The sequence below is a fragment of the Meleagris gallopavo genome, chromosome 15, assembly GCF_905368555.1.
Source record: "Meleagris gallopavo chromosome 15, MGAL_WU_HG_1.1, whole genome shotgun sequence".
In the NCBI taxonomy this organism is placed as follows: Eukaryota; Metazoa; Chordata; class Aves; order Galliformes; family Phasianidae; genus Meleagris; species Meleagris gallopavo.
The window spans coordinates 6,860,298-6,930,505 of NC_139418.1; the positions used below are offsets into that span (position 1 = coordinate 6,860,298).

General features: G+C 36.5%; 1 protein-coding gene across 1 annotated transcript; it reads right to left on the minus strand.

Moving 5' to 3' along the window:
• Positions 1–17,408: 17,408 nt before the first annotated feature.
• Positions 17,409–40,564, minus strand: GABRA6 (gamma-aminobutyric acid type A receptor subunit alpha6). Its single transcript, XM_085236372.1, has 10 exons — positions 40,527–40,564; positions 40,245–40,363; positions 39,934–40,001; positions 38,449–38,669; positions 38,259–38,341; positions 37,577–37,720; positions 37,035–37,187; positions 33,323–33,582; positions 20,915–21,175; positions 17,409–17,459 (listed from the first exon to the last, which is right to left on the minus strand). The coding sequence occupies exons 1-10, from the start codon at positions 40,562–40,564 to the stop codon at positions 17,409–17,411; spliced, it is 1,398 nt and encodes a 465-aa protein (XP_085092498.1).
• Positions 40,565–70,208: the final 29,644 nt, after the last annotated feature.

Consider the following 70,208-nt stretch of genomic DNA (forward strand, 5'->3'; position numbering starts at 1 on the left):
TGCAGGTAGTTCAGACTCCTTCCTCCACCCTAGCATCCTCCCTTTATAAGTCAGTGGTGCATTCCGAGGATCTTACCCTGGACATCCTGTGGCTTCATTCCTAAAGCTGCTTCTTCTCCCTTGCTTCCATGAATAGTATATCTGTGCTTTCTGCTCAAAGTAGGAAGCAGGAGCTCAGCTCTGAAAGCCTCATTAGTGTGCTTCAATCTGAGTGATCCTACATGAAAGAGGACTGTATCATTAGTAAGAGAAACAAATTTTCTTCATGATCATTCACAGTTAAATGGAGGTCTGAAAATAATAACAGATGAAAACCAAAATGAAATTGTGTTTATTCTAGTTCTATTCATTCTAATTTTAGTCAGCCTTGTGAGAACACTTATTCAAACATGAGTTTTGGAAGAGATTCTCTTCTTTAAGAAAGCCAACAAAACAAACATAGAACAACAACAAAACAGTCCTGAATATTTGTAACTATTTTTGTGACACTGCTTGTTTTTCCTGGAAGAAAAGTTTAGTATTTTGGTCTTAATGATAGTGCTTAGTTGTCAGCTCTTCTCCTTTGGAAATACTGCTCCAAACACCAACACTGGAATTCTGAAAAACTGGTTATGAGAGCTATTGGCAAGCTCAATTTCAAAGATATCTTTGCCTGCAGACACCCCCAGCTCATTCAGAAACATTCCACTCTTATCAAAGGACTTACACCCCACTTTTTAAACACAAATCCTTCCACTCTATACACGAGTGCATTGTTCAGGCTTTGGCCTATTAACCATTGGCAGGACACTGGTAGAATAAGCTGTATGCTTTCCTTTTGTATTTTATTTGTTCAAGTTTCTAGTTTTCCTTTTCTTAAAGTATCTTCTATTTAAATACTATTTTGATTTTCTTCTATTTTTAAATAATAATAGGATAAAGTAGGTAATATATTACTGCACAGCTTTTTCAAAGTGGTATTTTGCTTCTTATGAAGGCTTTTTAGGCATTACCAGCTAGGAGTTCTAGTTACTATTCAGACAGTAATACTGAATGCAGTGCTACAAGCAAGAGGTCTGGCTAAAGTTAGACTTGATTTCACATCTTGACATTTTATAATTGCACTAGAAAATTATTTTGGGGTCTGTAACTACAATAAAGGCATTTTTAGTACCCTGCATTTTGGTGGAGAATGCCTATTCTGCAGAGATCAAACTCAATTATTACATGTTCCATTGATAGCTCTTTGTGTACCTCACTGACATTGGCGCAGAGCTTGAGCTACGAAGCATCAAAGTGCAGAACTGTGCAGAGCCCTATGAAGGTTCTGCCCAGATTTCTTGTTGCCCATGAAGCAAATACACAGGCATACATGGAGCCACTCTGGCGTAGCACAAGGAAACAAAGCTGCCGTAAGTTCCTCAATTCATGAACGATGTCTTACGTACAGTACCTCGGAGACAAAATTGTGTGACTTCTGACTGCTGCACTTCATAAAAAGGGAAAACCTGAATGTATTATTGAATCTAGCCTTTAAAAGTTTCTTCACTTCGTTTCTTATGTGCTACAGTTTAAGTTCCTTTTCATCATTGCTGTACATCGTAACTCTTGTCATCACAATGAATAGTTTTTGATTCCTGGTTTGTTTCTGTAATACTTGTTCTAGTTGTGCCAATTTGCTCAGCTTTCCCAAATGGAAAATAGGCAGGAGAGTGCAATTGCATAATTAGAAAATATACATTTGTATCTTCCCCCACTGCTCTGACAGCAGCTTGCCACCATGACTTCTGCAGGTGGAAGAGCAGCTGTTCTGCAGCTGACATCCGCTGCCCTCGGCCAGCTGGCAGGGGAGCCTCTGTGCAGGCTCACAGATGTCCTTCCTGAGATGTCTTTGCACAGAGTGAGATCAAACAGTGCCAGACTTGGCACTGATGTTTGGGACAAAAGGGGGAGATGCATGTCAATGAGCTGATGTAGATGCACTGATTTAAAAACAAATAAACAAAAACCAGAACATCTGCATCTGGGGTGTCATAAGAAATGACAGTTATATGGATTGTGAGTTATGGTCTAACTCCCACCCTGCATGTCCCCATGTCCCACAGGGCTCAGCTGCCCCCAACTCATTTGATTGAATGCTCTCTTCATCTTTGGAAATGAAGTGGGAAGAAAGAATAAAAAGTTTATGAAGAAAAAGAGACAACTTGTAATTATTTGAGATTCAAGGAAACCTTGTATCCTTGCTCTTATATTTTAACAGGAGGATGAGGATGCAGAAGATAGCTGTTCTTGGTCACCTATTGCATCACTGTGTGTGAGCTGCATATCAGCAATGTTATAAGTAATAGCTTCATTTTTCCAAGCAGGAACACTGGTAATGCTACTTTTCCTGGACGCCTCTGTTTCCTACCATTACCCAATCTTCTGCTTTTACAAAAATCATGCTGAACTGAGATTGTAAATTGGTCATACATCAGCCTTCTGTGAAATGTGAAATAGTTGTAAGCTGAGGATACCTTCTGTGAAAAATGTTCTATATCCTTACATTGCCTGTGGACATGCAGAACAGAAAATGCGAGATAACATTTCTCCTTCGCAGTCTTTGACTGCAAAGCAGTGTGAAATCAGGCTAATTTATCAAGTAATTATCATAGTGTGATGTCATTGCCAGAAATATTGGAAGTATTTTAAGAACAGAACTTAAGAAGACCTTATTTTAAGAATAGAAATTTTATATATAATCCTGTACTATCTGCTCCAACTGAACAAGCAAACAAAGCGATGCAAGGTTGATCTTCAAAAAAAAAAAAAAGGGAAAATATTGTTTTTGTTTAGTTACAGAAGGTTTAGTTACAGAAGGGAAGGATTCATAATAATGGCAGACATGTTGAGTGTAGAAAAAGAAATACTGTTGTGATCTCTTCCCAGTTGCTTTCTATAAAATGGTTTAAAACCAATTTTTTATAGTTGGGACAATATAATGGAGACATTCATTTCAAAACCTTTTGATGTCAGGTTAATAATCTGTTCTTTGTTAGCACTGAGATGCTTCAGGGTGTGTGTTAGAGGGATATTGATTTATTTTTCAGGCCTTCAAAATCATTTACCTTCTGACCTCTGCTCACAACTTAGGCGTGCTCCAAGTATGCTAGAGCAGCCAGCCACTTAGAGGTTGAGAGCAGACTGGCTTGGTGGGGCTTTGCTCCATCAAACTTTAATATAATCCTTCCTCAAGCACTGTCAGAGGAAATGTGAGTTGGTCAAAGGTCATAGAGTGGAATCGAGTATCTGACATTAGGAAAATGATAACTTTACAATAGAAATATGGATGAGAGGAAGGAGGGCAGATATGGAAAGATTTCTTCCTGTTCAGTGCATAAAATTTAAACCAATGGTCAGTTAGTCAGTTCTGTATGAATTGGCAGACAGGTCATGTACATGCAAACTTGCTTGTGATTACTAACTCCTACTTTCAGCAGTAACCCAACAAGGAGATATGACCACTACTGGCTGAGGCAGAGAGGTGTATGAGAGTAAGAGTAAGCTTTGCTTTGACAGAGGAGCTATTCTGTCTCCTGCAAATACACCAAATATCTCACTGTTTCACAACAGCACCATTCCCTAGTTTCTCAAGCTTTTTCTAAACTGACATCTAAATTTGTGATCCATCATGGCTAGGAACAGAAAGGTTTCTAAAAAAAAAAATCCCTTCAACTACTACAGGGTGGAGGAATCCCAGAGCAACTCCTTCTCCTTTCTTTTATCCACTCCTGAGCTACTAAGCACTGCAGTGATGTTTATCTAATAACTCCATTCCCCTTGAGGCAAATTTTCTATTAATAGTAATTATCTATGACTTATAATTTATCTTGAATTCTCCTTACTAGTGCAGCACTTGAACTGATTATGTACTCCCACTATTAGAATAAAAAATGATGTGACTGCATTCTTAATAACAGCTGCATATAAGGATGTGCATAAAAATATCCTATCTTCTGAAAGTGAGAGGTGTTTCTACCCACAGTGAGGTGGATGAATGTTCGCCAATTGCAGAGTAAGTGGGATGAAAAGACTCCTGACAATGTCTTTAACTAGATAGAATGTCTGCTGACACTGACTTGCATGATTTGGGAGACTCAAATTATTCTTAGTGTGCTTATGTATTTTAGAAACTCCAAGAAAGATGATAATTTTTGTACTATATTGGGGATTTTCATAGCAATGTGCATGTAATAAGGCAGGCCATGATTTCACTAGTTGATAATGTGTGTAAAAAGGAGAAAAACCATTACAGTGGGCAATCCCAGAAAGTCCAGATGGATCATGAACTTTCCAAGGTCATATGTGAGATAACACCAGGAAACAGATAGAAACATTCTGAATTGTGATTTAGTGCATTATTGGTAATGTCCCGCATCTTAATGGTGGAAAATAGTGTCCAGATGACTGTACTTCTATCTGGATTGTAGTTGGAAACTGTACATAAGTTCTTTTCAGTACTTGGAGTACTTGAGCAGATCCGTCTAGACAGTTGAATGCTATCTTTGCCTGTTTGAAATAGAAAATCAGGTTTTGCTGAATGTGCAAATATAGGTTGGAAAATTCCAGCTAGGAGAAGAGCAGGTGGATTTTATACCTTTGCAAAATAATTCATTTTGCAACTGAACAACTCTCTCTATAGACATTATGATTATATTGGTAACTATGAGACATGTCGCAGAGGAGGAAACTTAAAAGTTCTGATTTTTGTTTTATCTTGGTTGATCTGAACTTGGAAAGTTGAGCTGAGATTTTTAAAAGCAGTCTGTAATTTTGAATGTCTTATGTCAGCTCTGTGGTTCATATGCAACATAAAATGAACAACTGAAAATTTTCCAGTATATTTGGTGCTGAATGTCACACTGAGCTGGTAACACTGCCACTTTAAATCAAGAAAATCAAAATAAAAAAAGAACACACCTGCAATCACTTCACAGGAATGTTGTAAAATGTAGTGGCTTATCATTGCAAAGTCTTCTGAATTATTTTTTTTTCCCTAAAAACAATCACTTCTTCACTTCTTCAGCGAGTGACCAAAAAAGAAAAAAAAAAAAAGGAAATTTAATCATTAAATCTTTTTTTAAAGCATTTTTTAAATTAACGTTAGGAAAAGGTGTCAGGTACTTTGGACCTAAATCTTCCCAATTTTCTATGTACTAAAAAGCTCTTATTTCTAAGGTGGATAGCAATTTGCATTCCTGCATAGGTCATTTCTGCAAGGGGCCTCTTTGGTTTTCATTCACACTAGCAACGGGTGTGCCAGTGGTTGGGGAAAATGTACCTTTTGGATAGGCTGAACCAGGAGGGAGAGTGTGAACAGCACAAGTCTGTTTGAATATCAACTGGGATGGAGTATTCCTAAGGGAGACAAATCAGTGATATTGAGATCACCCAGCAAATTAAACAAGAAACATTAATTTGCTTGTGACTCTCTTTCTGTTTTCTTTTTAGTCTTGTGCAAACATTGGTGGTTCTGGGGGTTTTCCAGGGAACATTTCACTTTTTTCTGAATACATTAATTACAATTGAAAATGAACTAGTAATACTACATGTAACTGCATAGTCTGGTGACACCTGTCATTGCAATACACTCAAATTTCTGTGTTTAATCTTTCATGGAACATCATATTCTGTTTTGTTTACCTCATTTTAAGAAAGAAAAGGCAAAGCTACATCAGGTGGAGGAAAAGACTGAAGATTAGAGGTGATTGCAGGAGCATCTATTGTCACTTACAAGTAAATAAATGCCACGGAGAATTTGCATTTGAACATTTTCATTTATCGCTTGTTCTATTGAAGACACCATGATAAAATATATGCCTAACTTGCTCTGATTCAATATTGAGCTCTCATCCTTTGTGGAGATGAATGAATGGGACTAGATAATGCTGAAGCAATTAGTCCTCTGTTCTATGGATACAGTGAAATTTATCTATGTTACTTATGAATTTACTGATGAATATACAAAATAAATGTGCTGCTTCTGATCCTTGAAATATCTAGCAGTTAAATGTCTGAACAGATGAATGGAATTAACACTTGCTCACCCATCCCTCAGTCTTTGCACATCTTCACTAGCAAGTGCAGTACCTAAAAGCATTTTATAATAAGCCCACAAAGTGAGAATTTGTCTGAAAGGTATGCTTATGTATGAGTTTTTGTAATCACCTGCCTATGTTAACAATCACCTCTGACAATCTTTTGTATTTAACAAACAGAGTGAAGCCCCCTGAGCTCTGTGATCGCTGTTTTCTCTTAGTTAAAGCAGAACTTCAGAGCTGGCTTTTAGCTTCTAGCAGTCAACTGCAAATTTTGCTAATCTTGCAAGGGAGTAATGAGAAGCCTAGAGCAGGAACGCTTTTCACAAAATTCAGTGTAAAATGTTATAACTCAAACTGCTTAGAATGCTTAAAAAGTGCTTGAGAGTTAGTTTGCGTAGAAGTCTTTCTTCGGCTTGTAAATTTTGGATCCGAGCTGGTTTGCTTAGAAATCCTGTGTTTTGTACCTGTCTTTCTTTGTCTTGTTCCAAATGACAGAGCAGTTTCTGAGCAGTGCTGCCAAAGGAGTCTCTAATGTTAGTTTACCATGTGAGATGGTTGAATAATCAACTCTGCAGTGCTAGTGATCCTCAGGACTTTGACAAATTATTATTTTTTTTAACTTGGCCTGCTTTTTATTTTGCATTTTGCATTGCGTGGGGTGATATCTGCTTCACACCTGCATTGCTTATACAGTACTAGGAGTGCAGGAATTAACATGAAAATACTGGATTTTATTCTCCTTACATCCCCAAACCTGGAAAAAAATGTACCACCTTTATTCTTTCTGCTTGGAAATACAGCAGCAGAGGTAAATGGCAGCAGAAGTTAGTTTCCTATTAGATTGTAAGTGATATGGAGATGTTTTAGATGTTCCCAAACAGAAGCAGGAAAAATATGTCCAATAAGTTTTCCAATCCAAGAGAATTGACTGTAAATATGCTTACATTTTAAAAGTATCCAATAATCAGAAAGATTATAGTTCATTTAATTTAGCATAGAAAGGAAAAGAAACATATTTTTATTACTTATTAGAACTGGCTTTTGTTAGTTATGAACTGCAAAGTTAAGACGTCACAGTGCTAATAATAAAACTATGATAACAACTTCAACTCCAAAAGCACTGATAAAAGTGTAGATAAAGTGTAGCCAGAGAGTTGTGGTCAATAGCTCCATGTTCAGGTGAAGGTCAGTAATGATGGTGTCCCCCAGGGATCCATCTTGGGTCCAGTACTATTTATCAGTGACACAGATGATGCGATTGAGGGCTGGATCCAGGGGCTGGAGCACCTTTGCTGCAAAGATAGGCTGAAGGAACTGGGCTTCTTCAGCCTGGAAAATAGAAGGCTGAATTGAGCTTATAAACATGAGGGAAATCAACTTTTTATGTGAGTAGATGGTGATAGGACAAGGGAGAAGGGAAGTTTAGATTGGATGTCAGGAGGTTTTTTACTGAAAGAATGTTGAGGTGCTGGTACAGGCTGCCCAGAGAAGCTGTGGATGCCCCATCTCTCAAGGTGTTTAAGGCCAGGTTGGATGGGACCCAGGGCAATCTGATTTAATACTTGATCTAGTGTCTGGCAGCCCCACCTGTGGCAGGAGGGTTGGAACTTGATGGTACTCGAGGTCCCTTCCAACCCAAGCCATTCTATGATACTATGCTATGAAAGTTCTTTCTATGGAATGACAAGTATTTCTGGAGTATCAAGCAGCCAGTTAAAAAACTTTCAAAATGCATGCCAAATGAAGATACAGAAGATATTTAAAGTAAAGTTCACTTGAACTTTCCACAAGGTAAGTAAGTCATGCAAGTCTTTTTCTGAAGAAAACAATTTTGTTTTTAGCAAGAGAAAATGCTCATTCTATCCTGAAATTCCTCCAAGCATTTCCAATGAGAAAATGTTGGTCATAAAATCCATCAGATTTACTTGGTCTATTTATTTAAAACCAATTTCTCTCTGATCTGATGGCTGAATGGTAGTCCCCTAAGACTGATGGTTGGATGTCAGGCCTGGAGCTAAGCTTTGGACCCATCAGTACTTCATGGTGTCCTCAAACACGTTTCTGTCTCCTGCATGCTGTAACCTGCAATCATGGCAATAATACTAGTTAATCTTGGTGTACTGAAAATTTACAAACGTTTCTGAGTCTTACAATGAGTCAGGTTTTTTTTTACAATAAGCTGCATTTTGCATTCAGATCTTCTCTCTTTCTAGATACTCTTTTGTCTTTCAGGTCTCTTTTCCTGAATGGATTCAGCTCAGATAAGTCCACATTTTTAAAATAAATATTTCTATGAACACTATATAGAAATTTTAATTACAGTTGTTATTCCAACTGTAGCATGATGAGGTGTTTTAGAGGTTTCTCAACATACTTGCTTGTGCAACTGTTTTGACTGGAAACATCTCCTTTTCGCACTACATCTTCTGCTTAATTACTTTGTCATGAGGTTAATTAATCCGTGTGCTCAGCTGGCACATGCAGTACAAAATACAACTCTAGCATCATTTTATTACTTAAGTGCACCAGCCGTTATTGACCGGAAAAATTGGGTCCCAGCAAGCAACTGGCATTGTAATCAATAAGCCGTGCATTATAGGCACTTAATTGACATATACTGAAAGAACAGATTAATGAAAGTGCGCCAGTAAGGTAAGTAAAAGGTTTATATATTACAGGAGAATCATAAGTATTTTAATAAGAACATTTAGAAATCAAAAGGTAGAAATGAGCTCTTAAAGGCAACTCTTGTGGAAAAATCCCTCTTAGTATGGATACAGTATCACAAGACAAGTGTGATTTGCACATCATTCAGGATGTGTGTGTGTGGTTACACAACAGAGTCAATACTGACTTGCTGCAAATGCCTGTGTTTGGAACAGATCACTATGTGCCTTTCACAGATTCTTCTCTTTTTGTATGAACAAGTTAGACTGACACTTTTTCAGTGTCTTGGGGTTTTAAGTGATGTCCTCATATTTAATGGAAAATGGAAAATCTCCTGTTTAGAGCTTGCTGTGAGGTGATGAAGCTAGTAGGAAGGAGGACTGATACAGGTTAAAACAGGATGCTTGGTGCTGGTGGAAAAAAGCTCTTTGGTGGTATATAGGTATGATAGGATATAGTTTTTAGTAGCAGATGTGTGCTGTAGCAAGAGTGAAAGATAATGACAGAGCTCAAATAAATCAGTGTTTTTTTTCTGCATCATACATGCATACATATACTCTCCATACACGCCATAAAAAGCTAAGGACTCCTCTTGCCTTCTCCATGGAAAATATTCTTAAATAGTGCTAAAGTGGTAAATAGTTCTTTCTGCAGCTGTCCATTCTAAACTGGACGTAAACCTCTCATCATATGATAAATATATACTATTAAAACCATGTTAATAGTTTTGATTGCAAGTGGATATTAAATAATATCTAAGATAATAAGAGCTGTTTAAGATCTAAGAGTAATTAACTTACTCTGATATTGTGTATTGTCATGTTTTTGTAAAGACACATCAGTAAATTTTATAGTAAAATAGAGTTTTGACTGTGAATAGTGCAACCAAAAAGCACTGTGAGGTTTAGGCATGGGGCAATCATTTGCTATATGGATGGCACAGAACTCTGGTACAATCTTCTACTTTTAGAATAGCCACCAGGAGATGTACGCTGTTCTTCAAGGCTCCTTGTGGCAATGCAGTTATGAAAGCATGTTGTAACAGGAATACTCTGGCCCTAAAATGAACACAGTATATTGGATTAAAAAAATAATGCACTCCCAAGTCATTTCATTTTATAAAAGTAAAAGGCATGGTGAAACTACTCAGTGCACATTATTTTGCTATTTCTCATGCTGGTTCAGCAGTAACAAAAATCTGTTCACGAATAATGTATTTGACAGTTGGCAAAATGTTATAAAGTAGCGATTTGTATAGTTCAGACATATGTAGAAATATTTCTATTATTATTATTTTAATGTGAAAAAAGAAAAGGATGAAGTAGTTGTGTAGAGCAAGTTCAGGTTTTGGAGGGATGAAAGAGAACAGCCTTCATGTTTTGGAATAAAATACCATGAGCGCTGTTTGAAAACGTGAGAATGAGTTTTTGAAAACCATATTGTACCGAAGTGAGAAATGCTGAGAGATTGCCTGTCATGGCCTTGAGCGGGTGATAGCAGGTAATGGCCACAGGCTTGTTATAAAAGCCACAGCAATATGCATCTGCCATAACCCAACATGTTTAAAGCAGAGTCTGCTTTTTGTTTTTAATTTAATGATCAAGGAAAGAAATCAGTTATGACATTCAGCAACTGAAGGACACAAGAACCAATTGGTTTTGCAGGACTGGACACCTCGGTGACCTTCCAAGCAAGAGGAAGCTTTCAGGCACACTCGGGGCAAGGTGACAGCAGCAGTCAGGGCTGTCTCCTGCCCAGCAGTGTCAGAGCTGTGGCTGTGTGCCTCTCATGCCCCCACCAGCAGCCACTTGTCATCCCTAGCAGAGCACTCACCCTGCTGCAGGGAGCGTGAGTCAGGAGGTCTTCGGTCAGGCTGTAAACATTCTCTGAGATCCTGTCATAATTCTTACTATTTTATGTGAATGTCTGCACCTCCCCTTTTTATCCTTAGAACAACCAGATCAAATTGCTGCCAGGTTCACCCTACTTCCTTTAGTCAATCTGAGCTCTTTCCATAAGCCTCTCGATAGTCCTTACTGCTTTCTACCCATATCTTGGGCAGTACTAGGAGAGGTGCCATGATCCTCTACGTGTGTGCTCTTCTCCTGAAGGACGTGTGTGTTTTTGGACTGCAGACAGTGCACAGCTCTGGTACATGGGGACTCATGCAGTGCTTCACCAAGCGATAGGCAGCTCAGCTCTATGATATAAATGATGTAATATGAATAAATGCCCAGGGATATTCCAGACATAGTCAAGTTTTGTATTTTAACTAATTGGGCTCTGTGCAATCTTTAGGGAAGAAACAACTTTGTTGAATGTCATGCCTTTTATTTCTCACCTCTCTTCCTTTGGGTCTACATTGAAGATAATGGAATTTTGGTTAATTTCTGTTGAAACAGTTTATCAGCAGAAAATTGTTCTCTCCACCAAATGAAACTTAGTCCACAGTAAACTTTGTTTATTTATTTCATAGAAAATATTGTTTTCTTTAGGGAAGGTGTTGTGGGAGCAAGGATGTAGTTTAGACCCAAGCCTAAAACACTCTAGTCAAAAGTATTAAAATGAAGAAAAATAATTTGCAAGACTTGTTTTGGCTTTAATAAAATCACAGAGTAACTTGTATGAATGTTCTGTGTTAATTTATGTTTACCAGCATCTCTCAGGAAGGGAAGGCAGGATCTTTTATAGGTGTGAACTGAGCCTTGGAGTGGGACACGCTGCACTTTGCAGAAATAAGCACCCTGCTTGAATTCCTCCGAGACAGATAAATCCGTGTTTCACCCTAGGAAAATGTTTGTATTAATAACAGCTTAAGTAGGGATGACTTAGTTTGGTGTCACTACAGATTAGTATTTATTGACCTCAATCTATCAAGTTTTTATTTAATTATCTAGAGATGTAAGCAGAACAATATGAGCACTGACTAGGAAAACAGTTCACCAGCATTATCTAAGGCTTCAGAAGTGGTTTTAGGTGTTGTTTTTGTATTATTTTAAATCATCTAATATAGTTGAACTGAATTGAGTACTGTTTGCCTTACAGGTTTTGAGGGTTTTGTCAATGTATGCCATCATATCAGAAAGGATCTCAGAGAGACTCCCAAATCTCAGGAACTTCCCATATTAAAATTTTTTTATGCTATTTTCACATGATGTTTTTGTTCTCCTGGATCCTGACATATCAAATAAAGTACATTTAGTAGCAAGTACTCAGATCGGACTAAAGTTGAAGTATTATTCAATCTTTGCTGTTCTAGTGATGTGAATGACCTGGAAGACCCACTGTCCTTCAACACCAGAGCAAAATCACTAGGTCCAGGATTTTCCTGCAACTGCACCAAGACCTTTGCCACCTCTTCAGCCCTGAGGGCAATGTGAGTAGTGTCACCGAAAACCAGAAGGGCTCAAATACTGAATGTGGTCTTCATTAATCTGTTATTAGCAGAGTGCCTTAGAGACCACTGTGGATTACACGAATTTGAATAATCTTGGTGACCAAACTGCCTGTGGAAATATGTCACAAAATCCAGTTCTGCCTTCTCCTTTTAGTACTAAAATCAGAGCAGATTTACATTGCAATCTGGTGTCTCTGGGAAGTTTTTTTTCTTTGTTAGGGTATCATGGGAGATGTTTTGAGATCATCACAGAATTGCTTGAGTTGGAAGAGACCTTTTAAAGTCATCTTTTCCAACTCCCCTGCAGTGAGCAGGGACACCTACAGATCCATCATATTACTCCAAGCTTGGTCCATTCTGACCTGCTCCAGTGCTTCGCTATCCTCATCGTATTTTTTTTCCTCATACCCAATCTAAATCTTCCCTCTTTTGCTTTGAAACCACTTTTCCTTGTCCTGTCACAACAGACCCTGCTAAAGAGTCTGTTTCCTTCTTTCTTACAGCCCTCTTAGATACTGACAGGCCGCTCTCAGGTCTCCCCAGAGCCTTCTCTTTTCCAGGCTGAACAGCCCCAGCTCTCAACCTGTCCCTGCAGGGGAGGTGTTCCATCCCTTGGATCATTTCTGTGGCCCTCCTCTGGACACACTCCAATAGATTCATGTCTCTTCTGTACTGAGGATCCCATGCCTGGGCGCAGTACTCCAGGTGAAGCCTGGGCAACAGATTACCCCACCTTTAAATGGATCTCTTAGAGGAAGCCTTACATTTGTGCATCGCTGACCTGAATGTTTTCCTGATGATTTCAGAACATTGAGGTGCTCATTTATAGTCATGACTGCTTGATCGGCCCCCAATGTAATCATACTTTATGAGTAAGCAAATTCCTTTCCAATTTTAAAATTAAGATGGAATGTTGTAGTCTTGTGAGTCTTAAATTCTAGTACAGCTGGAATTGAACTCGCTTACCTTTGTTTGCTGCTTACTGGTCCTGAATAGAGCACTTTTATCCAGTAGTTTTAATTTATTTCAAGCACACAGTAATACTCCTGTGACTGCTCTGTAAAGAGCTGTTAATGAACTGATCTCTACTGTAGAAAGTCATTTTCTAATAGAGAATATATTTCTGTGTGTGCAGCATAGAAGTATATTAATAGGTACGTTGTACACAGAGCTTTCTAAACATATCTGTTTTTTATGTCTTCTGAGTTCCTGCACCCCTGAGGGTTTTTTGTCCTTTTTTCACTGTTACAATATTCTCATGTAGAGACTTCATAGGGTACAGAGAGATGGGTTTGGTCTTTGGGGTTTAATTCTTTAGTTTAAAAAAAAAGAATCTCTGTTTAGCAGGCATTCCTGACTATAGCTTTTATTTGCCTTAATACATGTAATTACTGAAATTTGTAGGCATTGCTTTTTAGGCATCTCAGTCCATGGTAAATGGATTTAGGTAATTTTTTTGTAATAGGTTCACGTGATCATACAATATCCTGAGTTGGAAGGAAGCCACAAAGACCAAAGAGTCCGGCTCCTGGCTCCACAGAGCACTACCCAAAATCAGATCCTGTGTCTGAGAGCATTGTCTGAATGTTCCCTCACCTGCGGCAGCTCGCAGTTACTGCTTTTTCATGTCTCCATGAAGATCCACCTGAAAATCATTCAGTTAGTGCTAAAAGATGCCTGACTCCATCTGTGAGACACACGTATGCTGACGTCTGTCAGCAAGCCTCTGTCCACCTTGTCAGAGTCGCACTATTTAAAAAGAACTGTTTCTGATCATTCCCATTCTGTTACATCATGGCATTCAAGTCCTCACAGAATAGTCTAAGGAACTTTGTAATTCTCCTATATAAGTTTCCCAAAGAGATTGCAAATGCTCTCAATTGACTTAAATAGTGATCGGTTCAGTCAGTGGTCGGGATGAGGATGGAAGCACGCAGCAAACAGCAGAGTTAGAGCTTCAATATTTCTCTTACTATTATCTGTTTTACAACCTGTAACAACCTGTGACTTCTTTGCTAAGAATCTGATTTTTAATCTTCTAACAATTCCCCTCATGGGGCATTGGGTTTCCACGTATGTTAAATAAACACAGACTTTTATAGCCCTTAGAAATGTCATCTTCTAACAGTAGCAATTTCCTTATTTTCACTAAAATAAAGCTGCCATTCAGTTATGGTAATGCGGCTTATTTAATGTACATTAAGAGTAGGCATAAGTATCTCAATAAAGAGTGTTAGATTGCTAGTTTTATTTAGTCATAAATTACAAAATATTTCTATCTGCTCTATGAAAACATTATTATAAAGAAAGCAGATATTTTGGGGGGAGGGAGGAGAACAGCCTTTGCAATAGTATTGAATATGTAATTACATACAGCCTAAAGATATTTGCTCCTTAAGGCATGTAAAGAATTTAGTACCTTAAAATAATTAAAAATTACTCTTATTTATAAAGTAAAAAATAGTCATGACTGAGATCAGGTGATGTTTTTGTGAACTGAAGACCTCTTCAACATGATAGAATCCAAATGCATTCTGATTTAGTTGAAGTGCCCGTTTCTTTGTGTTACAAAGTTTTGCCATGTTGTCCTACTTTCATACAACATTAAATACACAGGATTAGGGTTTTTCCTCAGCTGTGATTGACTCTTATTTTACAATTGCAAGGGTGATTTCAGTTTCTTTGGATTCCTCTATTTGTCTTGTTTTAGAGCTTGCATGCCAGAAAACACATCTAAGTCTCATTCATGCTTTATCAGTAATTGTTACTTCAAACACACTTCGCTGACCCTCAGTGACCATGACTTGTATAAAACCACTTTCTGAAAAAAATTTATTGATCTTTATTCTTTGTACACAAGCACCACTCAGCCATGGCTGAGTAATAATTTTGATGAGGTGATGGAGAATGGAGTACTTTACTGTCCAAATTTCTACTCGTTCTGCTTGTGGATAAAGAACTTCAGTCTTCACAGATAGACAACATTTATGCAGAGAGTTGAAATGCTTTTTTTACTGATAAGAGTTGAATCTTGCAATAATTACTTTTATAAAGAAAGCAAATAAGCAAATGGAGAGCGTTCTTTTCATGAATTGGAAGAGAATAAAGACCGTAATAACTAAGCAGCAATAAAATCTCCTCCGATTTTTGTATGCATATGTACAAGAGAAAGACATTGAGCTGGTAGATTGACAGGATGCATCAAAAAATCAAAACACTTGGCAGTACTTGATAAGAAAAGCCTATTGAGGACATTCATGTTACATCTATGCTTCATGGATTTATCCAAGTCTTGCTTCAGGTTCTGGTGATAGCTAGTCTTTGAGCACAGCAGTGGATGATTTGGTGTGCCATTGCATAGTTTCTAGATCTTAAATCTCTGAATTTTCATCTGGTTTTGAAATTATGAAAAAATGTAGGGGAAGAGAGAAAAACCCACAAGGATAATAAAGATTATTACATAGTTGAGGTTTCTAATTTTGTATGATATAACTCTGTTACTGTGTTCTTAGTTCTTGTGTTTCTCGCCTTTCGGTTCAAGCAGTACATATGAAAGATAAATTCAAGCCCCATTCTGACAATTTTGCAGGATTGTGAGCTAAAACCAGCACATCCTTTCTACTGGGATGGATACAAAGTTAGGATAGTGGTGAATAATACATTGCCACTGTGTGACAGGTCAAGATAATTGCTTACCTTCTGCACAGTGTCCTGTTTCCCACAGTAAAAAGTGCCATTTTACAGAAACTTTAGTTTCTGCTCTTCCCATTGCAAGGCAGTCAAAAATAATGGGAAAAAAATTCCTTAATTTCCTTTAATTTACATTAACTAGAGAAATAAATATGGTATTTGGAGATTGCTCCTTTTGGAGTCTTTTCAGTGAGCCCAGGACAAGGGTAAGCTCTGCATCCATTCTTCGTTAGCGTGATAACCTGGTTAGCCTAACTTTCCTGTATATTTCTTAATTATAACGTCTGTATATTCACTGATTACACAGTAGCTCATCAGGTAGTTATAATTATTCTAGTATCAGTGAAGCCAGCAGAGCACTTAACAATCTATTGGGGCTGATTAACCAACCCCTAAGTACTTTTTCAGTGACTAAGATATTTACTTAGACAAAAGACCTTGACTTTTTTAAATCAATTCAGCATTTCATATTACACTTCAAATAATTTTAGGACAGTATACTTCAATTTATATTTGGCCACATCTGAGATCTGTGTGCATTATACCTGCAACAAAGGTGGCTTGAATTTGATTTGATGAGGCATATATTTCCTAATGATGTAATTAAGAAGGACTATGGAGATGGACGATAAACCAAATAAATATAACTGCTTTTGTTGAGAGAGAGAAATAAAATCCACACTGCCTTTCAATTCTGAATTTGCTGGCAATAATGTGCCTCTGGAAAAAGTTGTAGGGAGTCTGCTATGTGCAGGTCCAAAAAATCTGCTGACAAAACAGAACTTGTTCCCTAATCAGCAATGAAGATTTTCTTGTACTTAGCTCGATGGGTAGCTGCATCTTTCCATCCATTCAGCCTTTGACCATGAAAACTTTCTGGCATCAGTGCTGTACTTCCAGAAGTTGCTGCCCAGAAATTGCTTGTAATTAGATTGTAAACTACCGTGGTCACTCTCAACAACAAAAAAATAGTGCAACTAATCAGCTAAAATACATAACCAATCCTTTTTATTTTGTTCCTTTTATTTTTTTCCCCCACAAAAATTGCCTCAGATTAAAGGATATGAAGATAAATTACAGAAAACCAGGATTCATCATTCATCTGATCTATAGAAATATTACAACAACGCCATGGGACTTCAAATCCCATTCATGGGATTTTTTAGCACTGGGGGCCAATTTGGACTGCACATCAGTGTGGGTCCTTGCATTTCAGTGAAAGAATGCTAATTTATACGAGTTTTGAATGTGGCTTCCTTAAGTAATCCTCACTGCATTTAGGAGAAATAATTCTACTATTTATATTTTATATCAATGTAAACATTCAGTTATTTGTAACAGAACTACAAGAAATACAAATCTTTTCTTTGACCACTGAACAAAATAATTTAACAATAAATTCTATATTAGAATCACCATAAGAAGTCAAAATTTTGTTAGAACTGTGCAGTTTCGATCTTTATTTGTCCAGTGTTTGTTTCCAGGTGATATCCAGTATAAATACTCAGTGTTTGAAAACTGAGAGCACTTGTTTCCTTTGAAGTTACTTTAACTCCAGAAGACCTTGAGTGATTTCTTTTAAGCACTGCTGTTCTTCAGTTGGTCTGATGATCATTTCGGAGGTGCATTGCAGTAGGTTCAAAAAACTGGAGGAAAATTTAAGAGAGAAGTTTAAGCCGTCATTTGTCAATAGTGTAAGTAACCAGCAATATCACCTGGCTTCTGGCTATCTCAACAGGTTTAAAAAAGAACTACATTATAAGGGAGAATCTTCTCAGAATCTGATGCTCGTTAGCTGGATCATCAAAGCTCAATTGTAAGTACATATCGTAATGACTACTTCCTACTGAACATCATTTTTCTAGTGTTCAAACCGAAGCATAATGCATAATATGTTCTGTAAGCTTTGTAAATATCAACAAATTGGAATTAGATACTTCATAAACTCTTGTTTGTCTGTGCTTCTTTCTTCCCACTTGACTGTTCATCACTGGCATTTCATCTTCAACCTGCTACATAACTCATTTTCTGCCATGATACTGTGCTCTGTGTGTTCAGCTTTTGTCTAGGAATCAGCACATTTACCACATTCAATTATATTTTACCTTCTGTCCCCAGTCATAAAAGCTGGCCTCTCTGCCTGTTTTTCTGCTGTTTATCATTAAAGTTTTAACATCATGAGCTTAACACAGACATCGTTCTGTGTTTTATTACGTTAAAAACTGTAATATAGTATGATGAACCTAAAACACTGGGGCACGTTACTTTAGGAAGGATATATGTAAGGGGAGATGAGAACAGTGCATGCATTATGAATGACGTGACAAACAGACCAAGTACTTATAATTAAAAGGACACATCTTACATTCTAAATCAGGTACGTTTTAAAATTATTAAAATAGAGTAAGCATGCAATTCACCCCTCAAAATCACTATTATAAATTAGTGTTCATCTCTAAGACCAAGATTTAAGAAATGAATAGCAAAAAAGTGTATGTGTGACAAAATAAAAAGAACAGCTTTTTCCTTTATTGTTGGAGTGTTTGGTTTTTGTTTTTTTTTCTCCCTTCAGAAGCTTTTCTATTTGGATAATCTGGACAAACGTGTATTGCTTGTTCCTATGTAGAGCTTTCTCTGGATGGCAGATACAGAAAAAGACATGCCATAGAAATGTGTATTTCATTTTCCATGGATGTCACATCCTCAAGCCTTTCATACAAATTAATTACAAACTGACCTTATGTAGTCAGGGAGTAGTAATTCCTCTTAGAGTAATTTTAATGCTTTAATTTTTCATATAATAAATGGGACAGCCCTGCTGCCATTATTAAACATCTGTCAATATTTCTGCACAGAAAATTTGTTTATTTTGGTGAACGGACTTGATATTTTTCTATTTTTTTTAAAAACAGAAGCCAAATGAGCTCTAATTAGTGACTCAAAAGAAAAAATTGCTAATATACCTGAAATATTTCACAAAATACACTCTTCTCATAGAGTCATATTTCATAACTGAGTAATACCGTATCAATACTAATTTTTTTGGCTTGAGACTGTGACTGAAGTTCATATGGCCTTTAAGAACGCCGTGCTTCATTCACGTAACTTTTGTATCTCCTCTGTTTGAATAGAAAGGCTTACTTTTTAATTTTTTTATTTTTTTTTAAAAGCAAAAACGATCTTGGTTTTTCTTGAAAGTAAGAACTCGTAAAAGGATAAAGTGCGTCACATTAAAAACCTACCAAGGTATATCATGATTATATTAGTTACAACTGAGCACACTAACAGGAAAACATAATTCATTAAGAACTTGAGCAATGATTTACATAACTGTTTAATTCTTCACCACTTGAATCACCCTAGCTGTTAATATTGTTCTGTTCTCTAAATCTTGTTGCTGGATTTCTGTCATTCTAAAGAATCAATGCATTTGTGAGTAGGTTAGTGAGCTTGTGAAAGTGGAATTTTAAAAGTATCTACATTCAGCTCTAGGTCTTAGTTCTCTGAAATATTTTAGAAGCCTAGTTCTGATATAACTATTAATATACAAGGTTAAATATAAATATTTCACCACTAAGAAGGGAAAATGGCAACTATGTTCCAAGCATTTCTGTATCTAAAATGTGAATGGTTGAAGGAAATCACTGAAGTTATGGCAAGCTACACAAGCTAAGAAACTGGCCTCTAAACAGAAGCTGTAATAAATATACAAGAACTTTATTATATTTTTCTTCTCTGATTGATATAACTAATGTACACACTTAGTCAATATTTTAATAGCAGGATCAGTGTCTCTGGCACAAATGCTAAATTTAGCATTGGGCAGATTTTGAGTGGCCAGGAGGTAGCAGCTGTGACCTCTTGAGAGAGACATCTGCAGGAACACTTGCAAGAGACAGTGCCTCCTATCTTCCTGCCCTCCTGATTTCACATAAGCTGCTTGGCAGCACAGTCTCTCTTAGAGAGATAGCATTTTCCAAATCATACTAGTAGCAAAAATCAGCAAAATTAGGGGCTAGGAGCCTCTGCTTCAAGTAGAGTCAAGATGCCATCCATTAGCTGATCAGCACCATCTTGAACTTCAGTACCTTCTGGCTCTCCAAGAGATTTCCCTTGGCCTTCTTTACTTCTAATTTAGGAAATGAATGTTAAACTTGCACACTGCTTATATCAGATTGCTAGCCCCTGTTATTATTGATACAGGGACTTTGTGCTTTCAGTACCCTCCAAACACCATCATTATCTCTGTAGCTGTCCTAAATAAAGCGAAGTGTACCAATCATTTTGACTGCAGTGTACAGTGAGATTCAAAAACTATGGCAACAAATAAAGCAAATGAATATATGTTTTTCACAAAAGAGATAGGGCATCATTAGTTGTGTTTAGACAAAAAGGAAAAAATAGAGAATTAAAACATTAAAGACTAGAAGTTTTATAACTGCTTGAAAGCATAAGCTAATCAGTGACTGTACCAGAAATGCTCAGTCTTCAGGGTACACAACTCCTACAATTCACGGATATCTGAGGACTCAGTAACTCTCAGCAAGATTCAGACAAGCTTAAGCAAGGAATTTAGCAGCTTTATTGGCATAAAATGGTTCCATTATAAGGAGAAAGAGGAAAAATTGGTTTTAAAAAGCGTAAAAACAGGGACTCTCAATTCACAAAGTGTATGTTGCAACTGTCTTAATATCTTAGCATATATTAATGTTCTCCTTTTGATATTAATTTCCTTTGCTGCATTGCTGCAATAGTTAATTTTACCATTCCCTGTTGCAGACAGGAAGATGAAAAAATGGGAGATTAAGATTGATGTGTTTGCTGAGAATGGTGTCATACATTGTCTTACATAATTTTCCTTGTTCTGTGTTCTGTCATAATGTAGAAGGGTTTACGTTTCTCACCTTCGAATAGGCTTTCTACATTTTGATGGAAGGGACTGTTCTAAGTAAAGTTTATATTACCTTTCTCTAAAAAAGAAAGTACTGGTCAACGGAAGGTGCATCAGCAAATGAACAATTTAAATAATACTGGCAAACTAAACATGTTAAATATATACATTACAAGCGTATCATTATTATTCTGAAATTTTAATACTCACTTCCATAGTGTCTTTTGAAAGGTAGACGACCCAGTATACCAAGTTGAATCCTGCAAATGCCACTGGGAAGAGGATCCTAGAATACTGGTCTATTTTACTTGTGCCTCCAACTGGTGGTGGTGCTGGGGGGGCTGGTGGAGGAGCAGACACAGGTTGACACTGGGATGCACTGTTTGATATTATGCTGGCTTCAGGAGACTGATCTGCCTGAGATGTTACAGAGTTTACTCGCTTCTTCAGGTTACAGTTGGAGTCAGAATGCTGAGGAGAAAAAAGAGAGAGTTGATTTATGGCTTCAGAAATCCTAGGTTTCCTGCTTGTTACGCTTCTCTTCTATCTTTTGCTTATAGAGTAGAAGACAAATACTCATCCCAACTATTAGGGGACTATTTTTATTTTATAGTAAAATTAAACTCAGTGATTCCTGTATTTTGTGAAGTACTCGTAGCAAGGTCCAATTATTCTTCAGAGAGTTGTATAACAGTTCTTAGAATTTACCTCTTAGTTGCTGGGCTGACATGTATGTTCATTATGTACAGCTGTTTTATCTGGGGGCCAACTTGCCATTTTTTTCTGTGACCACATAATCATAGAATGGCCTGGGTTGAAAAGGACCTCCAAGATCACCTAGTTTCAACCCCCTGCCACACATCGGGTCACCAACCACCAGACCAGGCTGCCCAGAGCCACATCCAGCCTGGCCTTGAATGCCTTCAGGGATTGGGCATTCACAACCTCCTTGGGCAGCCTGTTCCAGTGCTTCACCACCCTCTGAGTGAAAAACATCCTCATAACATCTAACCTAAATCTTCCCTGTTACAGTTTAAAAGAGTTTTGCAAGAGCTTAGAGGTCAGAGATTTCTCCTTGTTAGTAACCAAAAGACTTTACTGATGGCTGAGAAAATGCACAAAAATTCTTAAAGCATCGTGTTGTTTTTTTATTGTTTTTTTTTATGAAGTACTCAGGTTCTCTGACAATAGGGAGCAGTATAAATTCCTTAGATTCTTACAAGCAACGTAACATTTTGGTTGAGTTGATGTCAAAAGTTTCATCAATAAAAGATGGCAAAACTTATTCCCAGATAGCTGATGAAAAATATTGTGTAATGTAAACAGTTATTCCTGGGTTTGAATAAGCAGTTCTTTTTGTCAGCAGAAGTATATAAGTTGCTCCAAAAGTAATGCCCCCTATTTATTTCCGTGGAAGCTGCAACAGACACAAAGAAGACAGTATTATTTGGCAGAACAAATTTTCAGCTACAAAAGAAAAATTTTTCAACACAGTCACCATTATCAATGCATTTTTGCAAGCAATGAACACGAGCCTGAAAGCCACACTTGTAAAAAATCAGCACCAACGGAGATGGCCCACTGTTTCACAGCTTTGATGATGGCTTCATTCCTAGAATACTGTTGCCCATGCAGTCTTTCATTGTCTCAAACAGATGGAAAATGGAAGGCACCGAAGCCACGCTATATGCTGTGTGTGTTGTACAACAGTCTAGCCAGGACTGACTGTGCTTCACAGTCTTCAAACTGGGGCCTGGTATTATTGTACTGCAAGAGAACTGTTGTCTTCTTCTCAGGCCTGACTTTGGAATTTCAAGCCTTCAGCTTAGTCAGCATCATGATGTAGCGATCAGTTGATGGTTAGCCCGGGTTCCAGGAAATCCAGAAAGCTATTCTGAACATGGCTTTACCATGCACATTACTTCATGAACTGAGGACTGTGTCCTGAACTTTTCTTCAGTGAAGAATTCACATGTTGCTACACCGCGCACTGCCATTTTGACTCAAGTTCATAGAGGTGACATCACGTCTAGTCACCAATAATGATATGATCCAGGTTCTGCTCCTCTGTGAACATTCATGGGACCCACCTGGCACAAACTTCGCAATATTCCAAGGTTTCCACCATCATTTCCAACATATTGAAGCCAATATTCAGCTCCATACAAAGTTCTCTGGTTGTAATCTGTCAGTTTGCATGGATGAGATGACTTGAGACCCTCTTCATTTCGAGGTTTGACAGCTGTGCATGTCCATCCAGAACTTGGCTTATGTTTCGTGTCACTGTTGCAACTGCTGATACGCAACACCCACCACTTCATTGGACTCACATTCACTGTTTGGACTCCAAAAATATTCGGTAAGAGTCAATGGGTGCAGTTTTTTCCACATGGGAGAATTCAATTCCACACCTTTGCTCCATATGCATTTCCGTGTCAATGCCATTTTGTCAGACTGCCCTTCTGCTGCCATCTGTCACACAGCAACAAAATGTAGTGGAATACTGGTAGGTGGGAAGGTTTCAACATCTACTGTCATCCCATGAACATCTGCCTCTGATGCTGTGGTCTAACATAATAAAATAGGAGGTATTACTTTCACAGCAACCTTCATAGACGACTGAATGAAGTTGATGAGGAAAATTTTAGGCAGTGTAAATAATACACAGTACAACAGTGTGTAAGTAAATTTAAGCAGAATAGTAATGTTCAGGTGGTTCAAGATAGCACATCAAAGACTCCAAAGTCATTGTTTCTGAGTGATTTAATTACAGTCATTCACTGAAATTATTGTCAGCATTTTAGGGGTTGATCCTGTAGGATATCCATGCAAGGAAACAGATTTTAGTCAGATAAATTATGGGGTTAGTAGAAGGAAAAGAAACATTTTCTGAAATAGACTGCCTACACATGTACTTGGGCAGAATATCTAGATAAAAGATGAGCATTATCAGATATTATCCTGTTAGCAGTATTAGTGCCAGATTGTGAGAAGAAGTTAGCACTGCTATAATATAATGCTAAGTTCTCCTCAGGGATGGATGGACCAGTATCTGCAGAGATTAGGGAGGATGGACTCCTAACAGCTGAATTTAGTCTACATAAAAGGCAAAGAGAAGGATTTATTATTTATTTTTTAAGGTATTTTTGTATATACATATGTCTTTTAAATATTACCTTTTTTTTTACTTGCTAGAGCCCTCCCCCTTGCACTACACATTAAAATGTCCTATTCTAGGTTTGCACCTCTCTGGAATGCAGATATTTTTTTTTATATTTTCCAGTTATACAGCAAGTAACAGCTTTAAATGGAGGATGATCTACAGATGTGTCACAGTAACAGAAAGAGGGTTATCCATTTCCACTTGCACTAATCATAATAATAATCCCACTCTATAAACAGGCTGACTGAGCCTGGGCCACTCCTTTTCAGTCAAGTTGCTGTTCCATTTTGCTTGAATGCCCTATGTTGAACTCAGCTGTGGGAGTTGTAAGGTACCTTGTTTTTCGTTTTGCTGCAAGATAGCTTGACTTTCTGTGGAGAAGGAGTGATTTCTCAAAAGAGAACCTTAGACCTTCTGCAATATTCTGATATAAGAGGGTGAAATTCTGCTCTGGATCACTCAGGCATGAATCAGAAGTTACTGTGCTGATGTGATGGAGTTAAAATAATTGGCAGAGAAGACGTAGCACAGGGTCAGTGGATTATGTTAAATATTGAACATATTTTAGAATGCAGAAGTAGTAAAACCATTGTGATCCTTTGGATAGGCACTTGAAAAAGGGTAGCCCCGGTCATAATTCTATTTATTAATTAAATTTTATATGCTGCAATAGAAGGAGGATTACCTTGATATGATTTCACTGTATGATTTCAGAGTAGACAGAATAGGAAGATCTGAAGTCAGCTGAACAGGAAGATCTGAAGTCAGGTTCCTAAGTAATTTCTTACACTAACATGCTCATGTGCAAGTCCAGAAAATAAGGGTCAAGACTATTTTCTGTCTACCACAACTCAAGATACAGAAGCCTCAATTTATCTGAAAAGAGTAATTAACATGTTTCTCAATTTGGCAAGTGTCAGCAAACCAGAGTTACTGCTGTAGAACAACCCATACTTTTCATGAGAATTTACTATTAAGCCAAGAGGAAGAGGCAGCAGGAAGAGATCGCATCGTTTCTTACAGCATTTGCCTTCTGAACAGCAGCTGCAACAATTTGTCTACTATTTTTAGATTCCACTGTTCCATTTGACAGCAAATTCTACCTACAATGACATCATGACAATTTGGAAAACAAAATACAAAGAACAGAAATGAGTGCTCTATTCCAGTTCCTGTTTTGCACACAGTCACTCAAATAGTGAAAACTGTTTTACAAACAGCATAAGCAAGAACAGGAAGCCTGAGACATGGCACACTGGATCATAATAAAAGAAGGCATTTTATTCATTTACTGAAACTTGATACAGAGGAGTACTCTTGCACTTACACAGAATGCTAGTCCCATCAGGCAATTTAACTTGTCACTGAATATGACTGCCTAGTGACACAGAATAGCTTGCAAAATTGATGCTTAATGTGAGGTACCATAAAACTGGACAGAGATTGCTAGACATACAAACTAATAAGGTATTGTACGGATTCTTCTGAGGTTTTGCAGCTCAGCTACCTGATGCCCTAGAAAGCTCACAGAGTATCCTCGTCTGTAAAGATGCTGCTGATCTCTCACAGCTCTCATCAATATCACTAGAATTTGCTCGTATTCAGAACATCTTAGGAGGCTCTCAGCAAATTGTTCTGCTTCTAGATATAAAAAATACAGCATATATAACCTTAGACTAAATGCATTTTTTTTCTATTTTCTGTATATGCTAATTGTGGTGAATGCTCTAAAGATAGTTTTAAAATATATATATTTTTAATTCTCTACTGTTCTCTTTTCATTTATACTGCAGATGTGTATTCTTACTTTCAGTTTAGCATAGCATCTAGCAGTGGAATATCTTACATATACACGTGAATACTGACTAATTTTAAACATATGTATGCCCTTACTTTCTCTCTTTTCTGCACTTATCTCCCTTTCTGCTGTGACTACCATGCAGTAAGAAAGAGTTTTGATAGAATAAACCGTGAATGTTTAGGAAAAAAAACCCTCTCCTTTTCTTTGAAATTTATTGGATTAAGACTATTGAATTTTGCTGGCATCACAACAGAGAAAAAAACAATAAGAAAAAAAGATAAAAACCCTAGGATCAAAGCTCCATGTCTGTACAAGGCAGAAAACTAAACTGCATATTTTTCCCTCCTGCCTCTCTCTCCATCTCAGTAGATACAGTTTCAGTAATTTCAGTGATTCATATTACGTACATGAAATCACATACTAGTAACATAGCTCCCAAAGAGCAAGTTAAGCACAGTTTATCTCCCTAAATCCTTCTCAGACTTGCCTCTAACATACAGCAGCATGATCTGTAAAACCTCTGCTTAGCTGCTGAATGATCTATATGCAGCACCTTGCAGCAGGGAAGTTCACTACATTATATAAGGTCTTCTTCTGGGCATGCATTAAGGTACGTCCATATTTACTGTCATGTGCAATTTAAGCACCCATGTCGTGTCAGAGATTTGTTATAACCCATAATTTAGAGATTCCTTTACACATCTCTTTTGTGGGATGTGATTAAAAAAATGTGTGTTATAAATATTTGTAAACAGCATTCTGTATGGTTAACAGCTGAATGTAGTTTAGGCATCATTAATAGTCCCTAGCTTCGGGCATCTCTTTAGGCATTCTAAATTTCCTTTCCTAGACGTATTATGAGTAATTACCCACGACAAAATTGTTTTTTTCTTTGTGGTTTACCCTGGTAAAAGGGCTAAGTTAATCAACTGGAGCATGGTAAAGCCCTGTTCAAATTCTTCCTTAACCTGCAGAGACTGAAACTCATGTCTCTAAAATTATAGTCTAAGCCTCAGGTGAATGTGGTTTGAGGAAGAGTGTTACTTCATTACTCATTTCAGTATGATTGTACCATAGCAGAGTCTCGTCCTAAAATTTAGACGCAGAACATCATAAAACTCATAATTAGCACAGAGCCTCTGTCAAAATATATATTTATGTTGAATTTAAATATGCAATCATGTTTGGACACTTTAACTTATCAGTGTCAGTCTAGAGCAATCCCTGATGTTTAGTGGGAGTCTGAATTGGAAGTAAGGAGAAAGGAATGAAAATTCTGCCAGTGTGCAGTACAAACAGCACTACAGAGCTTTTATCCTTCTGTTATTTGACTTACTTTTTTTTACTGCCCCCCTGCAATAAAAAGGGATTAAACTTCAACAGTGAGCAAAAATATCTAAAGCCAAGGAAACAAATTTTCCATCTGTATTTTTTTTAATATATGATTTCAGCTTCTTCTCAATCTTTCTTGTTGCACTGCATTTACTTTTCCAATCAGATAAGTATTTAATTTGGGTGGAACCCAACAATCTGCATTTACTTTCCTTGTATAGATGACAAAAAGTCAATACAATCGCAAGTTGTTTCTTGTTTTAAATAGCCTACTTGATACCCTGCAGTTGTGCAGAAGCAGGAAGGTCTCTTTAATTTGATAAAAAGTGCCATGTTCTCAGATAAGGCTTTTAATGCATGTGGCTTTTCTAGGATGATTTCATAAAGGGTTGTTGATAATCTGAATAGAAGCGCTCTCCTTTCAACTGTACTACAATTCTCATTAAACATACTCACTGTATTCTGACGTAATTATATAAAACTAAATCCTCTCTGCAGAAATGACATATGGCTGCTCTGCAGTTGGGCAGGGTTGTTAAAGAGAATGAGAATCCTCTCCTGCTCTAGCCATGTTATTTTGAAAAAGAGGTACAGAGCAATATGTAGGGACAAGAGAACTCTGCTAGCAGCATTTCACTATTCCGTGCTGTTTTCTTTTAGAAAACAATCATAATCAAACATCCCTGTAACAATCTTTTGTCTGCTACATGTAGTGTCTTACATGGAAAAGCTTTCTTTTAATCCACGGTATTTTCTCCCTGTCCTGTCCTGGGTGCTCTCTGAACATCTTGCAAATCATTACTTCAAATGGTGCACTCCAAATGGTATCACCAATTACCCTTCCCTTGCACCTCTTAGAACTAGAGTTTTACTAGATAAAGAAAGACATAATGATGAGTTAATAGGATTAATGTAAGAAAAGTATATTTGAAATGAATTAAAAACCAAATGCCAAAATGCTTTATGTACATATATATATATATGTATATACATAAAAAAAAAAAAAAAAAAAAAAAAAGGTTTTGACAAGCTAGAGCAAGCTTGTCACCATATGAATAAAAGGAGGCTTCTGTCAGGGTCCAGATGATCACCCAGCTTGTTGCCATCATATTTTGGAGTGGAACACCCATAGTTTTGTATTTCACACAAGGATTGCCTGCAGCTGACAGAGAGAGCAAGCCAAATTCTGCTCTGAGGTAAATAGAGTGGTTTGCCTAGAACCAGAACAGGCATGCTGGGCTGTCATCAGTTAACAGAGCAAGCAGTCACAGCATTGTAACTCTCACTGAAAAACCACTCTGTTCCAGAAACTTTAGGAGCGTTTCTCCTACTTCGTTAGAAAAATAGAGCAGAATTTTGTCTTCTGCCATTGCTATTTCCTGAATGTACAGTAAAAACCTGAGAAAAAGAGTTGTTACTTGAATAATGCAAGATTTTGAACAGATTTAAGTAGACTCAAGAAGGCTTTTGGATAGCAATTTGAAATATTTTTTTTTTTTTTTTTTTGCAGGAAACACATTTAATTTGGCATTTAAAAACAAAAACAGAAACAAACAAACAAAAAACTGATTATGTTCTGTAGATACTTTATCTTGGTGAGTTCAGGCCTTCACTGGAAGCAATAAAAGCTTCCAACAGTTTTATAAATTCTTATTTTCATTTGCATGAAAACTACTTCTCTGTGCCTGCCCTACCTGAAATAGTAGAAGGTGTAGAAAGAACTAGTTCAGAGAGGGTGCAGATATTCCCACCACAATGTCTTTAGCCATATTTCAGGCAATTTAAGACAATATAACGTATAAAACATATACCTTGCTCCTACTACTGCTACAAGTAGAAGAGTTGTAATGGCAGTTTTGCACCCACGAAAGTTTCCTCACTTTTCTACTTTTATGTCTGGATTCCCCAAAACTAATTAATTCTTTACATTTTTCAGAAATTTCCTCAGTGTAAAATATCATCTGATATCTATAAATACAGAAGACAAGAAGCATATTTGACTCATTGTTCATTATTCTTCATCCTACAAATAACCCTCCATGTATCTAAAATCCTGACACCTTTCACACATTTCAAAAATGAAAGGCAAATAAAAATACTAGCATTGTAAGTGGATGGAAAACTTTATTACTCTGTGTAGAAGAACAAAATAAGTAAATAAATCACAGACTAGGGGGAAAATAAGGTACGAAAGCCTAGAGCATTACTGAAGGGAAAGATTTTAATTTTTAATTTTTTTTTTTTTAATCATATGGAGCAGACAGTAAGTTACAATGATTTGAAATGTATAAGATATGGATTTTAATATATTTTATCTAGTGAATTGGAAGAGAGAAGGAGAAGAGACAAAAAGAGGCGCAGGAAAGGCAGGATAAATTATGCAAAGGGTAAAGAATAAGAACAGTGCCTTGTAGAAGGAAAAGTGAAGAAAGAATGTAGGGGCAAACAAATGGAAAAATTATAGGCAGAGATGAGGAAACGACTAAGTGAAATTCAGGAGCTCTGAAACAGCTCCTAAACCTACAATAAGAATGGAATATTAAGTTGTGTGCCTTACTTAAATAGTTTCAAGATCAGTAATATAGCTATAAAAGAATAGAGTTCAGTGCAGGATGATGATCCTTAAGGAAACAGACATACACTCATGCAATCAGCCTGTGCTAACTACATTGTTAGCACTCAAATCAGCTAGTTCAAGTCTGTTTCAGCTGAAATTAGATTACTGATAGCATAGGATGTTCATCTATATGACAATACAGAGAAACTCTTTCCCATTTGCTTTCATCTCACACAGGAATATGAGTAAATAAATAGATGTTTCTTGAAGCCTGTTATCATGTAATTAGTCCTTTTTCCCACCATGCCTTTCTGAAATGAAACCTTGGAAATCCAATAGTGTTAACTAGCTGAGGTCTTCCAGAAACCATTTTGACTGTATCTTCTTTCCTCCAGTGATAAGTACTCATCATTTTTATGATTTCCTTCATTTTTCTTCTAATGCAGTGGGGATTCTTAGAGAGAACTGGGCCTTTAAGAAAAATGTATTGGACTTAATAACACTTAAAAATTACTACTCTAGAGAATTTGAGCTCTGACCAAGAGTAGGACTATACCATTTTGTGGATAGTGTGGACTACTTTAGAGACTAAGTTTACCTTAAGACCTTAGCATTGCTGGTTTTACTCTTCTAAATCTCTATGTTATTAGCTAGTTGTAAATAATTTTTTGAGGAAATGGTTGCAATGTGCTTGCTAGATGTTTTTAATATTCCATTTTTTATTTGCTTTAATTTGGAAAAACCAACAGGGAAATATTTATGAAGTCAGGAAGTTGTGTCTTCAGTTTAGCTCTGTGATTTTTTTTTTGTGGATGAACTCCTAGATAAGGAAATGTGAGCTCTTACCATTTATTTATTTTTATTAACTTGCTCAATAGCAGTTTTTAAAATTCTACTTTGTATTTTTTGCAATAGTATAGAAAACACCTAAATCTCAACTGTGGAGCAACTGCAGTCATTAGGAATATATCTGAGCATATGTAGAGGGTTGGTTTTGAAAAAGTGCTCTACTAGAGATCTGGGAGGTTTGGTGGGGATTTTTAGCATCTGCTGGGAATGTACCAGCAACAGCACATGCAGAGCACCTCAAACCAAGTTTTCATATTACTAAGCAGATATATTAACAGAACAAATGCAGCTTTTATTTTCTTTGAGGAAACCTCAATATAATTAACTCGAATAAGAAAGTGTGTATAAGAAAAGTTGTCACCCCTCTCCTTTATGTAGATATTATCAGTATTTTCCTCATTCTACCTAAGGTTATCTCTTTAGCAACTTTTATGATATCTTGTTCTACAAAAAAAAAAAGTTATCAAAAAGAATAAAATTTGCAGTGTTAGTATAATTTAGAGTTCCTTTGGTCTTAACACTATTCTTCTCATTCTGTACCATTCTACAGCTACAGTATTCTGCTCACTCAATCCAGAGTACTTTTCAGTTAAATACAGTACCGTGGGTGGGGGAAAGCATGTTCTAATGTAAACATCAGCAAACGTGCTCTCTTTTTTGCTCTTTTGTTTGTTTGTTTGTTTTGTGAAGTTTAATTATAAAGCTTTTGTTTACTGGTTAAAAAAAGATTTGAAAGTTGCATATATTGCCAAAACTAAATCAGCTTTGCTTTTCTGCTGTCAGTCAGGTATCAGTGCAAGAATCTGTGAACACTTGCATCTGACCACCTCTTTTTTTTTTTTTTTTAACTTTCTTTTATATTTCCTTTATGTAATGGTGAATTAAATATTTTAATTCTGTAGTTCAGAATTAAAATATATGAAGATTTTATTCCTCTACCATTTACATATTTAGTGAAAATGAAATGCATTTTTTGTTTTCTTGTTATGTCTTACACATCTTTTCAATTACTGTTTTTAATATTAAAAAACAAAAAATGTATTAATCAACAGTCATATGGTTTTACAAGCCCAATGCTTCCCTGCCAACTGGCCAGTGTGGGTCTGGCACAGCCTTTATTCTTTTCCTTAACTACAGATGGAAGGAACACCACCCAAAGGAACATGGATAAGCTTGATAAGTGGGACCATGTGAACCTAATGAGGTTCAACAAGGCCAAATGAAAGGTGCTCCATCTTGGTTAAGGCAGTCCCAGATACAAATACTGACTGGGAGAAGAAGAACTCTTTGAAAACAGCCCAATGGAAAAGGACTGGTAAATGAAAATTTGGATGTGAACCAGTGCTTGCAGCCTGGAAGACCAACAGTACCCTGGGCTACATCACTAGAGGTGGCAGCAGGGTGAGGGATGGGATTGTTCCCTTCTACTCTGCCCTTACAAGTCTGCATCCAGGCCTTGGGCCCCCAGCACATGAAAGACGCAGAGCTCTTGGAATGGATCAAGAGGAGAGCCACAAAGATGCTTGGAAGACTGGAGCACCATTCCTATGAAGAAAGGTTGAGGGAGCTTGGCTTGTGTAGCTTGTAGAATGAAGGCTCCAGAAAGCCCTTACTGAGGCCTCTCAGTACTTAAAGGATGCTTATAAACAAGAAAGAAACCAACTTTTTATGTGGTCTGATATTGATAGGACAAGGGGGAATGATTTAGAACTAAAAGAGGGAAGATTTACATTAGATGCTACGAGGAAATTCTTTACACAGAAGGTGATGAGGCACTGGTGCAGGCTGCCCAGAGAAGCTATAGATGCCCCTTTCCTGGAGCTGTTCAAGGCCAGACTGGATGGAGTCCTGGGCAACCTGATCAAGGGGGCGGCAACCTTGGCAACAACTAGGTGGTTAGTACTAAATGACTGTTAAGCTCACTTCCAACCCAAGCTATTCTATGATTAGCTCCAATGAGAACCAGTAGCAAGATGCTTTGTAACTCTGATTTTGGTATTATGTGGAACTTATTAATTATACATTTAACACGTTAAATGTACTGAAATGTTACACATTTAACAGTTATGAGGAAACGTGGAAAAATGATCACATGATTGGAATAGCGTTACCCTGTTACCCTGATGTGCTTTTAGTCTCCTACTAAACTTGCAGGCCCAATGGTTTTGGAGGGGTCATTCAAATTCTGTTATTCCTCTCAAAATGGGTAATGTGGTGGTAATAAAACTGATTCTGGAAACAGGAGGACTGTACTGATACGTTTTGAGACAACATTAAGTACTTATCCTAAAATGTAAAGAATATTATTTACAAGCAATTCTGCCATAAGTTTTTCAATACTAGAAAGCTTTCCTATCTGTCACATGTATTGAAATCTATCCTTAAACTTTACGTTTACACTTTCATTTTTTTTTATTTCCCCAAGCTTCCTGCAACACAGATTTTTATGAAAGTAACAGATGCCAAGTTTATGTAAAGGATAATTTCTCTTCTTCCAGATGACCCACTTATGGTGTATGCCAGGATACTACAGCGATCCTATAATCATCTGGCCTATGCACACATTGGTTGCACAGTACAGTGTCCCACAAATTCTGCAGACTTACTCAAGAGAATAACACAGCTGCCTGGCCACAATGCCTACAGCACTGCTCAAGGAAAGTATTATGGATAGCAGTCCAATGTCATTCCTTATATGTATTACCAAATAAACATCTCTCTAGATTTAAATAAACAGTCTGAATAAATGAAGTATTTTCATTTTCTGAAAAAAAAGAACCACGTCTTTGATAAATAGACATGATCTGGTTACATAATTTGTTTCAGGTTAAGATCACTTTTTAATATGGTTTCACATTTACTACTTCAGCTGTCTCTCTCTATATGATATTTATTATCAGAAAAGCAAGCAATTACCGAGACAATCTCGTCCTCTGCCGGTACAGTTGCTGCTGATAGTGCTGCTGCCAGTGCTGCTGCCCTTGCTGCCTTCCTCATTGCTCTCTGAGTCTGAAGATTGGTAAAGTAGTTGACAGCTGCAAACTCAATAAGTGCAGAGAAGACAAAGGCAAAGCACACAGCTATGAACCAATCCATAGCAGTAGCATAGGACACCTTGGGCAAAGAATGGCGTGCACTGATGCTTAAAGTGGTCATCGTTAGAACTGTAGTAATTCCTTGAAAACAGGAGAGAAAACAGGCATTAGAATTTTGCTTCATCCCTGCTGTTCTTAAGTTCATCTGTATGTATCTGTGTGTGTTTATGTACATACATATAACATATAAAATCACTGTTCAAGTAGCTAACAAGTCTTAAGTATTTCATATTCTTATGTAATTTTTTTTTAGTGCCTCGAGTATCTGAAAATATACTTCCTTAATACATTAAGCAGACTGGAAGTTAGGATAACAACATGCTACAAGTTGCAGCTTCTTAGAATTGTGATAAAGCATGGGTATAACAAAACCCAGGCTCAGGCTCAGAAAGATGCTTTACTTGAAGAGTTCCTAAGTGGAATGTTTGACAGAAATGTTAATTAACATGACATGATTTTCTAGCAGTGTTATGATCCTTCCTATCTCCTATTGTTGCATAAGACAGATCGTGGCTTACAGAACTCTCACTGAATCCATCGGATTTTTGCATTAAAATCAGTGGTAGGCTATGATCCAAATATTTCTAGTAACAAGAGTTTGGTTTTCTGCACACTGATCTTTAATTTCTGAATACATTTTTAAAGATTCACTAACAGTATATTGATTTGAATGCTCCCATAGTTACAAATATGAAATGATGGGAGAAAGCACTTCTCTAAAACTTCTTATGTATTTTCACACACACAAAAAATGTGATCATGTAGCTTATGAGCCCCATAAGTATTCTTCATGTCTATCATGAACTTATTTTTTTCTGTTTTGGAATGTACAGCATGAATCATGTGGGAAGTATACTTACTTCCCACTGCTGCCTGATACAAGAGCAAACTCATCTGTTAAAACATACAAGCCTCAGTGACTCATGTTTACTTATAATTATGCCTGCTAGAATCTGAAAAATACAGGTATTTAAAGACAGTAAGCAGGAGAATACCCTCTTCTGCTCCTTTCTGCAGTTGGAAAAGGGTAGGTGGGAAAGTAAAAGATGTTATCATGTCATGTTGCAATGATGAATCAATATGCTATGAATGATACTGAGTGGAAAGGATGCAGTGTCATTGCATACTGCAGGGTGACTTGATTATTCTCAGGATTTTTTTGCAACTCTCTCACATGATGTAGCTTGCCAGCTGTCTGAGATCAAGTAATTCTCAATGTCACTACTTAACATGTTTTAATGAAATGCAAATAGAAGATATATAAAAATAAGTAGGATATCTACTTCTCCCAAGTCTGCCAGACTCATTTAATAACCTAAGTGCAACTATGCTGAGATAAATTTCAATTTCAAACGTCCAGAATGAACTTTTCAATATGATGCATGATTAGATTAAGATCTGCCCATGTGCTAGTTAATAATAATAAAAAAAAAGATATTTTCTGTGTCTGAATAAAAACCTTCTACAGCAGGAATTTAAACTTAGGAATAGGACTCCTATTCTATTAGAGATATAGATAAGAACATTCTCACTGTGAATTTTGATGAAATGGTCTGTACTGTGGAAATACTTTATCAAACAGAATGCCACATTACAGTTGGTAAAGCCTGTAACTGATGATTGTCTTTCCATTTTGAAAAATCTGGTACATAATGCAAATACTGAAATGCTACTTTTTCTTTAAAAATAATTTAAAACTTTCTGTATCCAAGAAGTTATAAATAAAGAATAATAACTAGATAATAAGTTAAAATTTCAAGGGTGATCTACTAGGAGGGTAGAAGCTGGCCATGGGTCTGTGCAAAATAAGATAACTTTTTGCCAAACTAAAAAAAGATTGCATAAAGGTACCTAAAAATGTGAAATTACAGCCATTGTTATATGGTTCAAAGCATTTCATACTTAACAGGTCATACATAGAATCTGGCCTCAAATAACCATGCTTCTTACACCAAGTAATGTCTGATAACACTATGCTTTACAAAAAGATACATATACATACATATGTATAAACATATCTACATACAGAAGCTCCACACAAAATAAGGAATCTCATATTGCCTATCTGCTGTTCTTTCCAATGTCACTATGATAAAGAGCACAATAATATCTTTTTCCTATATTTCATCTGTATTTCCATAAAGAATAGATGCTTATGAACATTAATTTATCTTACTACAATGTTATCTGCAAAAGATAACTGGCCTCCACTCTGGAGGTAAGTAGATTTGCTAAGTGATTTTCTCTGAGAAATTGGTTTGGTCACATTACTGTTATTTTTCTACCATTAATTTCTTTCAAACCTATACTTTGAGAAGGTGTGCTTCGTAAAAATATAATGTTGTTTAATTTTGTCACAGTTATAGAACATAAAAGCAAAACTGAAAAATCTTAACAATTCAGAATTTGCAGTATGATGCAGAAAGGATGCCTACCTCCTCATTTTTAAACTGGTCCTTTTGCCTAAACAAAGGTATTTAGAATGTATGGGATTCTGAACTAGAATGGAATATAAATTCATACCTTCTCTGGGAGAAATAAGAATGGAATAACTACTGACATATGCTTTTTAAATCACAAAATGATTAATTTTCCAAAAGTAAGGTGTCTATTTTATTATTTCTTAAAATATTTTCTATTCTTAATTCTAAATTTACTCTTCAGCTTGACATTAAGTCTTTATTTCTGGATTTGTGATCTTTATGTAATAACAGACTAAGCTCTTAGTTTGGGGAGAATTAATTCAAACCACTAGAAAAAAGAAAGGCCTATGCAATATGTAGACATACTCCTCACTACTGCTGCAACTTGTGCTAGGGACAAGATGCATCTCACCTAAATTCATCCTTCTAAAGTCCTTGGTTTTGTTTGTTTAGATACCTCTACAGAGAGTAATGCTCCAGAATGAGTGCTAGACGAGGCTCCAACCCATAAAAACACAGAACTTTAGCACGGGTTAGTTTCACAACAGAACAAGTCAATAGAAAAATTCCTATTTAATAAATGGAAAGTTGACATTTACTCTGAAATTGTCTTTTCCTTGGGGAAAAAAAATGTTGGGAAGATAAACCACTAGAAGTAAGTCTGGCTAAACAAGTATTCTGTATAAATAGTTTTGACTCTGGTGAGAAGATTAAATATCATTTGATTTAATTTTTAGTATATGCTTTTGTTCACTGAAAAGTGCTTTTTGTCTTTTTCAGTTTAAAGGCTAATGCCCACTAGATTACTGTAGCTGCTTAATACAGTGGATTGAATACAGTGATGAAGTGAATGATGAAAGAAACAAAACATGAATACCAGCCACGGTTCTTGCTGGAACAGATTCTTTGTTGATCCAAAACACAACTTGAGACAGGACTACAGTCATGATGCATGGAATGTATGTCTGAATGAGATAGTAGCCTATTTTCCTTTGGAGATGGAAATAGAGCAGCTGAAGTGAATATTCACCTAAAACAAACAAGCAATGAAAGTGATGAATGAATGGTATGTATGACGTTGAGGTGTTCAAAGACCTTAATGCAGCATACCAAAAACTGTTCTGGCTGGAACAGACTCCTTGTTAATCCAAAAAGAGACCTGAGAAAGAATGACTGTCATAATGCAAGGAGTATATATCTGTATCATGAAGTATCCCATCTTCCTTTGTAAGTGGAAATAAACTGTCATGATTACATATTCACCTGTTAGGAGACAAGTATGTCAGCATTATTTTGGCAACGTATGAATAAACATTATTGGCTTAAATTCAACATACTATGTCCTAAGGAAAGTACTGATAAGCTTTCAAGTGTATAATCAAAATAAATTGACAACAAAGGTAAAGTGACCTATTGGAAGCAGAGGAGAAGAATTTTAATTTTTCCATATTGTTGTACTGGGATGGGGAGGGCAGGGGAATTCTTAACGTGAGTCTTTTAGGAGACCACAGCTAAACTCTTTGCAAGGATTTTAGTCTTAAAAATGACAAAAGGCAATTACAGTAATGCAATTATATACTGAGCGAAAAAGTCTGTAATCTATTTTCAAGATGTTTTATGTAGTCAGTAGTACCCGTATGGCTACATCTTACCTGTGTTAGATTTAATTGTTTCGCTAGATACAGTTTGTCCTATGAGATCATACTGGAGGAGACTGGAAGACTCCTGTGGTACTTCTACGGAATGCAGAGGTCCTTTTTTCCATGTGTAAATTATTTCACTTTTTGGGTAAGCATCTGAGTTACACAAGGAGAAAATACCAATATAAATGATATGATTTATAAGATATTAAAAAAACAGAAGTAGCATGATCCCACTGGTCAAATATCCATAGAAATTTGCATCCTACTCCAGTAAATTTAGCATGAATGACCAAATGAAAAAAATAAAAATTAATAGAATGCAGAGAATGGCTGAGATGGGAACTGATAGGTACTAATTTTGCTTTTAAACTGCTATTAAACACATGCTTTGATTGCTGCAGATTGTCTAAATGTTTTCAGTTTATAAAACTAGACTTTAATAAATGTACTACAGATTTTATGACTTGTTAAAGGAACAAATTTGAATATTAATAATTTGTTACAGTCATCCTTCAGAGAACTTATCCATATGCCTAAGAATTGTCCGAGCTTTAGAGGAAAGAGAAAGATTCTGGTGTAAAAACATAATAAAGGCTTTCAGTGTCCTAGGATCTCACTTCTGATCTCACATATACGGAGATGTGGAAACCAACTGTATTACTATATGAAATTGAAGGATAGAAAAACATACAGCTTCCAAACTTCAAAGGGCAAGCATGTCCATCCATTGGGAAGTTCACCAGCCGCATAGGACAGTCAGCATTAATTGTTAGTCTAAAAAACATCGAAGTAGATGACAGTCAAAAATAAATGGTATGCTGGAAAACTGTTGAATGAATGAAAAACAAAGGTCAACTAAACGCAGAAGAATAAGCTCTCACCTCATTGTGTAAAGAATAGTTCCATTCTGCATAATTCTGAAAAGTTTGTTAGGAGTTGTCATATTATGAGCAATTGATTTTTTTCCATTTCTAAAAAACGTGTCTGGTGTCCATATTTTACTGACCATTAAATTGTTCAATCTCAAAATTTCTGTTGGCCCACCAAACTTCAACCTCTCATCAGTCCATGTCTGGCGGAAGAAGACATCCATTGTGTATTCCTATGGAAAATAAATGGATGAATTATACGCTAGGGTCAGCAGTCCTAAGCTGCTTTATATAGAGTAACTCCATGAAAGACCCTAACCACACATGTTAATGGCTTTTAATTTACTGCTTAGAGGCCTAATCTATTATTAGATGTAATCTATTACTACTCTTAAGTAGTTGCAAAAAAAAAAAAAAAAAAAAAAATAGTTCATAAGAAAAATATCACACTTTTTTGTTATTGTTCTAGAGGAGTTGCAATTAACCAATGAACAGATAACTTGATTTAAAAAAAAAAAATCCCATAGTCCTCTCATAGAAAATAATTTAATTCAAAGTGACTGAAGTTGAGGTCTAAAGAGAAATATAAATATCTACTTTTGTATCATTTCAAAGTGCAAAAACAAACTGTTAATATCTAGCTGCCAGGAACAAAAGTACATAATCATGGCCTCCGTTGCAGTTTACTTTGCATAGTCATGAAGAAACAATTGATGTGGAAAATATTAATTACAGTAACATTATGTTGACAGGTTTATGTTAGATATTCTTAAGGATTCTCAATATTGTCCCAACCATTCAGAAAGGAATTACCTGAGAAAGTCATTCAGAAAATTGAGCTAAACCTTGGCAGGAGGCAGATATGAATGAAAACACACCTTCTCTATGCCTTCTCTTAGACTGACTTACGAAGAGAGGTAGAAAAAGTTTTGGATGCCTTTAGGGTCACGCAATGGAACACTGCCTTTGTGCAGGTATTGGAGAAAGGGTACAAAGGCAAAAGTACCGACTGCAGTCCATTTCCAGGATGAGAGCGGTGATGGTTCACCTTTTCCCTGGGAGCTGCTGCCATAATCCATGTACTTTACCCAAGTCTGCAGCTACCTGAATTTTGGTGCTCTCAGCGTGACGAGGAGCCGCTGTCACAAACGTCACCATCTCTGCAGCTGCATGGCAGGTTGTCTCCTACCACACGGCCTTCTAGCCAACCTCCGTGTCAGCTGTCCATGAGGTTCAGGAGGCATCTTTAACCTCTCCGTGTGCCTCAGCAGAGGTGAGCGCTGCCCTCGATGCCCAGCTTCGTTCGGGGCCACGGGGCTGCGCCGGGTGACTGCGCTGGGGAAATAGCTATATGCAGCTCCAGCCAAAGCGCCCTGCCGGGCCGTAGAGATTGTCAAGAAGATTAAAGCTCGTAATCTGCTCTAATGACGGACAGCTCATATGCCACCGTAATGAATCCCGGGAAAGGAGAGCAGGGACAGAGCGCGGGGCCCTTACCATCTCCACGTCGGACACCGGCCCAAAGCTGGTCACGTAGATGTCTGTTTTGACTTCTGTCACGGCACCTGCGGGACACAGAGACGAGTTGGACGCGGAGCGGAGCGGGGCTGGGCCCCGATCCGGAGGCTGCGGACTGCCGGGGCACGGGAACTTTGCTCCGCATCCCGGTTTTCACCTCCACCTCTCCTTCCCGCCCCCCCCCTCGCTGTGTCCGGGCCGCGACCCCCCGCCCGCCCGGGAGCAGCCTGATGCCCGGGAGCCGACGCGCTCCCCCACCGCCCCAACGGGGCGGGAGTTTCCCCTTCTACCTCCAAATCCCGGCCGGAGCCTGTTGTCGTAGCCGTCCAACAGCTTGTCGAGGATGCGAGTGATGTTTTCCGAGTAGAGGTCCCCCCCGTCGCCCTGGCCCCCCAGTGCCTTCTCGATGCTGCGGGGAGAGGCGAGTTCCGCCGTCAGCGTCCCGCTTGAGACCTCCCGCCAGACCCGCGCCCCTCGGGGAGAGCAGGGCAGGAGAGGCGGCCCGGTGACCCCTCGCTGGCCGCTCCGCGTTGAGGGGATGCTCTGGGGTCCGGGCCGATGTGTTCACTCACCTCACAGCGACGCAGACCCAAGTTATGAGCAAAGCCATGCCTCAGGTCTGCGCGAGGACGCTCAGGTGCCCTCGGATCCGTCACCTGGAGCAAGTTTGGGCGCTCATCCTTCCCCTCTCGGCCGGCGGCTCCGCCGGGTGAGGACGCAGAGCCCGGCTGGCTCGGCCCCGTCCCCGCGGTCCTCGGCCGCGCTCTGTCCGTGCTGGGCGGGTGGGGGTGGCTGTGGCTGTGCGCGCCCTCCGGTTCCGCCGCCGCTCAGCCCGATGTGACCGCCTCGGTGGGGGAATTAGGGTTTGAAGGGACGGTGCGCGGTCGGAGAGCAGTGACAATAATCGAATAAGGCATTAGGGGAGATTAAAAGGAAGAAATCCACTGCTAGTTTTGGCATGGAATTAGCAGGGACCCGTTAGGAAATCTGGAAAAGCGCTGGCATCTTGCTGATAGAGATTATGTTAGAAATGGCCTCAGCTTTTATTATGTTTATGGTTCACGGGGAGATTATTATGCAGCTCTGCATCATTAGAACTTCGAAAAAAAATCCCCGTTTTCCCATTTTTGACTTTTCTCAACCGATTTCCACATGATCAATCCTTCAGAACTGCACAAAGGGCTTCAGTATCTCGCTGTATTAATATATAAACATTGAACATTCGGAGCTGGTTCTGGGTCAGGTTTTGGGATATTTTTTAATGCTAAGCTGTTTTGGAGGGTCACATACACAGATTTCACTCAGACATTAAAGCAGGGCATTACCAGGACTTCTGTTAGGACTGGAGCTCCTTACTGTAAAACCATGAGGATTGTATATCATCACTAATTTTGTCCTGATAAGTACTGGCTGGATCATTAGTGTCCCCTCCTCTAGTAAGTGTGTTAATGTAGCCAGCCCTGAAGGAAAATAAGGTCAGATTGCTCCGGCTTTTTCTGTGACCTTATTACTTCTTATAGAGCCAATGGATGATGTAGCACATATGTCATTTAGTTACACCATAAACAAAGCAATTGGTTCAATTTTCCTTCCATATGGTAACACAGAGGAACAGGTAACTAGACTGAAAGCAAATCAGTTGTTGATGTAACTTTTTAACACATGAAACACAGTTGCATTACTGGCTGCTAAGAAAATACATTTAATTATCGAATGATAGAAAGTAAGAATTTGAACAAAGCTCAGAGACTCATATATAGATGAAGTTCAGGGCTGGGGTTCTGTGCTCAAGTTTTGTATTTGAGAGACCGAGAAGCTAAAAAAGAACAACTCACAAGTGAACTTAAGAGGGATTAGAAGCACAAGATGTTGTGCCATTGACTCCCTTTCCCCACTGTCATGGAACAGTATCAAATAACTCACTTAGGTGGCCCAGCTGCACACAGCCAGAGCTCCTGCTTCAAGCAGTTGTAAGCCCAAATTCTTGTGCTGTCCTGGCGCCCTGTTAGCACACCAAAGATGCAGTCTCTTTATCTTCTCTAAATGATTTATTTTAATAAGCTTCTCATGGCATTAAAATCCCAATGCTCCATCGGCCTACCAGGCACTCCTTATTGCCTTTACTTCACTTTGCATTGTTGTGAATTAGACAAGAAGATATTTTTTATTAATCATATCATTTACAGCTGCCTTTTTTTCACTGTCATCCTCTTCCAAATTAGACTCCTACTGCATAAAAAGTCTGTCTCAAAAGTCTACTCAAAAGTAGGCTAGAATGTGAACTAGAAGAATTGAATGTTTGTCTGTTTGTTTATTTTTCCCCTGCAGAATGGAGTTTATTAGTATGTTCACTTGTTGCACCTAATTGGACCTGAGCATGGCCAAACATATAGTGCAGCAGATGTTCTTGCACAACTGTGATTTTCTTCTCCAAAACAAGGCATCTAAAATAAGAAATTTAGTTTTAGATGCGCATTCATGGAAGCCTACTTCATCACTTACTTAGATTGAAAAATTAGTCCTTTGTGAGGAGAAAGAAAAGAAAAAAAAGAAAGAAAAAGAAAGAAAACAGAACAGAAGCACAGTGTGAATTGAAATATCCTAGGAGTTCACTGCGCTGTTTATCCTTTTCCCCTAAGAGGACAAAGGAATGATTTCAACAGATAGACAATTCAGTATGTGCTTTCAGAAGAAAACTACAGATCATGACATTTCTCCTCATACAGGATAATTCTGTTGAATCCTAGCCAACAGTTAAGGTCTAACAGTGGCATGTTTGGTTATCTAAGCTCAGTAACACTGCTGTGAAGGATAGCATACAGCTCTCCTGCTAGCTTGCCTTACTGAAAAGGATAATTAACTGGAGTATCAAAGTTTGCATGGGTAGATTCTGTGCTATACAAGCATTCCCTTTCCAGGCTCCAAGCTAGTTTTTATCTTGCTACACAGGGCTTTGCTCTGTCATTATGCTACTGTTGAAATGAGCTAATGAATGCTGTAAATAAAGAAGCATTAGTTGTAAGTTGGGAGTTGAATATAATTTTAACTACAGCAAATCAATGAGAGTTTGAGATAACTCATCTTCCCGTAGTATGTGTACTGAGGAAGCTAAGGGAAAGTGAATATGGGCATCAGCTTGAACACTCTCTGGACTGCTGTAGTTTACCAGTGTAAGCTCACAGCTGATTCCAGTCCAGCAATCCTTGCACGGCAGCATGAATCCCTGACAGCAAGGCAGGTAGCTTGGGCAAGTGGATTGCAGTGTTTGAATGAGTCATGTAATTTCAGTCTGGGATTTTCTTACAGAAAAGTGACACAATAATCTTCACAAGGAGTTTGCAGAGTCAGAGACTCACAAAAAAAGATCTCAAAGCAATTCAAAATACACCAGCCTTCTAAATCCTAAAGAGTCCTTGCACAGGAAAGGCAGTAGAAGGGACTCTGCTGTCTGTTACAGAGCTAGATGGTGTAATGAGATGAATATGAATAGGTTTTGAATAGATTTTTATCTATTTTATCTATATTTCTTTCTTGAACTTTCAGTTAATGTTTTCTTTTCTGTGGCTTTCAAATTTTCAAGAGTGAAACAGATGTATTCCCACTCTCAGCTTGAAATACTTTGAACCAAGAAGTTGTGTACTTTTCAATTTGATTTCTAATTATGAGAAGAAACGCTCGTACTGTCGAAAGCACAACTTCTTTTATTGAAGAAGATCAAACCACCAGCAAATTTTAATGAGACTGTGGTTATCAGGCCAGTTTGAGAGTAAACATAGCTGAGAACATTCTTAGGAAATCATTATTTTTAAGTGTTCTGAACAAACTCCAGGAAGGAATGGTGATCACGGAGACAAAAAAGAGTTTTTTGGGGGAGACAAAGCTCTCCTGAGAATAAGGAAAATATTTCTATTATAAAGGGCTTGCCAGCTGTGTATGCTTTGGACATATAAGCAAACAGTTTGGAAATCTGCTGAGAAGGTGGCATGAAGTAGACAACCGCTTGAAGGATGTGAATTGCAAATCGAGGAGTGTGGTGGCAGGATTACACTTCCCAGATGCTGATTTTATCAGCTCATAGGATGTCATTAACATTGTGAGGAAAGATAATATTTCTGATTCATTTGGGAATGCTACTCCTGGAAATTAGATGAGTTTTGGGACAGGAGGAAACTTCTTGAGAAACTTGTTTATTTGCTTGTACCTTGTAAGTGAGGAGTTCTAAAGTATTAGATAGTAACTATTCTAGCTGAAGTTTCTCTGGCAATTGGTGTGTTAAAATATGACAGAATTTGCACAAAAGCTAAAAGACTGCAGCTAAGCTTCTAGTATTTGTAGTTAATCTGATGGTTGCTAATTGTTCAGCCCCTGACAGAAACGTGCTTCCCCTATTTTTTTCTCTACAGCATCTACATAGTAGATAAGAAATAAGCCTTTATGATGTAGCTATTATTGCTTAATTAATTAAAGTGACACAGGAAAATCTTATTTTAAAAGGACCCTTACTTTGTTAAAAAAAAACAGATTTCAAGGTTGTTTGTTTGTAACTAGGTCTATTTGTTTCCCAGTGAAGAATCTCGTTTTGTAGATGACAATCAGCAGAGGTATAGGCAAAAATAGTTTTATCCTTGCACAATTCTGAGTAAATGAGACACATGCCAGGTTGATATTCTTTATTAGTCATCTTTCTGTCACAGGACAGAGCTAAGTGTACTCTGTTTCTCCTTTCAGTATATTTCTTCTGCCTTACAAAATCATTGGGGAGAATGTGTCTCGCATACTGCTACCTATGGGACTCGCCTCACCCCGCTGCTGGCAGCAGTGATGGTAGGTGAGTCATCTGCTCACAGCTTGCCATGCTGCTGCCTCACAGCATGGGAGGCTGGCACAGCACAGGGCAGCCCTCAGAGCTGGACATACCCCTGTCCCAGTCCTGCTTGTGCTGTATAGAGCTCAGCCACAGCAAAAAAACTGTTTTCTAATAGTGATGTACAAGTTTGTTATGCACCTGCAAATATACGCACAGATCCATTTTTATTTTCATATATTAATTGCTTAAATATTTGAGCCTGTGCTCAAAGAAGGTTGGACCTGAAATTGCTTTTTATCCAAGAAAATCAAAGGTCCAAATGAATAGAAGCCATCACATATTGCTCCAAATCTTGGGTTGTTTCTTAAGCCATTGTTCATAGCCTAGCATATACATTTCAGTGAAGGAAGGAAGCTTGCCTATGGCAGATTTATGGGGCAGCAAATTAAACAGATTTGTCATTAAATATTTTTGAAGGGTGTGGGAGAGACTTATGATCAGCTGTTATTATTTGTTCCACCTACCATGCAGGCATATACCAGGGATTTCAAAGTATAAGTGGAACAGACTGTGCAGTATATAAACCAATAAAATTATCATGTGATTTCTTGTTTTTCCTAGCAGTGTCTATTGGACATAACACTGGTTGAAGCGCTTCTGTGCAGCATTTAGGAATCATTTGTGGAAGCTGATAGATATCTCCAGATATCTCATATACGCACCTGAAATAAACTCAAGTGCCATAGGCTCCTTCACTGTTGCACAGAGCTAAAACATTGCAAAACGTGTGATAGAAACCAAATAGGATTAAGCTTTATAACTATCCCTCCCTCAATTCTTGAAAGACCTCAATCTTTTGTTGGCATTTTTACCATCTCTAATAGCAGCTTTCTTTCAGTATTGATGGACAACAGAGGCATAATCATCAAAAGTAGAGCTGATAACCAACTGATCATACTGTAAGTGGATAAGGGAAGGAACGCTTTACTTTTTCAATCCTTGCTGGTTCTCCTGATGATCTTACCCATGCAGTCCAGTTCCCAACTTCTGTGATTTCAGTTTGTGATTCAAAGACAGTTCTGTTTTAAAAGAAAAGTCTCTTCTATCTCAGAGATACTATACTGAAAGCAAAAAGCTGATTTACTAGGTTATATTAAATTCATTTGAAGTTGACCACTGATCATTGTTTTAATATAAGTAATTGTTAAACATCCTTTCATAACTAAAGAATGATGCTTATCTTTAATTTGCCAGAAAGAGAATAGTGACCTTTGCCTCAGGATAGGATGATTATAAGATGGAAGTATCAGGTCCTAGTGTATATTTTCTATATTTTTAAGTCTTTCATAAATTTTGCAAGTGTCTCAGTCTTAATCTAGAAGAAGCAAATTGTCTGTATATAACTATCAGTCCAGCACACACAGGTCCTATGATTGTTTGGATACGTTTCCAGCACAGGTGTAAAAGGCAAGGTGAGAAGGAGACCATTCTCAAGCAGCAGCACCTGGGCTTGGAAGCTCTGACAAAACAAGTTCACCACACCTGAATTGGATGAAGTTTAGCAAATTCAACAGTGTTAGCTAGTAGTAATCCTGTGATTATATAACAGTGATGATGAGGGTTATTCTTTTCTTTATGTTAAACAGAAACTACCCTGTAAGAGTGAAGTAGCTTGTAACCAGGCATCTTCTTCAGGTTTGGGCAACCAATGAACATGGATTCTTAAGTATCAAGATTTCTGCTTTTTTGGAGGTCAGTTCTTTTTTATCGTGTCGAAGGAGAGTTCTAAAACCAAATTCACAGTGAAAGAAGCCTAGAAATTCTACGTTGGCCTTTTGTTATTTGTGTGGTAGTAGTTATGTAGGATTCTATTTGGTTACATAGATGATAATTTATGCATATTTATAGATAGATCAAAGTCACATTCAGTATTATTGCCTAATAGGAATGTAAATCTGTCTGGAAAAAGACTGCAAAAGATCAGAATTTAGACAAGTACTTGAATACGTTGTGTAACTCTTTAATATACTGCTTGAATCCGTCCTTGAGTACGTTTCCTTGTGAACACATATTTAGAAATGAGCTTAAAGAAAAAAAAAAAACAAAAACAACACTTCTCAGAGATGTACTTAACAAGTCTTTACCATCTTTTACAAAATAAAATTTATTTTACTGTAGAAACATAGAGTTAAATTTGTTTATTTTTTCCCCGATATGTGATCTTGTTATGAATATAGGGTTCAGATGTGTACATTGCTATCGTGATTTTTTTTTTCCAAAGGTGAGATTAAAAACCATTTCAAATCTGAAAAAAGATAAATTAATGAGAATTTTTTTTTTTTTTTTAGTTATGTCAATGTGTATGTTTCTATGCAAGACTGAAATATAACAAGAAGGGAGTGGGAGTTAGTGGTTGTTTACCTTTTGCTCAGTCAAACCGCTGTGTTGCTGGATGGCCTCTTATGTGTCTAGAGAATCTTAAGTTTACTGCTAGCCTTTGGTGTACGTGTCATCTAATACGTTAATGTAAAATATTAAATTATTGCAGTAGCTCTGAATAAGATGAATGCATGTTAAATCTGGGATGTCTCATATATATATTTTATTATACTAAATATGTTAATATTTCACTCTGGACTAGCTGTGAAACGTATCAAGAACCACTATTATCTTCTCTAACACTCATTGACTGTGATCAGAGATTAGATTTATGTCACTTCCTTGTATGTACTCAATTAAATACGTTAGTATAACTAATTCACTTATATTTATCTTTATTTTATGTATTTTCTCAGAAACAATTATGTAGCTGAAATATGTACTTCAAGTGCATGAGTTCCAAAGGATTTAGCTTGTATTTTTGTACATGTAATTATGCACTCTCTTGACCTTGCAATCCACACAGTTTTTTACACGCAAAAGAGTACAAGTGTTAAAGCCTTGGGCTGCTAGATTCACTAGAATACTGGGGGAGACAGATTGAAAAGCTTTACTAAAGTTTAGACAGATTATATCCACAGCCTTTCCCTTCATCCACCAGGCAAGTCACCTGGTTGTGGAAGGAGATCAGATTGGTCAAGCAGGATCTGCCTTTCATGAACCCATGCGGGCTGAACCTGATCCGCTGATTGCCCCACACATGCCCTCTTCTTGACTGCTGAGATGGAGATAAGCCAGTTAACTGTTCCATAATTAGTCTCATTCTCAACAGTTACTTAAAGTTATTAGAAAAGATTATATAGTTGCCTTGTGGAGACCATTAAGATGCAGATTTAATGCTCCGTATTATTAAAGAATGATGAAGTGGTTTTCTTCTTAAATTCCCTGGCATATTAAGAACAGGACAAGAAATAGTTCTCATAAACTTTAGTTGTGGAACTAGCAGCATTTCTCTGTCTTAATTTTTGTATTTAACTAAATGGTATATTAACTGGAATAGTACTGAAATGTACTTGCTAGGCTTCTATTATTTGTGTTGAAGCATCACCAGAGTTACAGTTCTGTGAAGGATTAACATCCTAAAATGTCCTTGTAAATAACCTTCTACAGTATTTTATACTTAATGGTTTTGATTACCTGTTTGAACAGGTTTCAGATTATCAAATAAATTAAGAAAACGAGTAAAAGCATCTGGATTTTTGTAATATGAACAATTAACTATGAGTTAGTATTTCATATACTTATATCTAAGGTACCACATTTATTGGTTTTCTAAAAAATTTGTTAGGCCTCCTAGGAAACAAAAAATTAGTTACCTTGCTGTATACTTCCGTAATGGTTTCCCTGAAATGCCTTGCTATAAGTAGGAGATGGTTATTTCAGTCAATTGACTCATATTTGAAGGGTGAAATACTGATAAATGAAGCTTAATATAATGCAGTTTTAGGATACAAATTTGTATTTACTAGCATAAAAAGTAAGAGTTCTTTAATTGTAAATATATTTTAAAATATAGAAGTAAGTAAAAAAAAAAATTGAGATGGGATAAAGAAACCCACAACAGAAATACATAAATTGTTTACAATAAATATAGAAGTACTCCCTTCCAATGAAATCCTGAATAAGATACATATATGTTTGCTTATGTATTTGTGATTATTTCTCTCTACTCTGCCCAGAGAAGGGCTGCAAAAATGATCAGAGGGCTGGAGCACATCTTCTGTGAAGAAAGGTTGAGGGATCTGGGGTTGTTCAGCCTGAGGCTGAAGGCTCCAAGGAGACCTCATTACAGCTTTCAGTGCTTAAATGAAGTTGTAAGCAACATGGAGACCAACTTTTTACAAGGTCTCATCATGATAGGATGAGGGGGAATGGTTTTAAAGTAAAAGAGGAGAGAATTAAACCAGATGTTAGGAATTTTTTTTTTTTACTCAGAGGGCAGGTGTTGGCACAGGTTGCCTAGAGAAGCTGTAGGTACCTCATCCCTAGAGGTGTTCAAGGGCAGGTTGGATGGAGTTCTGGGCGGCTTCAGTTGGTGGGTAGCAACAAGCCCGTATGGCAGGAGAGCTGGAACCAGATGATCTTTAAGGTCCCTTACAGACCATGCCATTCTAGAATTTGCTACATATCTAATGTAAAATCATTTATGATGTATTTTGTGCGAAAGCCATATTATTTATTAATATTTTAATCCTTCACTCTTTAACAGTCTCAATTCTTAAGCGCTTTGACTAATTTACCCATATTTAAAAAAAAGCATTCAAACATGTTAATTATTTATTGCAGTTCTTTTCTTTCTTCAAAGATTTGCAGTACTGTACATGTTATTTACTCATGTTTTTACATTGGAAAAAAGTGATGTTTCTCCCATGAGCATCTTGGAATCATTAATTTGTCACCATTCTAATAGTTATTAGAATGCTATCTAGATAATGATAACAAATACAGGAAAGGGGATTGGGGGGAGAGGGGGAGAAGGTGAATAGTTTGTTTCAAATACTTTCCAGATGTGTCCATATGATATATGCTGTAGCAGTGAAGTACATTACAGATTCTTTTTAGAATAGATAAAATGCTCAGATGCTTCTTGAATTGCCAATATTTCTATCTTAATGAAAGAATTTTTCTATTTTGTCCTGGAATTGAAAGATATGAACATGATGTCAACAGCTGGACTGACTGAATTTCTGGTAGTTCATGTTTAGATGATGTTCAAGGAAATACTCCATTCCTATTCATGGGGAACTCTATCTCCTTGTATTATCATAAAACTCTTCCAAGGAGTGAAACACAATGGAGCAGGATTACCAGGCCTGATCCTGAACACTAGTTTCTCTGTACAGATTTGTGCAGGGAAGAATTACAATAGACCTTTGTTTTTATGAACAACACGAAGAGAGGGCTGTAGAAATCTTCTTTGAAGTGAGACTATAGATCTCAGGTATGCTATGATAAAAGAGCTCAGTTGCTACTTTGAACCTTGTACAAATTAAGTCAGCAGTTACTTCATCACATATAGCAAAACAAATATAATGGGTCTATCTGCATTAAACAACAAGAAGATATGCTTTTATCCATGGGCTGCAAGGTATTAATCTGCAGAAGATGTACTTTGTAGCATAAGCTGTATGTCAAGGGCTCTATGGATATCCATTTGTTCAATCAGTATTGGAAAAGCTGTTTCAGAAAATATCCTTGTCATATTGAGTGTTTTTTTTCTAGATTTCATTATTAATAACTATTCCCCTTTCCTCAAGCAACTTTTTAAATGTAGACAATGCATTTGTATTTTCCAAACAAATTAAGCCATAGCTTAATAGAATTGATAGAAGACTTTCTGTTAAATCTGTGATTTCTTGGGATGGTGCCTATCTGTTCTGAATGTATTTGCCTCCTTCCACTTCGCTAGTGGTAATTCTATTTTTCTTAACTTCCTTCCAATGTAGTAATAGTGCAATATCCTGTCATCTGAAAGGTAAATGCACCTGAAAGTATGTATTTATTTCACTGGAAAGCTTTCAATTTCTTCTACGTTGTGTAAGTTTTATTCATTAGTTCTTGTATGTGCATAAATGTATATATAAGAATATGTATGTATATATGAATATTTCTATAAATCCATAGAAGTACATAATCTTAATCAGCTGTCATATTTTAATACATGCATTAAATGCATTTAAGATGTAATAGATTAAATAGTTTAAACTGTGGACAAAACATTGTCTTAGGACAACTGGAGAAAAAGTAACAGTTTAAAGCCAGCTATTTTTATTCTCTTTATCCTATTTCCTGGTATAATTATTTCTGGATCAGTGTCCTCCTTTCTACTTGTAGACTTCTGTGAATATACTAATTTTTTTCTGAATTGTAATTTATCCTTTTAATTTGTTATTTTGAATTTTCATAGCTGCCTTTTCCTCTTTTTCAAAAAAGCATTTATAGCAGTTAAAAAACTCTTGCTCAATATTTACATTTTCTAAGCATATTATTTCTCTTTAAAATGTCAGATTTCTCTCTTTTTAGTGCAAATGATGTTTTTTCTAATTGAATCTTAAACACAGTTTCTTTCTCTTCAATAACACGGTAGACCTATGCAAATGTTATATTTCTAGACAATAAAATGCAGATGCTGCTATTGTCATTCTAATTAGTGTGTTAAGTCATAATAGGCTTGTGGTCCCAAACTAAATTTAACTTTGTAAGTATATGGGGGGAAGGCTATCAACTCCCTTTAAAATGTCTCTAGATAAATGGATAAAACTGACCAGTGCATGGAAATTGTTTCATAAAACAACTTCTGCCCATTAAGTTTCAGTATGTTTATTAAGTGCTATTATTGTGTTAGCTGCTTTTGATTGTTACCCAAAAGTTAAACGAAGAGAATTTCTGGTGACCAAATGGAAGATTTTTACCAGATAACCCTTGTTTTAAAAAATAGCATCCTAGAAAGGCTACAACAGTAATTATAAATTACCTGACTGATGACTTTCTGCTGTCTTCCATTACCTTCAAAGTTCTGTTCACTTTTATAAGCCTTCCAAGTGCAGTTTCCTTCTGTAGATTCATTTTAGATCTTTGAAGACTCAGCTACCTTTCTTCTAGCTTAAATACTCTGACATTAGAAAATATTAGTTGTGGTCTTATTTGTGTGTACTCACCTAATGTTAACATATTTGACTGCGATCTTGAGCATGTGTAAGCTTCCATAAATGCAGGAATACTTGATATCCAGTGAGAGAACTAAAGTGCATAATTCTTGCCTCGTGAGAAGGCAATACGTATTGAAAAGATTGAATCATCTCATGATGGAGCTGATCTTACAAAAATTTGTTTCTCTGTGTGACTTTGAGTCCAGAATTGTGATTAAAGACAAATGGTATTACTAGCCAGATAAAAAAAAAAATCTGACTCCAATGTTTTTTATTAAAATCTGTTCCTAAGAATGAGTTTGAGGGAGCTGTTAAGTTTTGTCTCAGCTGCGAAGAAGCTCAGACTTCTTGAGCAATGTCTGAGGGATTCTGAAATTTCTCTATCCTGTGTTTTTGCACCCCCACTGACTGCGAGATAGAGGAGTATGATCTAAGGATTTGGACTTTTGCTTTTTCAAGAGTATCTTGGGAGAGAGTGACCACTTGCCATGTTTTATTATGTGGGCTCCCATTTGCTGCAGATGAGTAGAAAACCTTGTTGGAAGGTTGCAATAAAGCACAAGTTTTGTGGAGAATATCAGCATTTCTGAATTTTGCTGTCCATCTTCATAGATTTAAATGTTTAAATCCATTGCAGAGAAATTTGCCTCCTAATCAGCAGTAATGATGCTACTGCCTTCCTCTTCGTCTTTTTCTTTGCTTATTTGTATTCCTCACTGATTTAGATTTAGCTTGCAGAGGTCTGTTTATTATACTACCTTCTACAGTAGCTAGTACAATTGGATCCTGTGGTGCTACTGCATGTCAGCCTTTATCGATGGGTTAACATTTGTCTACTGAAGCTTTTAAAATTACTAGTCAAATGTCTCATGGGAATTGGCAGCTTTCCTCGGTATATTTTTAAAATCAACAGCAGATCTAACAGCTAAATTTCAGTCAGAAATGCTTTCTGTGTGGGAGTGTTGTTGAATGTCTGTCAGTTTCACCAATCAGCAAATAATTCTAGTTATATCATGGTCTGACAGCAACATTTCATCAATAGACAAAAATTTTAGTTTTATTAATATTTGTTCAGTAGTGAAATATCTTCAGACCTTGATCGTCTTTGTTGTAGTTATTTACTATTCTGCTCTAAAAGCTCAGAAAATAAAATGTTGCCTTGCTTATTCTTTTTTGCTAATATCATCAGAAAAGGAAGTGATAGCTGCTCCAAAAGTAATGCCTCCTGTTATATTATGTTAGCCTACAATGTCGGAGATGGATGTTGGTGGGATGGCAGTAGAGGTTAAACCTTGCCACTAACATTGCATTACATGTTGTTGCTGTGTGACAGATGGCAGCTGAGGGATAGTCTGACAAATTGGTGTCTGATATGCAAGTGTTTATGAAGCAAAGGTGTGGAATTTAATTCCTCCACCTGGAAAAAAATGGCAATGAGCATTCATTGACACTTGGAGGATCTTGATGGAGATGAAACAGTGAATGTGAGCACAGTGAGTTGGTAGGTGGTGCATTTCAGCTGTGGCAATGGTGATGGTGGGTCACCTCTGCTGATGCAGATCTTTATGAGTGCAGCATGAAAGTTCTTGCTCATAGCTGGCAAAAAATGCATAGCTAATGGTGATGACTGTTGAAAAATGCTATTTTGTAGTTGGGAAAAGAAATAAATACGTGGCCTTACCTCTGGAGCAACTTATGTAGTTTAAGTTGGAAGGGACTTCTGGTGGTTATCTTCTCCAGCTCCCTGCTCAAAGAGTAGACCCAAATCTATGGACAGGTCGTTTTTCTTGGGATCAAATCTACCTCAGTTTTTGAACATCTCCAGTAATGGTGTTTGCATAGGTTTTTATGGTAGTTGACTCCAAAGTTTGACTGACACTCCTGTGAAATTTTCTTCTTATTTATCTATCTAGAGTTTCCCATTTTGCAGCTTATAAGTTGCTCATTCTCTTGTTTTATACTAGACAACTAATAATTTCTATTCAGTAAGTAAATAAACTATCTAAACGTATAACAAAATCTATCCAGAAGTAGGAGGAAAGGTGTGATTGGGGTTTAGTATTCCTCTTCTGAACCAAAAATCAGACATGTTGTCATTGAAACTTTTACTGTGTTTGAAGCTTTTAGTCCTCCTCCTCATACTCTTCAATCCATCACGTATTGCTGGTAAGAGTCTCCACTATTTTGCTGAAATGCCAAAAAGCAATATGTAATTAGCTTTCAACACTGCTTGTGAAAAACAGGAAATAATATTTGTCGTGTAGTGTAATAGATATTAAATTGTGGAAGAAAATGGGAAGGGGAAAGGAATGTAATAATTGGGTTACAATGAGCCTTCTTTAGCCTGCACTTGCCCTCTTCAGATTCAGATGTATTCCTATTGGATGCACACTGCATATCTGAAAGAGAGAACGTATTCTTAGAAACAGCATGACTAAAAGAGAACATTAGCTATCATGTTGCTTTTAAAAAATTCAGGTATCTAACGAAACAGTGTAAGCTCAATGGAAGTTGAACAGAAGTTGATTGCCATACATCAGTTTCATTTGTTTTCCTATCTCCATCTACTGGGAGGAGGCTATATTGCACAATTGCCTGCAGTGTCATGTGCTGTTACCTGGACTTTAAGGTTATTTCAGAACTCAGCCAGATCTTATGCTATTCATTATATTAAATGACTGCAATCATTAATTCAGATAATATGCATGATAATCAGGATTTTTTTCTAGAAAAATATTGTTGCTAATCTTATTTTCATCTTTCTCTATCACATAATTCATGGGTGCAAGGTTTTAGACAAAACCGGTGGAAATATTTATGAAAGAATTTGCATATTAGGGCATCATTTTTCTTAATGTGTTTTTTGCTCATACCACTAACGAAACAAGTTAGACTAATATTGAAGCATTTAGAAAAATAATTGTATTTGTTTGCAGTAGCACTCTGTACTTTTTAACACAGCTTATTACTATGGAAGAAAGTAACTAGTACTTATTTTAATGGCAAGGGCATGATTGTTTTAATACTGATTTAATAAAATGTTTATCATGTTCCATTATACTTTATCAGAGTTACTTTACCTTTTATAGCCATCTTATATGTCCATATCTGTGGAAATGGTGGTAAAATTTTCTATTTCTTTATCCATAATGTGCCAAATGTCTGTGTATAACTAAAGAAAGTAGGGCTTGACATCTTTGTCTCATTGGATGAATTGAGACTATCTGGAACAGTTATTGTTGAAGATGTATTTCAGAGGCACCGGAAATTCCCAGCAAGGTACTGTTTTTTTTTTTAATGCACCAAAAGTTCAGTTTGTCTGAGTGTAAAATACTATTAAATAATGACGTCTTTTATGTTCACCCTTTACTATGTGTCATATTTTACTTAAATTTTTCTGAGTAAAAGCTGTGTATATAGAAGTTCATTCAACAGTATATGAATCTAACCAGCTATCTGATTTAACTCCTGTTAGATATTTCCAGCTATTTTTTTTTTTATATGAACATGGTTATGTGATTAACTTGTCCTTGGGCCAGATCCTTATTTTATTGGAATACAGTGTGGAAGTTACTGCTTACTTGAAGATGATGATCAAGTTATTAACTATGATGATATTGAAGTGATGAGTTTTAGTTACATATGAATTTGCTAATTTTGATCCAAACTCAGTATCAAGGATATAAAGATCTGACGAAGATTACACTGATCTCTGGTTGTCTTCTGCGTTTTGCCGTTTATTTTTATTTTAACAATGAAGTAAGATAGATGTTATATAACCAACTTAAGTGCAGATCGTCTTAATGTGCGTTTGTTTCTTGATGTCCTCAGCAATATAGCACTGGTTTTAAGTCTGAAAAAAATTGCATGTGCAATGAATTTAGAATTTAGGCCAATATGATGTTATATTTTACTGTAATTCAAGTGTTTATACCTAATATTACAACTCAGTTCATTTGGCCCTAGACAGATTAAAACGTATGACTTCGTATGAACTTCACAGCAGTTTAATAGATTTTACTGTCCTAAGGATGAAATTTATTTCCTAAAGGAACTAATACCCGTGCTTTTAAATTTAGAGAGCTATTTATCTACTGATTAAGCAGGAGCCTTGAAATAAGGCTTTTCTTTGGGAGCGACACATGATTACTTCCTATATGTATGTTACAGACTATTTTTCAAATTCTCACTCATGTAAAAATAGAAGAAAAGATTAAAAATGACCAATCAGACTTGAAAAGCAACTCTTCTTGGTATGCTATCACAGTAATGGATATTCAACAGATGAGAAATATGATTCAAGAACAAGGTTTTTGATAGATGTGTTTTGTTCACTAATTCATTAATGAGGGATGGCTTGTCCCTTCTCTAATGTGGAGCATGAACTGTGTTTCAAAGTCCAGTTATTATGTAATATCATAAATCTTGTAGAAATTTTATACCTTTTTTTATCTGAGCAGCATTGTATGAAAGGTCAATGCTTATGCAAAACTTGTATTCTCTGAGGTACTTTTCATAGATCTGTTCTTTCTGTGGACTGTCATTTGTGCATGTTATGTTACTTGAATTTCTGACTTGGTCAGTCAAAAAAAGAATCCATACAAGTAACTGAGCTATACACACTGATGAAAACAAATTTATTTTTAGAAGATAGGTGTCTCCATGTGGAAGACTTACAATACATTTATATTACACTTTATAAGCCCCATTTTGATGAGCTCTTCAAGGTATGCTACAGGTTTAAGCATTTTTCTCCATCTCTGTAAAACCCTCTCCATCTAAACCTGAAATTGGATGCAATTCCTAAAACTCAAGTAAGGTCATGTGTTGGGTAGTCTCCATTTTGTGATTACCTTGTGAGTAAAATTTAAATAATCTAATGAAAATGACATTTCTAATAGGCTTTTTTGATCTTTCCGCTTTTCCTAAGTCTTACTACCCTCTCTAACTTTCCCAATAAAAATAGATCTTTATTCTTTTCCAGATCACAAATAAGTCATTTAACTTAATAAAGTGTTAAACATAGAGCTTAAATGATATTTAATCAAATCATTAGCTGATTTGCACTAGAAAGATATGATGTTTGAACTTGAAATTTGTGGTGTCCTTACAAGACTTTTTGTTTTCAGTGAAACTCTAACACAAGAATTGTGGGGATTTCTGTTTTCCTCTCCTCTTTCCAGTTCCTGAATAATGCCAGTGATAAAAGATGTTCTGGAATCGATCTAATACTACATAAACCTGTTGTAGCTACTAAATAAAAGCTGCAGGGGGACTAAAGGAAAACTATGACATTTTTTTAGGTATATTTTAAATAGTTGTCTACAATTACATCTGGACAACATGTGTGATGCTGTCCGTATAAAGGACAGTTGTTTCTTTCAGCATACTGATACGTTTATCTTCAGTACAGGTGAACGTGCTTGCATGTAACTTCAGGATATCAGGCTTAGGGTTTTATTTCTTGCAAGGTTTAACTGTTTCTGTTTTGTCATAAAATATAGTTTGGGTAATATTTTTGTTACTATTATTAATTCTTCAGTGAAATGTGAAGGATTTAAAAGCAAAAAACTGTTAATAGGACAACAGTATACTTGAGGTTTTGAGCTTTGCTATTTAGAAGAGTTAGCTAACAAATCCAAGTAAGAGTCTATCGTTCTACTTAGTAAGAAATTAAGTAGGATTTGGTACGTTATCTAATTCTCACCTGTCTTGTTTCTGAGTTAATTCAGAGAGAAGTAAGATGAATTATTAGCATATGCTGTTATATGTAGGGTTTAATCACAAAGTCTTAAGGGGGGAGGGACAGGAAGGTAGAGAATGAGAAGAAATCCAGGTAGGTAGTGGAAGACTTTTTTTCTTTTCTTTTTAAACTGTCATGTACTTTCACACTAATAATTTAGTCTCAATGAAATAATTGAATTACATAAATTAATTAGTGAGGAAAGTATTGTTCGACACACAGAATATATCCTTTTCCCAGTGTTCTAGCCTCCAATAAAGTGTAGTAGAGGAATTCATTTGTGAACTCGTTAGCACATTATTACAAAAAATTTTCCAGGAAATTGGGTTGTTAGGCCCACTACTCAACTTTCTGATTTGAAGCTCATTGAAGTAATTCCCTTTTGAAAGAATGGACCAACTCTTATTATGGGAGGAAATAACAAAATAAAAATCCAGTTTTCTTTTACTTCAAGCAAGAATAAATCTTTCTTTTTTGTTCTTAGACAAACAGCTTACTTGAAGTAAAAGGAAACTGGATTTTTCTAATAATAAGAGTTTAAGTTATGGCTTAATGAAGTAGAAATTTAAATAACTATTATACGTAATCTTATTTGGAGTAATTAACAAGACTCTCTATGTTAGTGTACAGTCATAAATGTGAAAATGTAGAGACTTCTCTGGTACCCTGGTGCGTAATGGATTACCTTAAGGTCCTTTATTTGAAACATTTTAATTATTCACACTTTTACAGCAGGTATTTTCCCTTGATCATGTGGAAGTTGGACTGCAGTGATTCACATATGACAGTAAAAGTTAATCATACTAGCTTCATATAAACTCTAAAAAAAAAAAAAAAATTAAATTAAATAAAAAATTACCAATTCCTAGCACTATCTTCCAATGGACTCACTTCAGGCAGTGTAAAAAAAGCTACAAGTATTTTCTTATGTATATATAGTCTATGGCATTTTTTGTTTGTTTTGTTTTTTCTTCTAAATGTTGACCAGTCACTGATTTGGATACAGAAATTCCACCTTTTGCTACCAGAAGTATCTATGATTGAGAAGGATGAGTGGAAATAGCTTGACTTTTCATAGGACTGTGTAGGTCCAGAACCTAAGTGTGAATGTTTAATGATGTATTCTGCAGTTTCAGAGAGCATTAGAAACTGCTTCTCTCTATCCATGCAAGAATAAGAAAAACCTTGGAAGGGAAAACAGTATTTTATAATTAGATTGCCCAAAGTTCATGCACTTTAGAAATTTGTTTTTTAGAATTAAATTTGTCCTCCAGAATAAATAAATTCACTATACTGAGTTCCAGTTTTTTCTGCTGCCTTTCTTTCTTAACTTCCTTCAGTTAGACCAGCAGGTCCTTGCTCAGCCCTGCTCATTTCCTGACTTTTCTGCTGCAGGATGCAGAATGCTTGTGCTGTCAGCTCTGTTTCTTTCCTATGTCCTTAAGGACAGTTTCCCAGTGGATCCCATCCAACAGTTCCATCAACAGCCATAAGTTTGCTCTCCCAAAGTTCAGGGTCCTGACTCTACACTTTGCCAGTCTTGTATTCTTCAAGATCATAAGCTCAGCTAGGGACATGGTCAGGTTATTGCAGTCCAGACTGCCTACAATCTCAAACTCTTTAATGATCTCTTCCTTTCTTCCTGGATATGTTTGATAAAGCATTATAGTATCCTTAGAGTTGGAAGGGACCGTTACAGGTCATCTAGTCTAACTCCCCTGCAATGAACAAGGACGTGCACAGCTAGATCAAGTTGCCCAGTGCTTGATCCAGCCTCACTTTGAAAGCCTCTGGGGATGAGATATCAAACACATTTCTAGGCAACCTGTTCCAGTGCCTCACTACTGTCACTGTGAAAGACGTTTTCTTTATATGCAGCCTATAATCAACAATCAACCTAATCAACCTTAATCTCCCCTTTGGAGGGGGAGCAACTGTTTACATGGGTTGATAGTGATAAGATGAAGGGGGAATTCTGTGATTCTGTGAATGCTTTCAAACTGAGAGAGGAGGTTTAGGTTAGATATTTGGAAGAAGTTTTTCCACACAGAGAGAGGTGACACACTGGAACACGTTGCCCAAGGGGGTTATAGATGCCTCATTCCTGGAGGCATTCAAGGCCAGGCTAGATGTGGCTCTGGGCAGCCTGGTCTAGTGGATGGCAACCATGTCCATGGCAGGAAGGTTGAAACTAGATGATCTCTGAGGTTCTTTTCAACCCAGGCCACTCTATGATTTGTTCTGTGATTAAATCTACCCTCCAGAAGCTTGTCCCTTGGTTGGTATAACATGGTCACAAGGAAGTAATGATGCAGGACTGAAATGAATGTAATTGAATAATTCACTATTTTCAAAAGAAAATGCTTTCATGAAACTAATGATGAGCTTATTTAGTACTGCGGAAGGTATATATCCAGTATTTTAAAAACATTCTAGTCTTCAAATTTGAGAGAATTCAGTGGAGGTTGAATTACCTCAGATTGTGTTTCCAGGTGACCAGTTGCTTCCCAATATATTGAAGCTGCTATGCTAAGTAGACAAAGCAGAGGATGTATGCAACTAGATGTGGTCTAGCAATGCTGAAGACTTGGAGATGGATTTAATATGGAAAGAGCTATTTAGATACTTTAATGGTATCATCAGATGTTTAACAGAATTTTTCTGATGCTATTATTTTTGTTTGGCTTCTTCCTTCTACTTTATTTTTTCTAACATGAATTGAATGAAAATTAACCAGTGTGCTTATCATGATTCTATAGCACTATGGAACATTCTGGAGTTCGTTTTTTAAGATACCACTCTACAACAACTTTTTAATTTAATCCAGATCTTAAAATTTTGATGTTCTTATGTTGGGTAATTATAGGAATACTGAGGATAAGAGTAAAAGAAACTTACAGAGACTAAAATAGTAGCCTTACAGAGATGCCTTTAAAATAAATCTATATGACAAATGGTTAAGAAAGATATGAAAATGGGAAAGAGCAAGTTTAACAGTCTTTGTTAGAGCAAACTATAATATGCTTCAGATTTAATGGCTTCATAGACTTAAATGCTTTGGCGTATTTTGGTGTCCAAGACTTCCTTCTGATATTCTAGAAGCAGTCATGGAATTGGAAAAGACCTCTGGGATCACAGAGTCCTACAAGTGAATGCAAGTCTGGCACTGGTTTTCAGTGCAAAGACTTGCCCTATCCTCTGCAATCTAAAAAATGACTGTATGTTTTTCTAAATTTAGACAAATGAGCTGCTTTACTCTTTCGCTTAGTGGTGATTTGACCAGACACAGGGAGCTGTGTACTGGTCTATCAGAGGCCACTATTGATCATACATACTGTCTATCTGCCTAATCTTAATGATTAAAGACCTGAGAGGACTGTCTGAAACTGGTTTGTTTATTTTGGTTGTCTACAAAGAGTGATGAGGTCCAGCACTGAAAGAAACTGACTGCAATGAATATTATTTTGTGAGAGTTACAATCTGTGTTCATAGCACAAAGCACAGTATTTCTAATGTATTTATTTTACAGACTTGAATTTGACTTACCCGGCATCAGAATGTGTATATATAAGAGTTGACATTTTCATAAGGCTGTCGCTGATTGCATGGGAGCAACACACTCCATTCTAGCTAATATAATCTATTTTGGTAACAGACATTTGGGTCAATCTGTTCTCATACAAATTCTTAATAAGCACATTCTTTTTCCCTCCTCTATGCAGTCTGAATAGATGGAAAAGATGTAAAGCAAATGGGCAAGCTAGAAGAGTTGCGTCTTTATATTTCCAAGAAACGTTGTTATTGTTTACTACTATACAGTATGAGGGCTATAAAAATAAATCTTACTTCTTATTGTGTTCTATGAACTTTCAGGGTACAATTTCAAAACTGTGTTTTCTGAATCAAAGAATAAAAAGCTGGTATTTCTGCAGACAGATGGCTAAGCATGTAGTTATCCTGCCTGCATATGCAAACAAGGGTTTATTGCAGTTTCATTGTCTGCACCTTGCCTTCAAAATTTGGCCTTCATTTTATTTACAGAGCAGATTATTTAATAATGAAGGAAGTTGATTTGGCTGTGCCTCTTTTTCACAAGAGTTAAGAATATAAATGAATTAGTGTTATGTTCTAAAGCCATTTTATTTTACAGCAAAATTTAATATGATGTACGTGTAATTAAAATTAGAACTTGATTGTCAACATCTGATTTACTCAAATGCTTAAATATTTTATCTTAGATTATCATTACATTTTTCAAAAGTTGATAAGTATTATTGTGTTTAAATCTATTTAGCTACTACTGCACAGTTGTTAAATTTAATGACATAACCAGACTGACTAAAACCATTACAAATCATTTGAGTTAGGAGTATGCTTTCACGACGGATTTGTCTTTGTAAACACGGAATTTTCCTTTCCAATCATCGAAACTTTGACCTGTCAGATACGGTAGTCAGAGGGCATAGAGAAATATTGCTCATGATTGTAGTTCAATTTTGGATGTGTTTGTGTGGGGTGAGAGGAGATTTTATGTTCTAGTTGTTGGATTTTTTTTTTTTTTTTTCAGGAAGGCAGACTCATAGGCAGAACAGCGTTTTTGCTGTTCAGAGTGTATTTCCCTGTTCTGGAGATCAAAGATTGAGTTCTTGATGAATTCAGAATGGGGAAAGAAAAACAAACCTCAGGATCACATTAGATTCTGAGGAATGTGATGTCTACTTGATATTTGGCTCTGTACTAAGAAACAACAAATAATCTTTGTTCAGGAGAAACTCGGAGAAGTGGTGCAAAGGTATTGTGAGGGAAAAACCTTCCTGTATCAGAACTTGTAGCCCATAATTGAGTTGAAGACCTTTTATCTTTATAACTACCATAGAAGATGAACTAATATATAATACAATGATTTTTTTTGGTGCTGTTGTTGCAAAACCTGTGTATTGTTAAATCTCAGTTTTAAGTCTTGGACTAAGAGAAGCCCAGTTTGGTTCTTGCAGATGAATTTCACAAAGACAACTTCTTTTCTGAGACATTTTAAGTAGAAGAAGCTAGGGCCTGAAATTCTGGTGTCAGCATGAAGGGTGGGAGGAATGACTTTCAATTTTTTTTTTCCCCCGGCACATTTTGCTTTGAATGACAGGATGGGATGAGAAAAGAGAGGGGGAGGGTTTTTCTAATGCACAGTTTTACGACTCCTCCTTTACAATTAAGTAATATTTATTTATTTATTGTTAAAGTTCTAATATAAATCAATGTAAAATCATTATTTCACTGCATGATAACAGAATTTGTTCCTGCACTGATCACAGGTGAGCAAACAACAGTTTATTTAAGTGTTTGCATGGATAGAACAGAAGATCTCTTATTTGTTATGAGATGCTGCTCTTACTTTAAATGGTTCCCTGGAAGGGAGGGATGCATGTTGTAGTTTATAAGGAGCAAAGCTTTAAGAAGGTGTTGTAGCCATTCTGAGTCACTGAAGGCCAAAGTGCTTGTTCATTGCCTTTTAATTCTGCTTTGGCTTTTGCTACTGTTTTTGTTAATAATATTTTTTCTTGGTAGCATTTCATATGATTCAAAATATTGGGGGAAAAAGAAATGGAAATGCGGCGGCTTTTTCATGCATTTTTTTCCACTGCGTGCCATCCACACCGATGTCTTTGGTTTCCTTGGAAACTGTTGCGGGGCGCAGTTGGATTGGCTGCATTCTCCAAATGATTGCTGGAGTCGTGGGCAGTTCCAAGTGGTAGACATCTCATAGGTTGCACCAAATAAGTGGCACTGAATGATTCACAATTTAAGATTTTTTTTTTATTAGCATTGTTATTTTGAAGTAAGCCACATCAAGTGGTATGTCTGTAATGCCTTTGTGAGGTGTAACTGGAAAGAGAAATGGATTGCAAAAGTTATATATTTGGAGAATATTAGGGGTTTTTCTTTATTTTTTTTTTTTCCCCCTTACAGTAGGTACACCTAACTCTTCAATTAATGTCTAAAGCTATTTCCTGAGATTTTTTGAGATGTGTGCTTCTGGTACTAAGGGGGAGGAGCAAAAATAAAACAAAAGACTGCCCCCTCCTACCCTACCCCCTCCCCCCCCCCCCCCAAAAAAAACCCAATTCACCAAGAAGTACCCAAGGAGTCCCAAAACAGAATATAATTTCATACTTTGCATTGACAAATAAATAGGATTAGCTCATACCCCTTGACCTACCAATATTTTCCTCTCTTTTATGTCTTAATTTACATCAAGATTATTTAATAGCCATCTTGCTCTCACTGCCACCTTCATGAATAGTGATGGGCTTCGTTCAATAAACTTGATTAAGCTTTGCTTACAGTTTTTCAACTCTGTCCACCGGAAGACCTCTTTTCTTTGAATTTTTACTGCTGGAGTTTTAACTGTTTTACAGTCTGGCCTTGATCAACTCCAGATGCTTTGGCAGGCAGGTTTTATGTTTTTTTTTAAGAAGCATGGGATCTGTGAGGGTCCTGCAGAAGTGGATGGGTGAACTATGACTACAGAAGAGACTACAACTGGTGCTGACAAGAATTAGAAAACATAGATGGTATTGAAGAAGTCCTCAATGGGGAGAGAAAAAAAGAAACTAAGAATTGGAAAAGAACTGATGTGTAAAACCAGGCTAGAAAGCAGAACCATGTGTCTGTATTCTTTTAATGTCATCTGATATTTCTGGTATTTTCCTATAATAGGGAAGTATGATGGCTAAAACTATTTCTATTATTTATATATATTCATGAATAATTGCCTAAATCACAATTGTGTGTGTTTTTTTATTTTTTATGTTTTTGTTTGTTTTCTTTGCAAGGGCGTCCGGTTGCTATGTTCATTTTTGTCTTTTACCTTCAAGAAGGATGCTGTTCTTGAACGTGTCTGTCAAGCTTCCTCAGCCTTGACTTGTTAGTCAGATCCATCTTTGAAATGTGATTGTATTCAAGATGGCTTAGAAAACTAAATGTGGATAGAATGACTCATATTGTCCTGAATTTGGATGACGGTCTCTGAAGACTCCTGATAGAACATCATGAAAATTTTATAGAAGTTATGTCTGAGACAAACGTACTTATCTACTTGTAGTGACTTCATTTAAAATGTTTTTTACAGATTCAAAATGTTTCAATTATTTCAACATATTACTGAGTGCTTGGTTTACCCCATCTGTCTTAACTTGCCAGAAAAGGTTTTGTTTCAGTTCTTCCGGGAGCATTTTAGAGTAAAGGTAACAACAACAAAATCCCTCAGGTGCAGCTAATGGAGCTCTTACAATTCTGCCTTGCTTCTAGCAGTTGTTTAGAATGGAGTTTTTGTGGCTAAAATTGTATTAAAGACTGTATCTCAATTCTACTTCCCATCTTTTCCTCCCCTTTCATTTGGGTCAGTTAAGTGTTCAGAAACAAAAATCCATATTACAAGTGTCCTTTTTCAAAGGAGACTGCTTCAAGGAGACAGACTTGACAGGATTTGTCTCATGTTGTTGAGACTCTGGTTTTGAGAAAGACCTCTAAACACTACTGAAGTTTGAATAAATACAGCAGGTGGAGTGTGTTTTTTTTTTTTTAACTTCACTGTTTAAAAAAATAAAATTTGCCTTACTGTTTTCAGCATCACTTTGTACTGCGTTACTTTTATATCATCCGTTCAACAGTATAGGAACACTCCCTTCCTGCACATCCAGTCAATAATTTTGAAGAGGCACACTCTATGACATAAAGCAAAAAACACTATGTACCTACAAAAGATGTTCAGTGGGATCTGAAGCAAACTTCAGTCTTAATTTTCATAAGTTTGCTTACAAATTGGTCATTCAAACATCAAGTGTAGACAGCCAAACATACAGCTTATCTGCAGAGTTGCTTCCCTTGGCTCCACTGTAGCCTTATTGTTCACTCTTTCAAAACAGGAAACCCCAGGAATTCACAGACTAACCCTTCAGAGTGATCAGCTGCTCTTTTCACCATATATGTTACATGAAACTGAATTGTGATAATATCTTGATGCCTTGCAAAATTTAAGTTTATTACATGTTGGCAATTACTTTCAAAAATATTTCTAACCTTTTGAAGGAAGGAAGTCATGCATTTTTCCAGACCAATTGTTTCTAAAACCATTTAACTGGGCATTAAATATTTTTCCAGTTGCAGCAGTTTTGTTATTCTGCCAAAAACTGAGTTTCGGCAGTTGGCCTTTTGTTACCTGATTCATCCCTCTTGGCTTTTTTATTATCGGCACAACATTGGCTCTCTTATAATCTTCCGGATTTGCTCCAGTTTTTCCTGACTTATTAGGAAATTAGTACTATCAAATGAGATTTTCTCTGCCTCTTTTTTTTTTTTTTTTTAAGTGTTCTTTACATTTCAATCCCCAGCTTTTCTGATTTTAAAAATCTTTATCTCTTGTAAAACTTTCCTGGCATCCTACCTAATAATTTATTGTAAACAAAGCTTGTCTTCTGCAATATCTTGTACTGTCTCCTTCCTGTATCCCTGCACAATAAAAGACCCTTTGTACCTTTTTCATTATAACCTGTATTGGAAATGATGCTGTGTGATATTGTGTATAAGTAGCATTACTACAGCTGTTTTTCTCCATTAGAGGAGATATCTACTTTTCATAAAATTGAAATAAATTATTTAAAACAGCATACTAAACTTGAACGTACCTAGAAAGGAAAAAAAAAAAACCCTCAAACTTACTCCAAATCAGAAATGACAGAATTGACTTCATTTTAGCAGTCAAGTTCGCTAGAACGGGTCACAGATTTCAAACTGAGATAGAATGGCTAGCATTTGCTATATTTCCTATTAAAACATGAAGAATAGAAGTTAGTTTTGTGTGCCACTAATCCTAAAACTAAAGTTGACAAAGAAAAGTGTGTGTGAGATGTCTCTCTGTCTCATACGCGCACATTTAAACATCTTAAGATGTGCTGGAATAAAAATACTAACTCTATTTTTATTTGATCAATTTTCTATGCTTCATCAATTCTAATTTATTAATATGATTTCCACCTTCATCTTATCTTCGAATAGGAGTTGTCTATTTCATGTACAACCACACAACTGGAAACTTTAATATGGTAGTCTTTAGAAACCTTTGTTAATTCACTCTAAATTTTTCAAATAACTGTTCTTCCTGGCTGATGCCTTTCTTTTGAGGAGAGAGACTTCTTGAGCACTGTGGGTAATGTATAGTGTTGTCTTCATGTTGAAAGAAACTGCTCAGCATGATTAGTCCCTAAATGACCACCCAAGACCAGAATACCATCAGCTGCAGCAGATTATGTTTTATAATTTTAATTGCACTTTCCTTATGCTGTCTGTATCAGGTTTTTGGCCAGTCCTCCACGATGGATTTCTCATAATATGCTGCTGTTGAGGCCAAACATTTTGGAGATGCGTCTAAGAAATAGTTCTTTTGTGAGCTGATTGAGAGATGAGACTTCTTGGGCTTATTAGAGCATGAAACATGCGTTTTAAACCATGATGTAGAGGTCTAAAACAAATGAGGAATTCCTGTCCGCTTGCAAATATAAATTGATTATAATCAGTGTTTTCAGTTCTTATAACCACCATCATCAGTTATATCAATTATATGTATGCATAATTTTTCTCATCACTGAGAATTTGCAGTTCATCTTTCATGTTACTCAGACCTTACCATGGATGTATAATCAAACAAAACATTTTTTCTTGCTTCTTCATTGTATCTGTTATGTAATGCTGTGTAATATATAAGTATTGATGTTTGATTAGCCTTCTATTCAGAAAGCTAGCATCTTCATACATGTTGGTTCCTTCGAACTGAGGATATTCTCTGATTTTGGATATAAAGGTTGAGTGTGCTTATTAAAGATGTCTCATGGAAATTTGATTAATATTCTGCAGATTAATATAATCTTCATACCACTCATCTAATAAATGATTTTTTCAATTATTTTTGTTATTTTTCCCGTTTCACTAATGTAACTTTTAAGACCTACATTTAAAAACAAAGCGGAAAATCCACACACGTCTCTTGCAATCCTTCCCACTTCCATGCCTTAAGATTTGTCTGGAGATGGTCATCATAGAATTATAGAATGGCCTAGGTTGAAAAGGACCGCAGTGATCACTTAGTTTCAACTCCCCTGCTTCCCGTAAGTTTCAACTCCTGTTTTCCTGTGTATTAAATTCAGTAAACTGCTGAGGTTTGAAGTATTAACTTTACAACATTTTCCTTTAAAAATTTCAAATCTAATGAATTATCCAAATACTGATGCCTGTGGAAAATTCCCTAATGATATCTCAATGACTTAGAATGTTCCTTAGTACTTTCTCTAGTGGTTACTTAAATGTTTGAAGTGAGATTCTGACACAGAGTAGCACCCTAATCTGTCCCCAGTTGTGCAGGCAATTTTAGGACACTGCATTATGGCAGGAATGGTTGCTGCCTCATTCAGTTGTATCTAGACATACCTTTTTTGTTTATTCTCTTGCTTTGGCTTTTCTCCAGAATGTGTTGATCCCATTCTCCCTTTTTAAGGTTCTGCGGAGCTATCAACTCTGAATAGGAATGGGTATTTAGACAAATATGTTTATAAACAGTTAAAACCTCTCTGATGTTTTTTTCTTTATTTGTTTACATATGTGGTTTATGCATTGTTTTAGTGAGAGAATAGCCATAATTTTGTTATTAGGGTGAGGAATAATAATTCTCTCTATGATAAAACTAATGTTAGTCTTATTGTTGCTTTACACCGAGAAACAGGTAGACTTTGTCATAAAGAGTTCCAATACAGAATGTTTGTATTTATTTTATGGTGGTTTTTTGTGTTTTTTTGGTCATGTTTTTAATAGAATTTCTTAAAAGAGTTAGTCTTGGATGCTGGCAATTAAAGTTGATGTTCTGCATTGAATATTCACAAGTCGTTGTTTAATATGTCTCATTTATGATAGGATAAAAGTCAAAAATTAAATACATCTGATTGGAAAAGCTTCTTAACTGGTAATACTTAACAGCTAATGTTAATATAAGACTTTGTGTACACCTTTATTTATCCAGAATAGTCAAATATAGTAAATTAATTTGGTCAAAAAATGTTAATTTAAATGCATGAGTCAATTAACATGACTGTAGTGCTCATTCTAGGAGGTACAATATAGAAGGAAAAAAAAAACAAAACAGAAGAGCCACTGTTTTTGTGGGTTGGTTTAATCAGCTATCACTTTTTCATTAAAAATCTACTTTGAATTGCTTTTCCAATACTCTAGTAAGGCAGATAACTTTATGGCATAGTTCTACTTTAAGGGCAGAAGAAACAATGATAAAAATAGATATATAGATGGAAACTGTTTCCCTTTTCCATATGCTAATATCAAACTACTAGGCTTCTTAATTATCTATCTCATTACTGGCTACATTTTCAAAATAGTCTCAAAAGGATTTTTACATGTGAGTAACCAGAAAGACATATGGTTCAAATGGTTCAAATAATGGTGCATAATATTGAGAAAGTAAAAATGAGATGCTAAGTGTTTATATGGTCAGGGGGTAACTGGAATGCGATTTTGAGTGTTTGAGTTGCTTGAGCATGATACAGTATTTATTTCATGTCTTTAAATGGCAATCTTTGAATGATGTAATGGGAAGTATATTATGTTATCTTCTGTTGTTCAAGATGACTATTTCAGTGAATGACTTAAATGAGAGTTTTTGTTTCATATGAAATCCTGAGTTCTATATAAGGGACCAGTGTGAAGGTCAGAGATTCACTGATGTCAAATAGCAAGTTAAAGCCCAGTGTTGGTAATGTACAAATGTGGTAGCACTAGTCTTCTAAGCAATAAACATCTGTGGCAAAGATGCAATGTGGTCAAACCCTGAGTACAACAGTCAACAAATGCAGGGATGTGTATAATAAAAACCTCAAATTCCTGTGTTGAATTGCATATTTTTCCAAGCAACGTGCCACAGAGTTGATTCTATTAGCAGTCACTTCATATCTCGTTATTATACATCATTTTAGAACAACTGAAGTTTTGTTTGTTTAGAATTTGAATAAAAATAAATAAAATGTGTTCGATGTTCTGTGAGGTGCTTATGAATGTAGCAGAGAATTTCATTTATCCATGACTTATAGCATCATTTAATTTCTTAAAATGGACATGATGGGTTTCCGAGGGTAATGATATAAGAGCACAAATCACTGTCAAGTTTTAGCTGAAATTTTCCTTAGAATTTCTTTCCCAAAAAATGCAATGTCTTCATTTTTTAAATTATTATTTATTTATTTTTCAGAAAGACTCAGGCTGCTAAACTCTGAAATCTTTTTAACATAGATCCCATCTTTTCTACATTGTATGTGATTGATTTTGAAGGATTCTTTGCAGTACAGTGGAAATTAATTGCATCTACCTACCTAGTAAATATTCATTAATCCCTCAAGTTATTCTTCTTATTTGCAGACGGACTGTTCTGTTCATATTTTCAAACAACCACTTGTAAAAATATTCTGCATTAAAAATGAATTGTTTCACATTTTAAAATAACAGATTCATGTAACATATGAAGTCATGTGACTGCTCTGATTTTCAGGTCTGTTTCTTGGCTGACACAAAC

Bases quoted from the DNA above. Each gene is read 5' to 3' on its own strand.
- GABRA6 (XM_085236372.1), bottom strand. From the start codon at position 40,564: ATGGCTTTGCTCATAACTTGGGTCTGCGTCGCTGTGAG. The intron at 38,342-38,448 runs GTGAGAGCTTAT...GATGTTTTTTAG, and splicing joins ACTATTCTTTACACAATGAG to ACTAACAATTAATGCTGACT. The intron at 37,721-38,258 runs GTATGTTTTTCT...TGTGTAACTCAG, and splicing joins CCCTTTGAAGTTTGGAAGCT to ATGCTTACCCAAAAAGTGAA.